The following is a 72,089-nucleotide window of genomic DNA, read 5'->3' on the forward strand; positions in this document are numbered from 1 at the left end:
CATGCCACGCTTTGTAGTTTTCTGGCCATATGTAGCTGTGTATTTTGTCACCTCTGTTCATCACTAAGCTTTCCCTTTGATTTCTATACTTCTTCACCTAAGCATCTCTTCTTAGTATAAAGTGTTATTTGCTGCCTATTTTATCTATTCCATATTGTTTAAGTAAGGCATTTTAAAAGAATTGTATTCTTTTCTTATCCTTAAGTATATAGTAAGGTCATTTTTTTATGACTATGGATAGAGAACAAATACAAAGCTAAGCATGAGATGGATGAGATTTCTAAAAGAAGAAATAATTTTATTTATATAAAATTTAAAAGCTTTTCCACAAAAAAATAATGCACTTACAAAGAACATATGCAGATTGTAAAAATATATTAAGTATCTATGAAAAATATGATAGCTAAAATGTATTGGGAATTTGTATAAATATATAAAATTGATATTCACATCACTTTACCCATATCCATAGACAAATTAGTTCTGAAAGGGAAGTCATAATGCTTATTTCACTGCCTTTGAAGTTAGCAATATCAAAATTTTCGGCCCAATACAGACAATAGTCATCTTTTTATGCTAGTCTCCAGATACTTTTTTCTCCTTTCTTAAGGAGTTTAGAACCTGACTTTCATTTTTTCCTCTCTAACTCCTGATCTTACACTTTGATTTCAACATTCAAAGACCCAAAACTCTTAATTACTCATGCCTTTTAAATCTTTTAAATCTTATATTTCTTCACTTCAACTCAGACACATATAGGTATGGTCACAAAGTGGTTTTATATATATATATACCCATAATCTTCTAGAATCATACTTCTGGAAAAAAAAATCATTGCTCTCATCAAGACTCTAGTCCTTCCATCTCTTGTTACTATTCCAAGTCATTATATCTACTTTGAATTTACTTTCCTCTTCCTCCAGCCTTGACCATATATGTATGTATATATGTATATATATCTCCCATTCACCTCTGTTCTCTATTCTTCTAATCCATTGCACTCTTGTCATACAACCCAAACTAATTTTTGTCTTCTAGATTTTACTGAGAAAATTAAGGTCCTTTATTGGAAGCTTCCCTTTTCCCCTAGCAATTCATCTTAAAATGTTTATATATTATTTCCCACTTCTTCTTCCCACTTCACCCCCAGTCTAAAAGCATCAGTGAGGTTACCTTTCTTCCCAAGGGTAAAACCATTACAAGTATTCTTGATATGATCCCCTTTCATCATCATATTGCACTCAAATATCCACATTCCTAATCTTCAGCTCCCAATCATGAAGCTTCATGACCTAGATGTTATCCTTGATTCTTCTATCCCTCATTCACATTGCCAATTAGTTGCCAAATCTTGCCATTTATACTTCCACACTATCTCTAACCTCTTATCTATATCTTACCTTATTCTCACTATTCACATCTTCACCAACATAGTTTAAGCTTTCACCATCTTTTGCCTGAACTATTGCAATGTTCTCCAAATTGTTCTCCCTTCTTAATTCTCTTCCAAATCAATCTGATTATTTCAGATTGATTCTGTCTTTTTTAGTTGATCCTATTTATAGTTAATCAATTTTGTCCTAATTTGTCTTTTTGTCTTTAATTCAGAGATTCAATTTTCCTCTAATAAGTAAAATTTAGAAACCCAGTTTTCTTGTTAATCATGTTTTTTTTTTTTTTGTCTTGTGTCAAGGAAATCTGCCATCTTTGAAGGAGACAGGTGAACAACAAGGAATCTGATCTAATATTTTTATAACATCAAGCTATCCTTCAAAGATGTTGGGGCCAGTGAACTCCAGTCCATTATTTCTAACCTGCAGGTGAACTTCAACAATAAAAAATTCTTCATAACAGGAGGAAGCAGGGAATTGTTAGTAGTCCCTCATTCTCAATTTTCAACCAATCATAGTCTACCTACCCTCATGAAGCTGTCTTCTCTGTAACCAATCATATTGTTTACCCCATCTATCCAATTCTGTTCTTTGTTCTCTCATACTATACAAACTATACTAAGAGTAAAAAGCTCTACCTCATGGTCTTTGGTCATTGAACAATTAATTAGTACTAGCCTAACTAATAAGCTGATTATACTCAGATCATTGTCTTTCAGTTTACTTTAGTTTTCAAATGTAACAAATCCATCCTCTTTCAAGCTGACAAAGTGATTTTCTTAAAAATGTTCAAGTCATTCACTTCCTTAATAAATTTCAGTAATTACCAGCTGACTCTTAAATCCAATATTATTTCATCTGTATCATATCCTTTTGAAATTGTTATTTTGTGTAAGTTTTATAACAACTATTCATATGATAGTTCAGATATATAACATGTATAATTAAATACACGATAAGTACACATTTTTTAAATGATAAAGATATGCAATAACAAAATTTTGGAGACAAATTTTAAAGACTATATAGGTTGACCTGAAAGTCATTGTTTTCTTCATTTTATAGATGAAGAAAAAGAGACTTTAAGAAGTTACATAATTTATCCTTGACTCCCATAGATAGCTATGATAAATTATAGATTTGAATCCAAGACTTTGGTTTCTGCTATATCAGACTGCTTTCTAGGACTAAGGGCAAAATTTCCAATTTTCTATTATGATTCTTCCTTATCTTTCTGTCATATGATTTATTTCAAGCCCAAGAACCAATAGGTTAGCATTTGTTTGCATAGATTAGAGGCGGTGTCAAGTGATTCAAACTCCTTAGGTGGTATTTGAAATCAAAGTATTAGCCTGTTCAATATCAGCTTAAGGCATGAGTCTCTTCCCTAGCTTTGTACAAATCACACATGAGCGTCAGGTACTATTAACAGGGGATACAACTTTTTAATGAAATATGCTCCTTAACTTCTTTTTATATTTGGTAATATCCTGAACTCTTTATCCAAATGAAGCATAAAGCACTTACAACTGTGTTTTGCCATTGCACTGACCGAGGAATATATTCATTTGCAGTAACATGGGATTCAATGAAGTGGAAAATAAGCTCTGAAAATTGCTCTTGCCATGAAATTGTATCAATAAATAGGAAAAAGCCATTTAGATTTCACCGGCCAATCTCCCTTGTGTGACAAAAATGAATGTGGCTGGGTGTTGGAGGTTGAAGGTAAAGGAAACAAGAGGTGTCTGAGCCTCAAGCTAGCATTGGAGGTCTTGAAAAGAGTGCCTAACTAATTTCATTATTAAAAAAGCCATTTGAAAAGAATTGGGAAACAAGCCCATAGAGGATGAGGGGCTAGGAGAGGTATAGGGAAACATCTTATGAGAAAGGGGTCATCTACTATTTTCTTCTATCATCTTATTGAATTTACTGAATGAGACCTTATCCAAAAGTATATAAGACAAATTAAAGAGTTAAAGAAAAAATCAAATAGTTCCTTTTCTACATGAAAATAGGGAAATGTATTTGCCTGCTGATTTGGACACTTCATATTCTCATCATTAAATTCTAACAAGCAACCCAAAAATACATATGTGGTTGGTCTTTTTTTTTATTAATTACTGAAACAAGTTTAAGTTTAAAATAGATATTTTTGGCATTGTAATGGAAAAATAACCTTCAAAATGACATATAATATAGTCTTTAAAATGTTCTAGGTTCAAGTTACTAAATAGATAATTTTAATAAATGATATTTAAAATGTTTTTTTGAGGAGATCTTCACAAATATGTCACCAGAGATAGTGTGGTATATTACAGAGAATGAATATCTGAAGACTTGAATTCTTGTTCTAAATTTTCCACTAATTAGTCATGTGACTAGGAAAGTTGTTTACCTTCTCTGGACCTTGGTTTCCTCAGTTGTGTTAATAGAAGTACAGTATCTATAATGAGATAAATATGATACTCTCTCTTGCCATGAAATCTCCTGCCTTATTTAGATCATATTTGGAATACTTGTTCAGTTTTAGATGATGCAATTTATGAAAATGATTAAAAAACTGAGCTGAGTCCAAAGAAGAACAACCAGAATATTAAGATGACTTTTAATTACTTACTCTACAAAAGGCATGTATTAAGAATAACAAGACAAACAAAACACACTATTTTTGGCCTTTAAAAGTTGATAATTTAATGTAGAAACATATAAAAATAATAGTTATAAGTGTTTAAAGTAAATTTTTCTTTAATGTAATGCTTTAACAATTATATTAAAACTAATACAATAAGAACTTATAATCATTGTACATTTCAGTCATATGTGTGATAGTAAAGATGTGTATTGCTATGGAATATCCCTTGTAAAAACTACCTGTTGCTAACTAATTCTCTCATTGAGGATGACTTTAGTGTGTACTAAGAAGATTTTCATAAAATTTATGTAGAAGAGAAAGTAGACTTCTATGGCAAAAGCTTTTGTCTTCTTCATTGCCCATATTTTAACATAAAAAATTTGTGATATGGCTACTGTGACTGGTATCTTTTCCATCTTTATATATTATGAACATTTTGTCTTCAGGGAATACTAGTATGTCTGGTGTGAGGACTGTCAAACACTTTTCATGGCTGCTTTCTACCTTTGTGTACACCTGACTTACCCAACTTTCACTTGTGACTTTAAGAAACTGTAGCAATGAGGATGAATGGGAATGTATACTTTTTATTCCCTAGCAGAACAGAGAGATAAGAACATTTTTTTTCTAATAACCATGAAGATGGCTGAAGGAGTTGCCATGGATGGCTTACTGCAGGCCAGATGCAGCAGCTGAGGACGATTATCCCTCTCACCCAGGGCTATAACGTTTCTTTATTTAAAAGCCCACAAAACAAAGTTTTTGTTTTTACTATAGTCCAGCCTTGCAACAGTCTGAGGGACAGTGAACTGGCTCCCTATTTAAAAAGTTTGAGGACCCCTGGTAGAGTTTTATTGAACATTGAAGCCACAAAAGTCATCCACTGCATTCCAAACCCTCAAAGTCATCTTGTCTTTATCTGTCCACTGGACAGTAATAGCTCTGGAAGACAGTGTGATGTTGATGACTTCATGAAACTTTGTCTCAGTTAAATGGTAGAAGCATGATGAACCCTGATGAGATCTAAGAAAAAATTTATGAAGACCTTATCATAGCAAGAGTAGGCACAAACTACCAGAAATGGGAAGGGTCCTTGGGAGAAATGGAATCAGAAACAGAAACAGCAAATGGTAGAAGCATGATGAACCCTGATGAGGTCTAAGAAAAAATTTATGAAGACCTTATCATAGCAAGAGTAGGCACAAACTACCAGAAATGGGAAGGGTCCTTGGGAGAAATGGAATCAGAAACAGAAACAGAAACTGCAGAAGACTTATGCATCTCATAACTTATTCATCACCAATGCTCTTACATTTACATGAATGCAATGAAATTTCCCAGATGCACCCTCACAGCAAGCATTGGCATTTAACAGACCTTATCATTGTAAAGATAAGAGACAGAATGTGAGAGAGATGAAAGCAATAGGACATTCAAAATGCTAGACTGATCATAGATTTATTCTCTCAAAGTTAAACACTCACATTAACAAAAAGGGTGACTCTAATACAAAACTACTACTAAAGGATTTAATATCATCACATCTCTGAGAGGGAATAATTCTTTGGTAACTTGGAGGAAAAAAATGAGCTAACACATGGCAGTGCAGCAGAAAAACCTTCGACAAGGACAAACATCAATGTCAGCTACCACACTGATAGTAAATTATTTAACTTAAAAAGGCTGCAAGCCAAGGCTAAAGTGAAGAGATAATTGGAATATGACTTTTTTGGTTCACAGATGACTGTGCACAATATGCAACCTCTGAGACTGGGATGCAACAAAGTGTGGAATGATTGTCTTTTGATTATGCTAATTGTGTCCTAACAATTAATACCAAGAAACCAAGTTTTCCAGTAGCCAGTACTATACCATATATGCATGGAATTCATTGGGCATAGTAAATGAAAAAAAAAAACCTGAATAATGTGAATAAATTCATTCACATTGATAGTATAATTTCCAAGGATGCATGCATAGATGATGAGGTTGACTAATGCATTGCCAGAGCTAGTGTAATATAAGAGAGGTTCCAAAGGGAAATGTGGGAGAAAAAAGGTATTAAACTGCCTATCAAACTGAAAGTTTTACAGGGCTGTTGTGCTTATCTCATTGATATTTGCCTGTGAAAACTGGACAGTATTCCAGTGTCATGACAGGAAATAGAGTTGCTTCTATTTGAATTGTTTTACAAAAATTCTGAAGACCACAAGGCAAGATAAGTTTCCATATATTTAGGTATTTTCTTGAGCTAAATTTCTGAAAATTTATTGTCTACTGCAAAAGTGCAACTCTGATGGGGTGATCACATCATTCAAATGCTAAATGCCAAATATAAGTTTAACTAAAAGACTATTTGCAGAAAACTCATACAAGGCAGTTGTTCACATGGTAGTCAGAAGAAGTGGTACAAGGACATTCTCAAAATTTCTATGAAGAACTTGGAAATTGATTGTGCAAAATGCAGACTCTGGCAAAACACTGCCCAGCAGGACATGTCCACATCAAAGAAGACAATGTGCTCTGTGAGCAAAGAAGAATTGTAGTAAGGTTAATTGTACACTATTTCAAAGTCCAGTTCTTTTTGTACAGCAAAATAACTGTTTGGACATGTATACATATATTGTATTTAACTTATATTTTATCATATTTAACATGTATTGGTCAACCTGCCATCTGGGGGAAGGGGTGGGGGGAAGAAAGGGAAAAGTTGGAACAAAAAGTTTTGCAATTGTCAATGCTGAAAAATTACCCATGCATATATCTTATAAATTAAAAGCTTTAATAAAAAAAAATTGTAGTAGCTCAAAAGAAACATGAAAGACAAAAATTTAGAGTTCATCTCCACTACGAATATTCATAATGAGTACTTGCTCCTGTCCTATTGCAGAGTTTCTGAACTTATATTGATCTGATCAGTCACAATTAGACACACTGTGCTTTGCCATAATAATGTCATTTTTGCTCCTCTTTAAAAACAAAGGACAAGAATCATTATTTGAGCTTTTGAAAATTAAAACAACACAAAGCTGAAAGATAATTCTCTGAAGCATATACTCATCAAAAGTTTTTGCTGCTGTCAAGGAGAAGATCCATCTCAAAGTTCATGACAAAAAGGGATGATTAATTCCTCCACATGCTTCAGATGTTTTGTAAATGTACTAGCTGCGGGTCTAGAACAAAACTTTTTAATAACTTTTTTTATTTTTTCTATATACTTGCAAATATAGTTTTCTAAACTCATCTTTGCAAAATCTTATATTTCAAATTTTCCTCCCTCACTCCTCCCCTCCTCTAGACATCAAGAAATCTAAGATTAAACTGGTACAATTCTTTAGATATTTCCTTATTAATCATACTGCACAAGAATAAAATAAGATCAAAATAGAGGAAAAGGCATGAGAAAGAAAAAAAAACAAGCAAGAAAACACCACAACAAAATGTGAAAATACATACTATTACATTCAGTCTCCAATTTCTATATTTATATGCAGATAACTCTTTCCATCATGAGTTTATTGAAACTGCCTTGAATCACCTCATTGTTGGAAACAACAAAGTCTAGCATAGTTGATCATTACATAATCTTGTTGAAGAACAAAATTTCTTAAACTGTGATTCACAACCCTATATGTAGACATGTAACTGAATGTAGAGGTCATGAGATTATGATTTATTATCAGTAAATATTTGATTTGTATACTGATTTTATATACCTGTATGTCAGATTTGCATAAAAATTTCTTGGGTGAAAAGGTATTGCAAGTGAAAAAAGCTTAAAAAGCTCTGGTCTAGGGCACCATAGATCCTATGAAACTAGTGAAAAGTTAATTCCTACTTTCAAGGAATTCACAATTTAAGTGGAGAAGTCAACATATGCAGAAAAATTCAGGTTCAAGGTAAATAGAAAAATTCCAATGCCTTGAAAATATGACTAAAATCTCTAGAAAGATCCATGTGTCCATAGGATTTATCAGGGTGTTGTTGCAGTCAGAGTGAAGAGAGAATTTTGGATCCCTCTGATAAAAAAGGAGGATAGGGGTTTGACATCAGAGAAGGGGGAGGAGAATATTTAGGTGACGTCAAAGAGGAAGAGGTGGAAAAGGAAATTTATATCACCAACCAGTTGCATGTAAAAACTGGGAGCAATAGATGAAAGCTATGGAGATTAAAATTAAGACTTGATGCAAGGAAAAAATATCTAATAATTAGCATTACCCTAAAATAGAATGGGCTACTTTAGAAAGAAATGGATTTTCACTACACACCTCTAAGATTGGCTAATAAGACAGGAAAAAAATAATGATGAATGTTGGAGGGGATGTGGGAAAAGATACTAATACCTAGTTAGTGGAGTTGTGAGCTGATCCAACCATTCTAGAGAGCAATACAGAACTAAGCCAAAAGGGCTATCATACTTCACATATGCTTTGATCTAAGAGTATCTCTACTGGACCTGTATAACAAAGAGATCAGAAAAAAGGGAAAAGGACCCACGTGTGCAAAAATGTTTGTACCAACCCTTTTTTGTAGTGGAACTGGAAATTGAGTGGATGCCCATCACTTGGAGAATGGCTGAATAAATTATGATATATGAATGTTATGAAATGTTATTGTTCCATAAGAAGTGATCAGCAGGATGATTTCAGAAAGGCCTGGAGAGAATTACATGAAGTGATGTGAAGTGAAATGAACAGATCTAGGAGATCATTGTATACAACAAAAAGATTATATGCAGATCAATTCTGATGGACATGGCTCCTTTCAACAACAAAGTAATTCTGGCCAATTGATGTTGGAATCTTTACAAACTGCTAACTAATTAGAGTTGATCTAATTTTACAAGAAGATGTTTTGGGCAGAAACTGAAACAAGGTACTAAGAACTAATTAGTACAATGCTTATGTTTGCACCTTTACTCATTGGAGTTCACAAGTATGCCAGCTTCACAAAGTAAACTTTGTAACTTTGTGAGTTCACACCTCCCTTGAAGCTCTTTGGGCCAGAGAGCACTATGGGAGAAAACCCATAATCCCTCTCTCTTGTATCCCACAATTCATCCCTCTTGTATAAAAGAAACAGACAGAGGCTCTCGGTCAGATTTCAGCGGAATTACGCCAGAAGCCCTCTCTCCGAGGCAAGGCAAAACAGAATATATTCCGCTTGGCTGGCTGGTCGCAGAAGAGAGTTCAGCTAGATTGGAGAGGAGCACTCTGGTGCAGACACAGAGCACTTTGGGAGATTTCACCGGAATGACATGAAGAGTGGTGCTGGCTCTGGAGGCTGAAGAAAGCAGAGGCAGAAGCAAAGGACAAAGCGGCAAGAGCTCTTGGAACCAAGCAGAGAGATAGGCCTCTAAGCTAACCGGGCTATATTGGAGATAATAAAAGATCTGAACTTTTATCACCTGGCTGCATTTGGGAAGAAGATCACCACATTTTGGGGCCCGAACAGGGACAACCAGATTCATCTTCATCTCACACCACTGTAGTTGGTGGCTGGGCTCCTGCACTTCCCCCACTGAGATCAAGCTGGTCTGAAAGACTCACCAGAAAGCTAGCTGAGCCCCAAGTGAAGGAGACTAGAGATTCATTCCATCTTTGTGCTGGTTGGAGGCTGAAGAAAGCAGAGGCAGAGGCTAAAGGACAGAACCTTTGGATTTGGAGACATTCGGAGGGCTCTAAGCTAAACCGGCTGTGTTTTGAGAAGAACAAGAACTCCAACATTTGAACTCCCAACAAATTCCAATGGACAGAGAGAGGTCTGTAATGACTGTTTGTGGTTTTCCAAAGATGAATCTTGAAAAGTCTCTATGCATATATTTTGAAAACAAAAAGCTTTTTTAAAAAAAATTAAAAAGAAATATGGACTGAGAAAAAAAAAAAGAAAGTAGGTTTTCTTCTCTTTGGAGATCAAGCAAAGTCCAGATCTGGTAGCTGTTTATGTCAGAGAGGATACTCTTCCTTCTAAATTCCTGTACTAAATTACATCTGAGATTCATTCCAACTATGGTTTTATACTATGCTAACATTGGTGACCACTGGGTTTACAACAGACACCCTCTTACACTTTTTATAGGGTATGGTGGCTATAGAATAACATCATTGTGTCTTGATTTTCTGGATAAAATTCATTTATGAGAATCTCTACCCCCCAAGTAAAATTTCTGGAAATGGTTAAATTTGCAAAATGTGAATAAACTAAAAATAGAGCAAGCTAATTTAACTAGACCAGATTTATTTATTCTTTTCATCCTTCCTCTCTCCCCACTCTCCATTGTCCCTCTCTCCATTCTTCCCTCCCTCCATTCATCCCTCCCTCTCTATTTCCCTCTTTCCCTTCATTCCTTCTTCCTTCCTTCCTTCCTTCCTTCCTTCCTTCCTTCCTTCCTTCCTTCCTTTCCTCCCTTCTTTTGGGCAAATAATTTTATTAATTTGGGGAATTTTCATTATAGGAAGTCTGCCACCAATGCAAATTACTAATTTATTTATAAATTATACTCCTAGAGAGTTTTCAAGGAACATGAGAATTTATGTACTTGAAGGTTTTAACAATGGTCTTTTTTCTAAAGCCACATCTCTAAACACAGGGCAAGGCTGACTATTTACAATATTAGTGAGGATTTCATGTTTAGTGCAATGGGAAAATATTTCTTGATATAATGGGAAGTTTTCTTATTTCTGATTTCGCTTAAATTCTATGTGCAAATACCATCTAAGGTAGAGTTGACAAAGGCATTTGTGAGTGATGATTTTTCCAAGTTGCATGAAAAAATATGACCTATTTGAACATCTTTGTTGTAACCTAGACAACTTGTAGGCATAGACTAATCAAATTCATCCAGAGTAGTAGTCATACAGACTGATAAGAATGGACTCATTTCAAGACTAACTATATACACATGAAAAGCAACAAAATAAAGTGCTACATGATAAGAAACCATTCAGGAAGATTCTAGCACTGTGGACAGCTCAGCATGGTTATTATCACACTATATTTAGCAAAAGATTTAAAAGGACTCTCAGATTCAAAAGGTACTAGGATATTTATTACAGATTCTGACCTTCTGGTAGGAGACCATCTTCATTTCTCTAGTACTTTATAGTCTTCATGTTCAGTGGTAATGCAGTTATCATCTGACACAACAGGAGTTTTTAACTCACTGAAGTTTCTATGGCTTGAAGCTCCATGAAAGATGAAGTAGTAGCAAGATTTGGATGAATATGGAAAAAAAATATTCCTGGGAGTTCTTATTTCTTAGAGTCCTTATGTCTCCTAAGTAAGAGCTACAGCTCCGATAAATTGCCAGTGATTTCCCATCTTCATATGTCTGTTTTGCCAATTGCAATATTAGCATTAGACCATCTGTTTCTGACCTTCATCTTACCCTAACCTCAAAACATGGGTTTTGTACAAAATAATTGAACAATCCTATGAAAATATTATGAGGAAGTACAATTAAAATATAGGACATATTAACCCAAACTCTTTCTTATTTAAATAGAAAATTGTACATATATTTGACATTTATCATATACTTTCATTTTACATTTTTAAAAAGTTACAAATATTTATAAAATAAAATATTTTCTGGTGATGTTTTGCTTCATTGCGAGTAATTACTGAACTGATGTAAATGTATTCAAATAACTACATGCAATATTAAACATGTGAAACTTAATTCATATAGCACTAATGATATCATATTTTGCAGGGCTGTAACCCTCATGGTCAAATATCCATAAACACATCTTAAAATTCAGAGAGATCTTCCTACTACCTACTTAATATTTTATTGACCCTTTTATAGTCTCCCTTGTTTTGTTACTCTATAATGTCTTTCTGACATGAAAGAGGTCAAAATTTCACATTAAGAAATTTTTCCAGATGATTTTTGTCCCTTCTCTCCGGAGCTTCCTACAAAGGTAAAATCTGTCCCTACTCTTTCTTTCTCCAATTGTTCTGTCAAGTTTTTATTTGCTTTACAGTTTGCCTTTTTTCTTAACTTCTCTAGGATTCAAGATTTTAATATTATTATCAACAAATTATTACATAGAATAATGATACCAATGATAATGGTGATTCATCAGGCTGATTGTCTGGCAGAATACAAGCCAGAAAGTCCTGAATATGAATACCATCTCGGATGCTTAGAAATTGCACGACATTGGGTAGGTCATTCATTTCTCTGGTTTTCACTTTCTTCATGTGTACCAAAAAGGATCTGGACTTGACATTCTCTTTCCAGCTAAAATTTTTGATATATGACCTGGAAGAATGCCTTTTCCAAAGCTGATCCCAGACTTTTCATACTGTAATTACAGTACTTTATACACTATTCTTTATATACTTTATAACCTTCCAAAATAAATAATAACCTATTGGATTAATTAGACTTGCTCATTACTAGTACCTTAATAGACTCAAACTATCCAAAACAAATAATAACCTATTGGATTAATTAGACTTGCCCATTACTAGTACCTTAATAGACTCAAACCAAATATTAAGTTTAATAGCTGAATAGTTATTTCAGAGAGATGGCTACATTCTTGTCTTATAATTTTGATCTTGTCATCAAAGTGATATTATGCTCACATATTAGAGCACTGTACTTTCCTATATGTGAAGACCTTAAAATGTTTTCCCCCAAATCACTAAGCTGATAGTAGATAGTAATTTAGTTCCTTAAGACAAACACCTATAAATTGGTTCAGTTTCTCTAATGACTTTGGTTTTGAATGATTCACATATCTAAAAACTAGAATTTCATCCCTCTGTCTTTGGGTGATTCTACACTTTAATCATTCCAGATCCATTTGACTCTTTCCTGCCTTTATAATCCTCTGGAGGAGAGTATTTTTAAATACTCCTCATCATAAGCAAGTACAACATTTAACAACTCTTCCTGTCAGGAGGTTCTTCCTTATATCTTCCCTAGAACCTTCATACAGTAAATTAAAGTCATTTTCTAAAGAGAAATGTAAAATAACTTGTCACTATTCTCTGTACTCCCACAGCACTTAGCAGTAGTATTGGATGAATAACTGGTATTCAATAAATAATTGCTTATTAAATCATCTCTTTTGCTTCAATTGTCCAGTTGGAAAATCCTAACAAACTTGCTTATGGAAAAGAAGAAACCATTCCCCTCCTTTCTCCAAGATGTCTGATCTTCTATTACAGTAAAGATATACAGCAGTCTTTTGTGGTCAATTAAAAAACTTCCAATTTGGGACAGACACACTACTGTGAGTAGTATGTCTCTGTTATTGTTGGACTTCCCCATCCTTAGTTTCCCCATCCTGTTCATATCCCTTACTGGAAATTTCCAACTTCTTCATCTAATTAAAATCTGCCTCAACCAGCTCCCTTCAGAAAAAAAAATATTCCTTTGCAATATTTGGGATGAGCCAGGCTCTGTGGAACTAACATAGGTTTGTTAACACAAATAAGATAATAACTAGCAAGAGCTGAGTATAAACTCAGAAGCAAGTCCAACTAGTTTCTTATCCTCCATTGTCATTGATCCCCTCCCCTCTTGATCATGGTACAAGTTTATCTCATGCAAAATCTGGACTCTTCTATGCTAGTAAAATCACTATACCTGTTGTCAATCAGGAAAACAGTTTTTTTTTTTTTATTGTGAACCTGATATATACTTATATCTTCTTTTCCTCCTTCTTCATCAACCTTTTCTCTGAATGTTTCAAGTTAATGCCATCTAAGGCAAAATGCTCTTAAAGGGAAGTCCATAATTTTTGGTATTTTTGACTAGTTCACATCTATGAGAATCTTAGGACATTAGGACAGATGTATCAGTACATATATTTTCTTGACTGGTGACATGGTCAATCCTTCTTCCTCATATAACTCTAGGTTTTTATATTGTCTCCTTACTGGGTATTCTTCCTTGTCCCATCTGATTTTTAGCCATCAAAAGTTCTAAGGTTTGACTTAATCTGCATCTCAATGTTGCTTCTTTTCTAACTGTGTTATTTGAATTTTAGATTTTCTTCTTACCTTCTCAGTGTCAAGCATTTCTGTAGTTTTTGCAGCCTGATTCCACTCCAAATGACCCATTAACTTTGAAGTCTCTGAAGTACTATCTAGCCATGGATGTAGTATCCACTCTGGTATTACTCATTGTTGACTTTAGAGCATTTGTGTTATCAATTGCCTGTTTTCTTCCCACTACCTTTGCAGTAGATTGTGTCAAAAATGATGTGTTTTTTTTTTCATGTTTTCATTATTTTGAGACCCTTTTCTTTACCTTTTCCAAGTCATCCATATCAGTTCTGGGAGGTTGTTCCAAACAATTCAATACACAAAGCATAGAGATCCAAATGCTAAATAGAACCCTAAAGATTTCCTAACAATAGGTGCTTGTGGAGAAGACAGATGGCTTCTTTTGTACCTAAGAGATGCCTACTGACTGAACATCTGTGATAGAAATGGAAAGTATTTACTCTGGGAAATCAAATTCATGCTTTTTGAACATTTTCCATATTGGTGAAACCAGGAAGGCCTAGATTATATTGTCCTATGTTTCTATTCACTATTTCTATCAAAGTACATATGCCACTGGAGCAAGTATCTATCCCTGCTTATGTAATTAAGGACATTTTTCTTTATTATTCCTGGCCTTATAATATTACCCAAAGTGCCCAAGATTCCTAAACATCTTAACATCAATTTTTCATGAAATACAATTTGATAGGGAGTCATCTTAGCATAAAGAAAGAGTATATGACTGCATCAGAGGATCTGAGAAGTGTATAATGGCACCTCAGAGTTGTCTCAATTTGTATTTCTCTGATCAATAATGATTTAGAGCATCTTTTCATATGACTAGAAATTGTATTTCCGGCCATCTGATCCTTTAAGTACAAGCTGTCAAATCCTGGGTAATACTTACTGTTGTTCCTTGTTATTTGAATTGTTTTTGCCTAGAAGTTTGCAGTATTTTTTCCTTGAGATTTTAGTTCTCATGTTTTGTGAAAATGTTCCTTGGAGATTTCCTTATGGGATCTCTTTCTGACAGTGCTTGATGGATTCTTTCAATTAGTATTTCTCACTTTGTTTCTAGAATATCTGAACAGTTTCCTTTAATGATCTTCTGAATTACTCTATCCAGGATTTTTCTTTTTGATTATGGTCTTCAAATAGGCCAATAATTTTTAAATTTTCTTTTCTGAATCTGTATTTCAGATAAGTTGTTTTTCTAATGAAGTATTTCACATTTTTTCCATTTTTCAAATTCCTTTTAGTTTCTTTTTTTTCCTTTTTTTCTTTTCTTTTCTTTTCTTTTTTTCTTTTCTTTTCTTTCTTTTCTTTCTTTTCTTTCTTTCTTTCTTTCTTTCTTTCTTTCTTTCTTTCTTTCTTTCTTTCTTTCTTTCTTTTTTTTTTTTACTGATTTTTCCTGTCTCATGCAGTCATTAACTTCCATTTGCTCCATTCTTGTTTTTAACATGTGATTGTCTTCAATTAGTTTTTGTATCTCCTTTTCCATATGGTTAATTCTACTTTTGGATGTGTTGTTTTCTTCAGTGGATATTTTTTTGCATTTTGTCAATTATATGTCTTAACGAATTGTCTTCTTTTCCCAAGCTATTGACTCTCTCTTACATATCTCTCATTTCTTTTCTCATTTTTTCTTCTACCTCTCTTATTTGCCTTTTAAAGTCTTTTATGAGTATTTCCAACATGTCACTCTTTGAAATTTCCTCTGTGATATTCTAATGGAAGTGGATTTCTTTGACAAAGAGAAGATCTAACTCAGTTCCAACTGATCAATAATGGACAGAAGCAGCTATACCCAAAGAAAAAACACTGGGAAATGAATGTAAACTGTTTGCATTTTTGTTTTTCTTCCTGGGTTATTTTTACCTTCTGAATCCAATTCTTTCTGTGCAAAAAGGTTGTTCAGTTCTGCACACATATATTGTATCTGGGATATACTGTGACATATTTAACATGTATAGGACTGCTTGCCATCTGGGGGAGGGGTTGGAGGGAGGGAGGGGAAAAGTTGGAAGTGAGTGCAAGGGATAATGTAAAAAATTACCCAGGCATGGGTTTTGTCAATAAAAAGTTATAATTATTTAAAAAGAAAAGAAATTTCCTCTGTGGACATTTTGGTCTCATCTAAGTTGATGTTTTGGTCTTTCCTGTCACCATACCAGTTTTCTATGATTAAGGTTCTTTTTTTGTTTTTTGCTCATTTTCTTTCCTTTTCTTTTGGCATTTTCTATTTTTTTTTTTACTTTTATGGTCAATCTCTGCTCTGCTCTGCAATGGGGACATGTTCTAAGCTTTCTGTGGAACTCCGAGTCATGACTTTGAGCCCAGGGGCCCCTAGTTTTTTCAGGAGGTAACTTTGCCTACTCTTTTCAGGGAACAACTTGGTTTCCAGAGTTTGCTTTATGAGCTGGGACTGGAAACTGCCCCATTGATTTGCTCCTCTACTGAGCCATGACCAAGAGTCTCAGTTGATGGTTTTCTATGATTAAGACCCTCTTACTGGCTTTCCCAGAATCTGTGTGAGCTGGGCTGAACACTCTTTTCAACCTAATGAGAATGACTTTTCTTTTCTTTTTTTAAATATTTTATTTTATTTTATTTAATAATAACTTTATATTGACAGAATCCATGCCAGGGTAATTTTTTTTACAACATTATCCCTTGCACTCATTTCTGTTCCGATTTTTCCCCTCCCTCCCTCCACCCCCTCCCCCAGATGGCAAGCAGTCCTATATATGTTAGATATGTTACAGTATATCCTAGATACAATATATGTTTGCAGAACTGAATAGTTCTCTTGTTGCACAGGGAGAATTGGATTCAGAAGGTAAAAATAACCCGGGAAGAAAAACAAAAATGCAGATAGTTCACATTCATTTCCCAGTGTTCTTTCTTTGGGTGTAGCTGCTTCTGTCCATCATTTATCAATTGAAACTGAGTTAGGTCTCTTTGTCAAAGAGATCCACTTCCATCAGAATACATCCTCATACAATATCATTGTCGAAGTGTATAATGATCTCCTGGTTCTGCTCATTTCACTTAGCATCAGTTCATGTAAGTCTCGCCAGTCCTTTCTGTATTCATCCTGCTGGTCATTTCTTACAGAACAATAATATTCCATAACATTCATATGCCACAATTTATCCAGCCAAGAATGACTTTTCTTGAAGTTTTTCCAATCTATCTTGAACTGAGAGTAGTTTCATTGCATCAGATTTGGGTCAGAGGCTTGGTTTTATGTGGTTTTCAAGGAAAACTAAGAGAGTTTGAAGTTTCCTGGTTTCACTTTACCATCTTGGCTCCTCTCTCAGAAATAGGGTTGCTATTACTTTAATGGCTAACATTTATATAAAGTCAAGTTTTGAAAAGTACTTCATACATATTCCTCATAACAACCTAGTTAAGTAGGTAGAGTTATTAATTCCATTTTACAGATAAATGATCAGAAACTGAGAGAGGCTCCATGAATTGCCAAGAATTGCACAGTTGTAAATATCTAAGGTAAATTCAAACTCATGTTTTCCTAACTCCAATTCCACCTGCTACTTCCTTGTTATCTTAGTAAGATTATTATGTGGATTATTTTACTAACTTTGACTCTGCCACTGAACTTTTATGACTCTGGAAAAGAGAATGAGACTGATGACTTTAAATGAGTCTGACTCACTTAAATCCAATTCAAATGCAAATCCAGACATCACCCATGATGTCACTGATCCTCCTCCAAAATGAAAGTCAAGCAACAACATTAACTGGCATATAGGATTTCTTAAAAGTAATAACAATAAAATCAGTTTTATTAAAAAACCCCTCAGTTTATCATTATTAGAGAAAGCATAGGATATGTATGTTTCTCAAAGGCATTTTTTTATTGATATGATAGTATTAAGTGCAAAGTCTAGGTGGAAGATCAAAGATCTTCCAGATATTGCTATTTGTGATAATACTGACTTAACTGTATCAAATCCCACGATACTTTGCTTTCACAAACACTCAGAAGAGGTCAGCTTAAAATTCAAATGGATAAAGAACAAAGGTCATCCATCAGTACAGTTCAGGCATGCTGAAAAGAAGCTTTACATGAATGTAAAACTGGACCAAGAAACAAAAAGGACATAATACTTTCAATCATATCAACATGGTCTCTGAAAATAAACTTTCTAATATTGATATTCTTGCAATGCCTTCCTATTGTTGCAGTGATAGTAAATTGCTATGAATTATTGAATACCATAAATTTAGAAGAATGAAAATTGCATATTACTGAAAGAGTAACAGAAAGACATATAGTATGTATAGAGAAATTAATCTTCATCATGATTTTCTTGCCAAAAGTTGTCTAAGTAATCAAGTAATAAATAATTGGTAAAGGATGCAGGCTATTGATGTAGTCAGAAGGAGGAATAAGACTTAGAAAACCTTAGTATTGCATTCATTTCCATGTAATATTAAAATATTTTTCATATTGGGGGAGTTATCTATGGAGGATTTATGAAAGGAGATAGACAAGAGTAAGACAGAATAGGAAGGATTTGGAGCTATACTTTTGAACAACATCAATGAGATAACAAATTAAAGTAGTAGTAGTAGTAGTAATAGTAATTATAGTGATAATAGTAGTAGTAGTAACAATAGTAGTAGTAGGAGCAGTAGTAGCAGTAATAGTAATAGTAGTAGTAATTGTAGTATAATAGTATTAGTAGTGGTAACAGTAATAGTAGCAGCAGTAGTAGTAGTAGCAGTAATAGTAGCAGTAGTAGCAGCAGCAGTAGTAATAGTAGCAGTAGTAGTAGTAGTAATAGTAGCAGTAGTAGCAGTAGTAATAGTAATAGTAGTAGTAGTAGCAGTAGTAGTAGTAATAGTAGTAGTAGTAGTAGTAGAAGTAGTTGTAGTAGTAGTAGTAGTTGTAGCAGCAACAACAAACACAACAACAATACTTCAAGCGTTTTCTGGAGAATATATTCCAAAATAACCAAACACTTAAGAATATAGAATATATATTTAAAACTATATTTTAAAAAAAAGTTATCTATTTCAAACCTTTCTTTTAGCATTGAAGAAACTGAGGCACATCAGAGTTGTATGATCCCTTGTCATGGATATTATAAAAGGGATAACTTTTATGTATTGGTTGGACTAAAGGTCCCTATCAGTTCTTAAATTCTGTGATTCCATGAAATGACTTGCCCAAGATCATAAGGGTAGTAAGTAGCCAAACTAATGTCTCTAATTACAATTCCAGTTTCTAATCTAATTCCAAATTAAGCAATATTTTTGATGTATAATGTGGCCTCCAAATTCATAAAATATTTCAAAGCATTAATTTGTGGTGGAAGAATGCTTAGTGCCTGAGATGTGTGCATCCTCTATCCAGGGAATCAGATTCCCATATCAAGATTCAAAGGAAAGTAATTCATCATCAAATGGCTGGTTGATGAGCATGAAACCAGAGTCAAGGGAGTTGGGCGGCCTTGAGACATATTTCATTTTAACCATGGTAGAGCTTGAAAATCTATCCCCATTTCATTCATCCCACATCTATTCCTTCCTAATGACTAGAGTATAGTTGTCCATCAAGTACAGCAACATAGAAAAATATGAATAAATTCTAATTCTCCAATTATTATTTTTCTGTAAGGTTCATGCAGCAAAATAGTAGTTTTAGAAGTCATGACAAGATCCCTAGTCTCAAAATATATTGCAATTTCTAAAATTTTAATTTGACATTAGTTATGTATTGCTTTGAATGTTTTGTTAATGAAATGATATTCATGTGGCAATATACAGGGCAAAATGTGTATATCTGAAGTCATAGAAACACAGAATTTGGTAACTAGAAGGACTTCAGCAGCCTTCTGGTCTCATCCATTCTCTGTTTAAAACCCTTCTAAGAAGTACCAATGAATTAATAAAATGAATGAAGGAACAATAATTTATCAGTTCCTCTGGGTCAAGCACTGTGTTGTGTCCTGAGGATACAAATACAAAAACAAATCAGTTCCTACCCTCAAGGAGAATACACAGGGAGATAAAATACATTGGGGAGCTCATTTGGTTGGAAAGGTTAGAGGGATGCTGTTTGGGACTAGCTAGACATGATGATAACAGAGTTTATTTAATTATGGTTCCACAATGGGAAAAGTTGGAGACAGAAGCAGTATAAGGCATACACAGGAATGTCATGGAGGCTTGGTAATTGGGAAGATGACTAGGGAGTAATGTGAAATGTAACTGGAGTAGGTCCTAAGACTATAGTCTCTGATACTTGGATCACAGTATTGTTTATACATTAATATTACATAATAATGTATAATATAGTCATAGTCTATTATATTATTTTACAAGTAGTATTATATGTTATGATATAAATATGATCTATAATATTCAAAGGCAATACAATGGCAAATACAATTGGACAACTGAGGTAATCATCAGTCAGCATAATGGGCACCCAACCCAGCATGGGAATTACAGAAACACATTACTTTTCTTTAAAAAGCTTGAATGGGGTGGGGTGGGGGGGGGGCATGAGTTCAAATTCTGACTAAGCTTCTTAATCTATGACATAACAGAAGCCCGTTACTCTGTGAGTTAATTCTTTAAAAAAAAAGTTTATGGTAGATGGCTTTTATAATCCCTTCCAAATCTAAATCAATGAGCTTATGATCTTATAATTCTAATAGCAATCACAATACTACCTTTTTTCTTGTCTGCCACTTTATCTTTACAAAGACTTTCACATTTGTTTTCTCATATAGAGAGATACCTTAATCTCCTAAGGAAGCTATCTTCAAATTACTAGGCAGGCCAGGTGAAAGTAATCCCATTCTTGTCAACTTCAGTCACAGAGTGACACCTCCTGACATTGATCTTTGATTTGGAGAGTCATCTCCTCTCTCTTTCTTTCTTTCTTTCTCTCTCTTTCTTTCTCTCTCTCTCCCTCTTTCTTTCTCTCTCCCTCTCTCTCTCTTTCTTTCTCTCCTTCTTTCTTTCTCTCTCTCTCTCTTTCTTTCTTTCCTTCTCTCTCTCTCTCCTTCTCTCTCTCTCTCTCTCTCTCTCTCTCTCTCTCTCTCTCTCTCTCTCTCTCTCTCACATCTGGCCATCTTTGTAATGACCATAGTTTCTGATACTTGGATTACAGAGTTGTTTGTACATTAATACATTAATAATATTACATAGTAATATATAATATAATCATACTCAATAATAATATTTTATATGTAATACATTGTTATGACACAAATATGTGTAATATACAAACAATTTAATATTATATAATAATTATGAATAATAACCCATATTTTTTAGAAACAGCATTTTATAGAGACAAAATGCTGTAGTGGATTGAATGAAAAGTATGGATTCAGGAAGAGCTGGCATCAAAGCTTGTTTCTAATATCCAGTAACCTTGTAATAAAAGACATATCTCTTAACCCCCATGTGCCTTAAACAATTCCAAATTATTTACTAAGGCAGAGCTAGGCTAAGGAAATCACAGTTCCTTTGCAATTTCTCCTTATGATTCTTTAAGTCTTTTAAATCATTTTCCTTATAGCAGTTACCTATTTCCCCCCTTCCACAACTGCAGGCCATGCTAAGTGTAAAAATCAAGGAGAAAGAGTCCACCCTCTCCACACTTGGCCCTCATCAGCTGCCAAAAAACTAGTTTGGGACTCTCAGGAAGAAAAAAAAATAGAATATTTTTGTAGCATGAAAAAAAAAATACACACTGTGCAGCAAGCATGGATCTCCTGGTGCGGATAGATTTGAATGTTCTAAGGGAGTAACCACTTGAATAGCATCTGTGCCTCTCTTCTTCCTCTACTGCTCTGCTTCCCTCCGAGGCCCTGGGAAATGAAATGACTGAAGAAATTCAACCATGGGTCTTGGAGTGCTAATCTCTCAAGAACTTTCTCTCCTCTCCTGAAGTAAATTAATGTTGAAGAGTCTTCCAAAGTGCAGGTGTCACAAGGGAATGAAACCACAGTAACTAATCAACAGACAGTGCAAGGAAGTGAAATTCAAGATTCTTAGAACTTTCCTTTGGGGCTTTGAAATGGAATCCTTGGTAAGCTATTCTTCCATCAAGCTCTCAGAAGTTACTGGGGAATAGTGTACAATCAATTAATCAATCAACAAGCATTTATAAAGCACATACCATACACTAATAATGATCTCTGTAAGTAAAACATTTTGTAAACTTGGGCTAAGGACTGGAGATTCAAGAACAGAATTGACAAAAGTCCCTGTCCTTGAAGAGATTACTTTCTATATGTGATTTTATGCTCATCTATATACACAGTTTGAATACATCTGGAGGCAAAAGTTTACCTATGCTTTGCACATGGTAATTTCCATCCAACCTCCATTTTCACTTTATCAGAAAAATGTGTCTCAGTATCATTCATCACTATTAAGTACATTAATTAATTAAGTACAATAATTAAGTACATTAGGAAAGCGGCAACTTGGGATAATCTAATTCAAACAACAAGTAATTTATATGAAGTATCTATTATGTTTTAGCTACCATGTTAAGGACTGGGGATACAAAGAAAGGAGAAAATCATCAAGCCCTGTTCTCAGGGAGCTCACAGTCTAATGGGGGAGACACTAAGCAAATGAAAATGTCGATATGACCTTTGGTGACTCAAGAAAAACCAGTAGGGCAAGAAACTGGAAACTGAGTGGATGCCCATCAGTTGGAGAAGGGTGAGTAAGTCATGGTTTATGAATGTATTGGAATATTATTGTTCAATCAGTAGGATGATTTCAGAGAGGCCTGGAGAGACTTAGATGAACTGATGCTGAGTGAAATCATCAGAACTAGGAGATCATTATACACAGCAACAACATGATTATATGATGATCAATTCTGATGGACATGGCTCTCTTCAACAATGAGATGATTCAAATCAGTTCCAATGGTCTAGTGATGATGAGAGCCATTCACACCCACAGAGAGGACTGTGGGAATTGAATGTGGACCACAACATAGCATTTTCATTCTTTTCGTTGATTTGCTTGCATTTTATTTTCTTTTTCATGTTTTTCTTTTTGATTTGATTTTTCATGTGCAGCAAGACAATTGTATAAATATGGATACATATATGGGATTTAACATATATTTTTACCATGATAGACATATATTGGATTGCTTGCTATCTAGGGAAAGGGGTGGAGGGAAGACAGGGAAAAATCAGGACACAGAGTTTTGCAGGGGTTAGTGTTGAAAAATTATTGATGCACGTTTCAAAGTTAAAAAGCTTTAGTAAACAAAAAAAAATTAAAGAAGACTGACCATTTAACCTGACATCACAAAGACAGTTTTCTAAACCCATTATTTTAAAATTTAGTTTATTTAACTTATTTATATGGTTCATCAGGATTATTTCAGAATTGGAAAAAAGAATTGGAAAAGGTCTCTTCACAAACCTCTTCCAAACTGTCTCTGACCAAGAATGTCCTCTATTTTGTTTCCATTAAAAACCATCCACTCTTTGCTGGTATCATTCTGGTGAGAGACAGTCCACTGCTAACCTTACCTTTAATTATGAAGTTTATTTTGTTCTTTATATACAGAATAAACATAATTATCTCCAATTTCCACCCTTTGTTCAACACAGAACAGGGAGACCTGAGGCCAAGTGGCCTCCATGGATAGGGGAAATCTAGTGGGAGGCTCTTAGCCAAATTAAGCATTGTTTGTTATTCTGTCCTGGTTCAGAATCCAGTAGATCAGCTGACTAGCTGTGAGACCTCCAACACAACTATAGAAGGCTAAAAGTGAACCCTTGGACCCAGTCTAATAAGCAGGACTTAGCCACAACCACTCAGAACAAGAAGGGAGCCAGCATCATGGGCCGCAGGGCATCCATGAATCCTCTGTCCTCTATAAATAAAGCTTGGGACAATCTCCCCTTTGCCCTAAGAGCAAACCTCAACCTTTAAAAGTGAGCAAAAAAGCAAAAAGAGCTCCTTTTATGGAGACAGGGAAGAACAGATCTCAAATGCTGAGGGCACTATGAAGACAAAACATCTCCAGATGAAACCTCAAAGGATGATATGAGTTGCTTTCCATTTCACAAGTTTCTTTTGGAAGAATTCAAAAAGAATCTTAGAAGAGAGTTAGAAGAAAAATGGGAAAAGGAAATGAAAGCTCTAGAAAGGAAAACACAGAAGTCATCTGAAGAAAATCACTCCTTAAAACTAATTTTGGCAAAATGGAAAAAAGAAAACAACTTCTTGAAAAACAGAATTTGTGAAATGGAAAAAAAAATCCAATGAACAAAATAAATGATTTAAAGTTCAATTGGCCAAATGTAAAAGGATATAAAAAGATTAATTGAAGAAAATAATTCACAAAAAAAATTAGAGTTGAACAAATGGAAGTGAATTAATCAATTAGACATCAAGAATCATTCAAATAAAACAAAAAAATGGAAAAAAGTAGAAGAAAATGCAAAATACCTCATTGTAAAAGAACTGACATGGAAAATATATCCAAGAGATATAATTTAATAATTAGTGGACTAATTGAAAAGCAAGTTGAAAAAGGAGCCTAGATAATATCTTTCAGGAAATCATCAAGGAAGACTTCCCTGATGTCCTAGAACTATAACATAAAATAATCATTGAAAGAATCTACCAATCATCTCCTAAAATGAAATGAAAACTCTGAAGTATACCATAGCTAAATTTCATAAGAATCAGATCATACAGAAAATACTGCAAGAACCAAAAAGAAATAATTCAAATATTGAGGAGTCACAATCAGGATTACCTAGGACCTAACAGTTTACATTTTCATGAATCAAATGGCCTGGAATATTATATTCCAGAGAGCAAAGGAGCTTGGAGTGTAGCCAAGAATCAACTATCCAGAAAAATTAAGGATTATCTTTCAGGGAAAAAAGATGGACACAATGAAATAGGGGATTTTCATTTGTTTTTGAAGAAAGGATCAGACCTGAAGAGAAGGTCTTCAAATATCAGAACACAAGAGAAGCATAAAAAGGTAAAAAGGGTTTTAAAGGTTAAAATGTTTACATCCTTTTTGGGGAAAATGATATGTTTAACACTTGAGAACTGTATCCTTATCAGGGACATACTTAAAGCATGTAGGTATAATTTGACTTTACTTTGATGATGTAAGAAATGACACTAGGAATGGAAAAGAGCTTATATTGGAAGAAAAAGAAAAAGGAGGTAAATGGAGTCTTACATGAAGAGGCAAAAACAACAACAACAACAACAACAAAAAAAAAAAAACTACTTACAATTGAGTGAAAAAAGGGAGGGGGATGAACATTGTATGAACCTTAATCTCATTGGATTTGGCTCCAAGCAAGAATATCAGACATATTTTAATATAGAAATTTGTCTCATCCTACTGGGAAGTAAGAGGAGAAAGGGGAAAGAAAAGGGGGGAAGTAATAGAAGGGAGAACATAAGTAGAAGGAGAAAGGGATAAGAAGTAGGGGAGGGGCTGTGAAAGGGGAGGGAATATTGAGGGAGATGGTTTCAGAAGCAAAACACTGGTGAAGAGGGAAAGGGAAAAAGGAAAGAGAAAATTATAACTTGGGGAAAATAAGATTGTGGGAAATACAGAGTTAGTAATTTTTATTGTGAATATGAATGGAATGAACTCTCCCATAAAACTGAAGTGGATAGCAAACAGGATTAAAAGCCAGAATTCTACAATTTGCTGTTTACAAGAAACACAATTAAAGCAGAGTGATACATATAAAGATAGAAGACTAAAGCAACATCTATTATGCTTCAGCTAAAATTTAAAAAAAAATCCTGATCTTATATCAAGTAAAAGTAAAAATAGATCTAATCAAAAGAGATCTATACTGCTAAAGGACAGTGTAGATAATGAAGTAATGTCAATACTAAACATATATGCACCAAGTAATATAGCATCCAAGTTCTTAGAGGAGAAGTTATGAGAGCTACAAGAAGATACTAGTGGGGATATCTACATCCCTATACCTAGATAAATCTAACAAACAAACAAGAAAGAAGTTAAGGAGGTAAATAGAATTCTAGAAAAATTAGGTATAATAGGCCTTTGGAGAAAACAGAATTGGAACTAAAAGGAATATATATTTTTTTCTTTGAAGTACATGAAACCTACACAATATTTGACTATGTATAAGGGCACAAAAACCCCTCTAACTCAATAGCAGAAAGGTTAAAAATAGGAAAAGCTTCTTTTTCAGATCATGATGCAATAATATTACTTGTACCAGGTAAAAATGAAAGTGCCAGGGGAAAATAGATCAAAATTAATTAGAAACTAAATCCTAAAGAATGAGTGGGTGAAACAAATCAGATAAATAATTGATAATTTCATCCGAAAGAATGACAATAAGGAAACTACATACCAGAATTTATGGGATGCAGTCAAAGCATCCCATAATGGGATGAAATTCTATATCTCTAGATGCTTACTTGAATAAAATAGAGAAAAAAAATCAATGAATTGAGTATGTAACTAAAAAAGCTAGAAAAAGAACAAATTAAAAATTTCCAATTAAATTCCAAACTTGAAATTCTGAAAATAAAAGGTGGGGTTGGTAAAATTGAAAGCAAGAAAACTATTGAATTAATAAACATAATGAAGCATTGGTTTTGTGGGAAAAAAAAGATAAACCTTTCATTAATTTGATTAGGAAAATGTAAGAAGAAAATCAAATTGCTAATATCAAAAATAAAAGGATGAATTTTCCACCAATGAAGTTGAAATTAAAGTAATAATAATGAGAGAATCATCTAAATGAAATGGATGAATAATTATAAAAAAATACATTACCCAGATTGACAGAGGAAGAAATAAATTACTGACATAGTTCCATTTTAGAAAAAAGAAATTGAACAAGCTAATCAATCGACTCCCTAAGAAAAAATCTCCAAGGCTATATGGATTTCCAAGTTAATTCTGCCTAATATTTAAAGAACAACTAATTCCACTATGATGCAAATTATTTGGAAAAATAGGGAAAGGAGTCCTACCAAATTCTTTTTATGACACAAATAAGGTAATGATACCTAAATCAGTTAGTATCAAAACAGAAAAAGAAAATTATAAATCAATTTCTCTAATGAATATTGATATAAAATCATAAGTAAAATATTAGCAAAGAAATTGCAGCAATTAGAAAAACAAAGAATAGTTTGCTTCTCATACCTATAGGGAAAAAAGGAATTTGCGTCCAAAATAAAAATGGAGTACCTTATCATAGGAAAAATGAATGTTAAAAAGTTTTTTGTACAAATAAAACCAATGCAAACAAGATTAGAAAGAAAGCAATAGACTGCGAATTTTTTTTTTTTTTTACATTTAAGGTTTCTGATAAAGTCCTCATTACTAAAATATATAGAGAATTGGCTTAAATTTATAAGAATTCAAGACATTCTCCAAATGATAAAAGGTCAAAGGATATGAACATACAATTTTCGATGAAGAAATTAAAACTATTTCTAGTCATATAAAAAAAAATACTCTAAATCACTGTGGTCAGAGATATGCAAATTAAGACAACTCTGAGATACCACTACACATGTCAGATTGGCTAAGATGAAAGGAAAATAAAATGATAAATGTGAGAAGGGATATGGGAAAATTGGTGCAGTTGTGAACTGATCCAACCATTCTCTATAGCAACATAAAACTATGCCCATAGGCCTTTCAAATTGTAATCCAGCAATGTCTCTACTGGGCCTACATCCCAAAGAAATCGTAAAAAAGGGAAAGGGACCTGCATGTGCAAAGTTGTTTATAGTAGTCCCTTTTTGTGGTGGCAGTATGCACTTAATAAATGCTTGTTGACTTGAATTGAATTTTGTAGAAGCATCTATTAGCCAAATTAACAACCTTGGGGTTTTAATTTCGGTCTTTATCTAAACAGCCAAATCATTAGTTCATCCATTCAAATTCATGGTATCCCAAACAATTAATAATGGTACCTTAGGATGCCATTAGTTGGAAAATCCAATTATTATTTTTCACATTTGATATGAAACTTTCCCACTATCTTCTCATATGACGTCTAAGTGTCTGTAACACCTGGCCTTCTGCATCATCCTTTATTCAACACATAGACTTTCTACATCTTGGTGTTTCCATCACAAGCTGAATAACCTTGAATTTCTGCTCTTTTGTTTTCTTATGGATCAGTTATCTGATGTCTAAGTTATTGTGGTTTGTTTAAATATTTCTGCACTTGTCTGAAAAGATACTAACACAGTGAACAAAATGGTGCTAATGTGGCTGAAACTAATCCATGAATCTTTGAATCCTCTATCTATGTTTTCTATCCATGATATAATGTGACTAAAGTTAATGACTGTGTTATATGGACTTCACTTCCTTCAACTCTAAACCATCTATATAGAGTGGGGCTTTTCATCTGTATCCATTTTGTTTTCATAAAAATTATCATAGATGATATGTTTAGAAACCTTCTATTTCATGTTATTTTGTCTTAAACAAGAATCTCTGAGCCAAGAATCATTAGTGATCACCCAACCATCCTTTAAGAATAGAGAAAGATCAGTAGAGTCCCACAATATCTCTTTACTCTCCAAGGAAAATAAGATCATCTTGTTCTGAAGTAGCCATTCATTTCACTATCTCTTAGGAAAGCATATGAATCTCATACACTAATTAAAGAAATAATGAGACATCCACCATAGCAGGAGCAGTGTTCTATGTGCCTTTTGATCCTATGTGCCTATCAGCTAATCATCCCAATAGTAAAGTGTAGGATCAATGTCAACATACTCAGTGAGCAGAATTGGTTGTTGACATAAAAGTAATAGCCAATAAGAGGCTTGATCAATTTTTTGATTTGATCAAGTTTGATCAAATCAAATCAATCAACTGGCTTGATAATTTTTTTGATTCTAGGTGAATTTAAGAATATCACTCCTTGTTTTTTATGGGAGGCAAAACTTCTTAAGGTCAGGATATCTTACTTTTTGTTTCTATTGTATTTCCAGCAATTGCCCTTCATTTCAATATTTATCTTCGCCCCCATTTTAGCCTTTACCATTGTACTAATAATTTGAAACAGCATGCCTGTTATAATGTAAGTACTCAATAAACATTTTTTTAATATAATATACTCCCCTAAGTGAAGAGATAAGAGAGGGCAAATGAGTGTTTAAATAGTGCTTACTACATCATAGGCACTATGCTAAGAACTTTGCATAAGTATTATGTCATTTGATAAATGTGGAAATATGTATAGAAGAATTGCAAATGTTTAACATATATTGGAATACTTGCTGTCTAAGGGAGGGGTGGGGAGGGAGAAAAAAATTGAAATACGAAATTTTGCAAGAGTGAATGTTGAAAATTATCTTTGCATGTATTTTGAAAATAAAAAGCTATTATTGAAAAAATATATCATTTATTACTGAAAATAGATAGGTGCTATTTTTATCCCCATTTTACTTTTAAGGAAATTTAGTCAAACAGAAGTTAAATCATATGACCAGGATACCATAAGCTAGAATCTGAGACTAATTTTAAATTCAGGTCTTCCTAATGAGAAATGTAATTTTCTGCTAGAACTGCATTTGACCTGGATCTCTTCCTTTTCTTCTTTCCAAAATATACAGGTTAACCTTCAGACTATTATGGAATAACAAAAGAGTGATCCAGACCTTCAATAACCTCATATTGGGAGAAAGACTGTTGGCCTTGCTAAGGAATTGGTAACAGTGATTGCCTTTTTCTTCCATAGATTGCCTGACTTTTCTGATTGTGCAACTGTGGAGAGGTGTGCTGTTATTTCTAGTTCTCCCCAGGACTGTGAATTTTCTCCCAGGACTCAGCCTGTGTATAAATGCTGAATTTTCAATGAAAGGATTGGGTAGCCTCAAAAAGAGATGGTAAAGAAGAAAGAGGGGTCAGCAGCAGGGATGATTATTGTTGTCTTCACATATTTGAAACACTGACATGTGGGAATAGCATTTTATTTGTTTTTCCTGGCCTCCAATGGAGCAACAGGTGAAGGTTGAAGAGTGCTCAGAAAGGAATAAGGTCTAGATAGAATAAGGATTTGCAAGGGACAGAATTTGTGATTTCTTCAATTAATAATAATATTTTGTATGAGGAAATTAACAATATTTTTCCAATTACATGTAAAAACAATTTTTAACATTCATCTTTTGAAAGATTTTGAGTTCTGAATTTTCTCTCTTTTTTCCTCCTTCTTTCCAAAGATGGCAAGAGTATACATATGCAATCATATTGTGAAAGAAAAACTAGAAAAAACACACAAAGAAGTGAAAATAGTATGCTTTGATCTGTATTCCATCTACACAGTTCTTTCTCTGGATGTGGATGGCATTTTCCATCATGGATCTTTTGGAATTATCTTGGATCATTGTATTTGTGAGAAGAGATAAGTCAGTCATAGTCTATCATTGCACAATGTTATTGTTACTGTGTTATTGTTATTGTGTAAAATGTTCTCCTGGTTCTGCTCACTTCACTCAGCATCAGTTCATGTAAGTCTTTCCAGGTTTCCTAGTTAGGACAGAGGAAAGACACTAAAAACAGGAGGACATGAGTTTAAATCTGGCATCAAAAACTAGCTGTGGGATACTGGGCAAAGCATTTAACCCTGTTTGCCTCAGTTTCCTCACATGGAAAATAAATTGGAGAAGGAAATGGCAAACAACTTCAGTATTTTTGTCAAGAAAACATAAACTGGGATTACAAAATATCAGATATGACTGAAAAACAACTGAATAATAACAACAGAAGAAAGTAAGGAAATATAAGGTCGTGTGTGTGTGTGTGTGTGTGTGTGTGTGTGTATGTATGTGTGTGAAATTCCAGTAAAAGAGGAGAAAAATTAAAAAAAAATTAAACAGAAATAGAAAAGTGTGGTTCTGATGATAAGCTTCTCTTAATTTGTATTTCTGAGTAGGGCTAAGCCAGTCCCAGTCTACTTTGATCTTCATTTCTTCATTCAGTATCCTGGGATTTTCTAATTCTTTTAACTAAAATTTGGGAGTGGAAGAAAGTAATGATATTTAGAGTATAATAATGGTAATTGACATTTATATAGAGATTCATGATTTGAAAAGTGATTTACCTGTTTATATTTATTTTACATTATCTACATAATTCTTTACATATTTTACACTATTTACATCATTTGATGTTTACAAAAATCTTGTAAAGGAAATAGCTCAGGTATTTTTATTCCGATTTTTCAGATGAGAAAAGTGAGTGGGATCAATTAAATGCCTCAAAGGGGGTCACTGAATGAGGGGCATTCAAATGACATTTGAATCCAGGAAGACCCAAATGATCTGGTTAAGAATCAGTCATAAGCCTACTAGCCACATGATATTTTCTTTGCTCTAAAGGAGCACCATTGGGAATTTGTTAGCATTTAAAATAGAGTGTCTTTTTAGAATCCATTTTGCCTGGGGAGATGAATGGATGGTTTAGCAGAATAGGAAAAAAAATGGTCTGTCTCCTTCTCCTTCTGCTCTTCTCACTATGTCCTGCCCTTCGTCACTATATCACATCATCATATCTCCCACTCTTTCACATGCCTCGTCTCTCACTCCCCCAAGCTATTTCCTGCTTGTTGTTTTCTCTGTTTGCTATGATTTCATGTAATAAACATGATTTTTGAGAGCCTTCATTCATTTCTATGGGTCCCCATGTGTATTGACCTGAATGCATCATGTTGGAGGCTGATTTTACATGAACTATGATCTCCAGTGGGTAAAACAAATAAACTGAAAAGAAACAGGTCCTGTCATTTTAATATCTCCTTGTCTTCTTTTCTATCTTACCTTGCTTGGTATGGAATGGGGCCAGCACTAACAAAAAGGTCTTTCTATTCAAGAATAAAGAATTCCATCTTTTTTTTCCTTCTCCATCAACAAGTACTTATGCTCTTAAAGAGCTGCCTAGAGGACTTAAAGGTTAACTGACTAACCAGTGTCACCCAATCATCATGCGTCAGTGGATGAAACTGGGTCTTCCTGGCTTGGAAGTCACTATTTTATCCACTGTCCAATAACACAAGGTAATGTGGCAGCAGGATAGATTAATTTTATTGTTGTGAAAAACTTCTATCAATTAGAACTTTCTAAAAATGGAATGAGTTGCCCCATAGCTAACTCCCTAAAACTCTTTATATAAAATCTTGAGGACTATTTGCAGAGTACATTGTAGAAGAGATTGCTTTTCAGATGTGGGATGCAGTTACCTCCCATCTCTAAGAATTTTGCATTCTAATTTGTGACTTTCTTCTAGTATTAGTAGCCAGTTTCTGACAGGCACCTTGTTAGGAGCTGAGCTGAGAATACTCTCTTTCCTTTCAAAACAACTTCAATATCATCTAATTTTTGTTCTTACTCAAAAATACCTATCACTAGAATAGAATCACTAGAATTCCTGCCATTCTCAATCCTGGGGTTGCTATCTATTAACCTTTCTTTCCCTACTATATACAGGAAAAACATCATCTTCAGCCTCTCACTTATCTCTATTGCTCAGAATCCAGTTTTATTTCAGCTCCTCCTATTTCAACCTGATTATTGGACTTGTAAACCCCTTCATTTTCAGTTTAATTCAATTCAATATTAATTAAGTGTCTAGTCTCTGTTGTACTCTAGGGATATAAAGATCAAAACAAACAGTCCCTGTGCTCCAGAACCTTACATTCTGCAATAGGAAACAACATGTACATAGATAAATAGACATAAAATATACACAAAATAAATGTGTTGGGTGGGGAGCATGAGCAACTGAGCAAATTGGGGAAAGTTTTTATTTATTATGGGAATTAGTGCTTATCCTGAACCTTGATTGAAATCAGTGATCATTAGATGCAGAGGTAAGGAAAGAGAGCATTGTAAATATGATAAACAGCTTGTGCTAAAACATAGAGGTGAAGATGAACAGGTTAAGTGTAGGATGGGGTGACTGGTTGTAATGTATAGGGACAATAATTTAAAAAAATAAGTTTAATTAAATAGATTGAAGCCAGCCTTTAAATATCAGGCAGAGGAATGTGCATTTTATTCTATCAGCAAAAAGGAGCCCATGAAATTTCTTGAGCAAGAGAGTGTCATGGCTTCATCTATTCTTAAGAAACATCACTTGTATCATGGACAAAGGAGTGAGGGATGTTAAGTAGGAAAATTAAGCAGTAAGTTATTGCAATAACCCAGAAAATGCATGAGAAAAACATAAATTTAAGTGGTGACTGCATTAATAGAGAGAAAGACACAGAGTAAGATGTGGAAATATAATTGTCAAGAAATGTGACTGGATTTCTAGGATACAGGAGGATAAAGAAGAATCTAAATGGCTCCACGGTCATTAACCTTAAACATTGGAAGAATGGTGATGCCCTCAAAAGGAGTTAACCTGGCTTGAGAGTAATCAGCTGGATTAAACTCATTGGTTAGTTAGAGGAATATGTACTCCAAACATTGAAAACTTAACCTGGATTTGTGCAACCTTGCCTCACTTAAATCGAAATCATGCACAAGTCCAGAAATTGCCCCATGATGTCATTGGTTCTTCAAAATGAAGGGCATATAACAAATTTGCAATGGCTAAGAGTGGGCACAAAATGAAGAAAAAGTATGGGTTTTTCCAACTGGTAGAGAATGACAAATTATATCATATTCTTAAAATGAATATTCCCCACTCACTTTTTTCCCTTGATGTGTCTAAAGCCCAAGGGATTGTATTAAGAACCAAAAGTTTGTTTCTTACCTGAAAATTATTTTCTAAAGATGCTTTGCTTACCAACATCACACTAAGATGATACGCTGTTATTCAGTCATTTCTATAAGACTCTTCATGATCCCATTTCTTGTCAAAGATATTAGATTAGTTTACCATTTCCTTCTCCACCTTATTTTTTACAGATGTGAAACTGAGGCAACTAAAGTTAAGTGACTTGCTTAACAACACAGAGATATTAGGTGTATGAGGTCTGATTTGATTGACCTTCCGCATACACTGCAAAACCAAGCTATGCATTGTGACATGGAAATCTAGAAAATTATTGGTAAGATCAAATTGGGTAATCAGTCTTGCTTCCTGTGGAGAAACTATTTCCTTTGCCTGTCTTTGTATTTCCATTTCTTATTTATTTAGTGATTCATAATCAGACAAGCTTTTTCTCTGGGATTGGCAAAAGTCCACATACTTTTACAAAAACACTCTGGTGGAATGGTGTGGTGAAGGCAATGGATGGAGCTTAAAAAGTTCCATTGAATTCCCTGGTCGCTGATATTGAAACATGCAAACAAACTTACCCTCACGCCAAATTGTGAGCTAAGTTAATGCAGCAGGGATAAGAAAGGCAATTCTCCTCTAACTGAAGGGCAAAGGTCTTAAAGCTTGGGAGTGTGGGAGCTTTTGGAAGTGAGAGATGGTCCCATCTGGCTTCATTAGTTCCAGTGCTGGCCTGGAACTACAATACTTGTCCTTTACATGGAGGTTTAAGGAATTAATAAACCGTGACTCATGACAGCAAGAAGCCTAGATAGTGAGCTGTGCCTTCTTTGGTTCCCCTCCCTTGGAGTCTGGTGGGAGATTTCTCCTCATTTACTTTCATCTAGTAACTGGCAAATAACTCCTCCCTTTCTAAGAGCCCACCAATATTTACAGGCTGTTACCCTTGCTGAGAAGGTTCTTCCTCCTCACCTTTACCTCTTGGTTCCTCTGGTTTCTTTTAATTCTCAAATTCCACCTTCTGTAAGAGGTCTTTTGTACTTTTTCCCTCCTACCCCAAATAGAATGAGAAGACTTCCCATTTACACTGTTTATATCACCTATGTACATATTAGTTTACATCTTGTCTCCTCCATTGGAATATGAACCCCATAAAGACAGGGATGCATTTATGTCCTTTTCTGTATTTCCAAAGCTTAGCACAGGACCTGACATGTAAAGTACTTTATTCACAAACTAACTGTTTGGAGGAACATAAAGATTAGAGAATAGAATTCATTAGACATTTTCATAAAGAGCAGTAATGAAAATAAAAAGTCTCAAAGAAGTGATATTGTGTACTCAAAGGCCGATGCTTACATGGGAGGAAAGTTGAACCTGCCTTCTTCTTGAGTATCTTTTTCTGATTAGGAATCGCAATTTCAGAAAAAAGCTTAATTTTTCTCTTGCTCAGTAAATGACCTTGGTTGTAAATTCAACTTTGCTTTATGGTATTATAATAGAAATAGCAACAACTGACACATATGGAACTCTTTAAACTTTCAAAACATTCATTTTAACCTTGACATCCCTGCAATATAAGTGTAAATTATACTCATTTTATAAAAGTGGGAAAGTATTGTACAAATAATTCAAATGAGTTGGCCATGGACACACAGCTAGAAATGTCAGTTCTTTTTTTTTCCCCAATTATAGGGTTTCTTGATTTAATTCTATCCAATAGTTTCAGAAAACTAATGTCTTATTTTGATAACAGAGATGTCTACTCCACCAAGGCAAGGTTGTAAAAACAATCTGAGTTCACCCCTATTTTGGAGCAGAAATATCCCTAGACACTACTTGGTATAGGCAGAGGAACCTATCAATATGTCAGTATGTGAATGAATGTGGGGATGTTTAAAACAGAATAAAAGTCAGACTTGATCTGGCCCATTTTGCTACACTACTAAACCTTTGGCTTTTAGCAAGTTGGAAGCAGGACAATGTTGTGAAAAGAGTGAGAAACTTGAAACCACATGATCAGCTATTGAAAGTCTGGCTCTTCTATTTACACTTATTCCTTCCACATCATTACTTTCCCTAACATGTAACTTTGATATAGCATGAGTTGGCACAAAAAATTGAATGGGAATTTGGGGGATGTTTTGTGGAAGCTGCAGGTGACAAGTAAAGGCCAGCATATAACATAGAAAAAGTTTAGAAACTCAGAAATACAATACATACACATATAATTGCACAATATCGATATATTTTATTTTTTTAATTCATGATAATTCAGAAACTTCTGGTAAAAAAAAAAAGAGGACAAAAATTTTTATGGAAATTTTCCAGATCATGGGGATGCTTCACTCCTAATTCCTGTGATATGAAAGGGATAACTATACTATTTATTTATCTTATGTCACTTAACCAACCTAGAGCTCAGTTTCTTGATCTGCAAAATGACAGGATTAGATTAGATATATTTTAAATCCCTTCACATCTCTGGATCCTATGCTTTATAATAAGGAAACAGAAAAAAAATAGGTCTTGGGTAGGTGGTCTATAAAGAAAGCATTAACAATATTGGTGAGAACTTTGCCAGTTGGAATTGTGCCTGAGTGACAACACAGTATCTGCAAGCAAGAGACCTTATTACCAAAATGAATTCCCAACATGCCAAAATTAAAGTATTGGAGAGAAACACAAAAATAGATTTCCAGGACACAGATCATCATATGCTGCAGAAAAAAAGAAATTCAAGTTCATTAAATGTGTTAGCATACAAAACTAATTCCTTATAATTGAATGAACAAATGAAAAAAAACATTTATTAAAAGTGCTTGCTGTGTGCCAAGCTCTAAACTAAGCTCTGAGGATAGAAAAAGAAAAGTAAGATAGCATTTGCTTTCAATGAGCACTTGAGCTAATGGGTTGGAGGGTTCAGATACAGGGCAGATGGAAAGCACTAATGGTTCTTAGGACCCCACAGTGAGGTGCTTGGGAAAGCCCAGAAGTCTGGAGGGCATAATAGAAGGGCATATGACAATAATCAGGAGCCTAAAGATAAGAAGACAGGGGAAACTACAGTGCCTCTTGGAAATCTAGAAAGTATATTAGCCAAATACATTGCAAATCTATAAACTCATTCCTTTGCCCTTTAAGAAATATATGCCATGAAACTGTTCATTATTTTAAAAAGTGTTCATTCAAAGTGGGGGTCATTGCTTTGTTTTTTCTGGTTAATCATTTTAGTCGTGTCCAACTCTTCCTCCCTTCCATTTGGTGTTTTCCTTGGCAAAAAAACAGGAATCATTTGTCATTTACTTCTCTAGCTCATTTTTATAGATGAAGAAACTGAGGCAAATGAGGTTAAATGATTTGCCCAGGGTCACAGAGGTAGCAAGTGTCTAAGGCCAGATTTGAGTTTTCCTGATTCCTAGCATGTTATTCTATTCATTGGTGCAAAGGCAAGTCCCAAACTGAGTTCTCTGAAGCTCTTACAATATAGGATTGGCAGGTGGGATAGTAGATTGAACACTGGATCCAGAGTCAGGAAGACCTTCATTTTAATCTGATACAAATTAAGTAAGTGATCTTAAGAAAGTAACTTGACTTTTATATGTCTCAGTTTCCTTATTGATAATGGGGATAATAATGGCACCTACCTCCCAGGGTTGTTATGAGGATCAATTGAGATAATTTTTTTTCTTTAAATAATAGCTTTTTATTTTCAAAAATATATGCAAATATAGTTTTCAGCATTCATCCTTGAAAAACCTTGTATTCCTTCCCTTCCTCTACCTCCTCCCCTAGACAGCAAAAAATCCAATATATGCTAAACATGTACAATTCTTCTATACATATTTCCACATTTATCATGCACAAGAAAAATCAGATCAAAAAAAAAAAAGAAAAAAAAAAGAGAAGAAAACAAAAAGCAAGCTAACAACAAGAAGGGTGAAAATATTATCTTGTAATCCACATTCAGTCCCCACAGTGCTCTCTCTGGATACAGATGGCTCTTTCCATCATAAGTCAATTAGAATTGATCTGATTCACTTCACATCCATTAGAATTGATCATCGCATAATCTTGTTGCTGTGTACAATGTTCTCTTGGTTCTGCTCCCTTCACTTAGCAGCAGTTCATGTCTCTCCAGAACACTCTAAAATCATGTTGTTCTTATAGAAAAATAATATTCAGTAACATTCATATACCATAACTTAGCCATTCTCCAACTGATGGACATCCACTCAGTTTTCAATTTCTTGCCACTACAAAAAGGGCTGCCACAAACATTTTTGCACATGTGGGTCTCTTCCTCCTTTATGACCCCTTTGGGATACAAATCCAGTAAAGACACTGTTAGATCAAATAGTATGAACAGTTTAATAGCCCTTTTAAAATGGTTCCAAATTGCTCAAATAAGACAATAATTCTAGAATATTTAGCACAGTTCCTAGCACATAGTAGATATTTAGTAAATATTTATTTTTAGATCTCAAAGGGGCTAAGGACAGAGTTGCCACTGTTTTAGCTATTGCCATGTTTGAACTTCCCATACTGCTGTCTGCTACCTTGGTAACCACACCAGTAGCACCTGAGCAGGAGGTCATGACAAGTGAGAAAATGGATATGCAGTAGTGTATATGATTCAGACTCTTCCCTGACATAGCACAACTATTTTGTCTAGCGCCGTTGCCTGACTCCCCTGGACAGTGTAATAAGCTAGCATGGCATTTTCCAACCTCCATCAGAAATGTCTATTAATGGGTGATAATTGTTTGGTCATCCTAGAGTGAGCTCTATCAGCATGGTCACCATGGAGTAGCTGTAATTCCATCCCAGTAGGTAGTCATTCCTACAGGTACTCTCTTGCTATGAAAGACAGGACAGCAAACCAACATTTGAAATCCCTCCTAATGAGAGACAAATTCCCAATTGTGCACAGTAACATTGATCCAATGCCAATGAATCCCATGATGTTTTCTGAAGACTAACACCTTAGCCATCATATATGGCTGCTTACGATTTTCTCCAGCCTTTAGGTGGTAATTTATCACCTTCTTTGTGTATTAAAACAGACCGCCATCACTTCTAATGTTCACTTTCCAAGTTATTCTTTGATGAAGCACAACTGACTGATTTTTAAAATATGTTATTTGTATTATGGAATAGTTCTTAGGGTGGGGGGAAAAGTGAAGGATATTGGTAGAAGATTGTGTGACATAAAAAGTGTCTATCTGTGGAACTATATATATTACATATGTATGTATATACATATATATATTTACACATATAAATAGAGAAAGATATATGTAGAAATACATATATAAACATAGGCATTATATATGAAATTACATATAGAAATATATACATATGCAAAATATATTCATCTAGAAATACATATGTAGATATATATCTATCTATACTGAATTTGACATATATACATATAAATATAGAGAAAAATATATGTGTAGAAATATATATATATACAGAGAGAAATAGATATAGATAGATATAGGTATTTTTCTATCTATTTGACTTATATATATATATTTAGAGAGAGAGAGAGATACAAAGGAAAACATGTATATATATAGGCATATCGATCTCTCTCTGTCTATCTATCTATCTATCTACTTATCTATGGAATAATTCCTTCCAAAGCAAACAAATGTATTCTTTTGACAGAGTTGCCTGTATTACAGTTAGACATCTGACATTCGTATATGATGTTCTTCTGGCCAAATTAGAGGGATATGGCTTGTATGTAAATGTAGTACATTTGTATAGATTCAGAACTGGTCAGATGCATGGACCCAATAGGTGTTGATTACTGAATAGTAAACTGCCATAATCTTCAGCTTTATCATACCTCAGCTACCTGCAGAAATAGTGCAATTTTAGAACACATTATCACCCTAAAGTGCCTCATTTCCAAGGTCCTAAACTCTGAAATTCTTTTCTCTGGTCCAAACTTTCTATCGCTGACTTCTCCCACTACCTCATTATTCACAAATCTGATCTTTGCCTCTAATGTGACATTCAGGATCTTGACTCACATGTTCTCCTAAATCATCACACCTTTTGTGGCATCTGCATCATCAGTTCAAAAGTTTTATTTCCCCTTTTTGGGCATCATTTTAAACTACTATCCAGCACTCTTGAATACTTTTTTTGTGATTTCCTTTTGCTATTCTGATTCTGAAAATACCCAGTTCTAAATTTCTCCCCATGATCCCCTTATTTGTCTCCTATACACACACTTCTGAAGGTTGCTGAATGGCATCAAAAATAGCAATCACAAAAATTGTTGGATACATTAAAATATATTCTATCTGCCCAGAACTGTGATCCCCAAGTAGTATACAGTAATACTCTCTATCTTCTCATCATGTCTCTTACAGAGTTTTCTCACATCTCTTGACTCCTCAGCCCTCCTACTATTTTAGTATCTTACTCAGTCTTAGCAGGTGATCCTATCTCCTCCTTTACTAAGGAGATTAAAGACAGTTCATGAAATCCATCATGCCTCCTGCATGCCTAAAAAACTGTTCATATCAGCATCCATTCTTTCATCCTTCCTTCTAATTACAAAGAAAAAAAAATTCTTCATCCATACCCTGATCCCATCTGTTCCTAGATTTTGCTCTATTAATCATTTTTTTCTTATTTTCTCACCTTCCATTTAATGATTTTTTTTCTTTTTTCTGGAAACATGCTCATTTTCCTTTCCTAAAATGTCCTACTCTAGACCCTGCCACACCCTCAAATTATTACTTGATTTCTTTCATCTGTTTCTTTGCCAAACTCCTATAAGGAATAATCTATACTCGTTGGATGGCCAATGCCTGTACTTTTTTTTTAACTGTTTGGTTTCTATTAATCTAGTCATTGCTCACTAAAAGGTTTTCACTGAGTTATTGACTGCCAAACTCAATGACTTTTTTGATCCATATCCTCTGTGACCTTTGATAGGCAGAAGGATGTAATGGAAACAATATTGGTCTCAATCAGAAGAGAATTGGGTTTAAATAATGTTTTCATACTTATAAGCTTTAGAGTACTCTGTAAAGTATTTATAATAAACAGATAAAATCATTCTTTTTGGCTGAGAAAAGAAGTAAATTAAGCATTGTTTAATTCTGTCTTTTTTCTGTTACTCATTATTGGGGCAGTAAGGTAGGGCAGTGGATAGCATGCCAGTCAAGAATATTCATCTTCTCTAGTTCAAATATGACTTAGACATTTTCTAGCTATATGACCCTGGGCACTTAATCCTGTTTGCCTCAGTTTCCTCATCTGTAAAATGAGTTGGAGAAGGAAATAAATCACTGCAGTATCATTGCCAAGAAAAACTCAAATGGGATCACAAAGAACAGTACATAACTGAAATGACTGAACAAAAATGTTTTTGTTGTACTTAACATTCATCAACAGCCTCAATTCATCCTGGGTTTTAGCACTCCCAAATCTAATCTAACAGAAACATGTCACTCTTTTTTCTATTTTTCTTCTTTTCCTGCCTTTCCTCTGCAATTGAATATTAATGTCATTTTAAAATTTGAGTTCATTGATAAGAAGCAGGATATGAAACTCTGGGGCAATTGAGAAAAGAAATGAGAGTGATACAAGAAAACAATGAATAAAGACAGAAATGCTTGGAAAACTGTTTAAAAAGTAAAATTGGACAAATGGAAAAGGAGATACAAAAATCCACTGAAGAAAACAATTCCTTAAAAATACAATTGGCCAAATACAAAAGAAAATACAAAATCTATTGAGAAAAACAACACAAATTGAAGTCAGATTTGGACTAGTGGAAGCTAATGACTCTGTGAGACATTAAGCATCAAACAAACAAATTCAAAAGAATGAAGAAAATGGAAAGTACCTCATGGGAAAAACAACTGACCTTAAAAATAGATTGAGGAGAGATAATATCAGATCACTGGACTACCTGAAAGTCATAATCAAAAGGAGGACTTTGACAACATTGTTCAAGAAATTATCAAAGAAAGTGGCTGACTGTGGTGACCGGGAACCAGCAAGTGAAATAGGTTTTGAAAGAATCCACTTATCATGTCAGAAGAGATACTAAAAATACAATCTCCAAGGAGCATTATATTGAAATTGCAAAGCTATCAGAACATGGAAGAAAATACTACAAATGGCCAGTGTATGGTCGAAACATAAAGGTTAGTACCATAAGCAAATTAAGAGAGCAAGAAATAATTACCTCTAAGATTTATGGAAAGGAGGGAAAAAATGAAGACAAAACAAGAGAGATTTTATGAGGTGAAAGGTATATTCAGGGAGAACTAGTTATTATGTATGAGAAGTGTCATTTTTTAGGACATAGGGTCATCTTTTTACTTAAAGTAGCAGTGGAATTTAGCAGCCCCCAAGTATCTGAGCAGCTTTTTAAGAATCATACTGCTCATCTCTTGGTGTGAGGAAAAGACTAGAATATGCCACCTAAAAATTGTCTTTTTAACCAACCCTTGCCTGATTATCATGGCAAGTATGGATCCCACCATATGGTAGAAACATACCAGAAAAGCACAAAAAAAATTCTGCAAAGATGATTCCCCTAGCTATTGGTATATGCAATGTGCACGTAGTTAGAAGTGACAAGCAATCCAGTAAACTTGAAAAACAAACAGCTCTTGTTACAAGAGAATTCAGGAAGTATAGCATCCAAACAGTAGCCCTGAGCTGGCAAATGAAGGCCAGTTTACTGAAGCTGGAACTAGATACACACTTTTTTTTCTGGAGTGGGTGCAGTAAAGAGGAACATTATAAAGCTAGTATTTAGTTAACAAGCTTATTAAAAAAGGGAATGGCAGGTTCATGACAATGTGATTGCCACTTAGAGGAAAATTCAGTCAAGAGATATATTAAAAAGACCAGTTCACCTATGGAAGCCAGACTCATCTCCAGTCATCCTGATCTATATCTTATTACTAGACCCAGAAGACTATAGGGGAGAAAGTGAGGGTAGTGACTTCTCACAGCCCACCATCACTTAATTCTTTAAAATCCTTCCAGAAAGAAGGACAAACAACAACAATAACAACAAAAATGATCAAAGATTTTTTTTCTCCAAGATAAATATTTGCATTCCACAAAAGTGGTAGCCTCAAGGCAAAAATACTACCCGAAGAATTAATGTCAGTGGATTAGAGTTCTTTGAAAAAAGGGTTTACTGCAAGTTAAAAGAGCATCTATTTGGCAACAGCAAAGCAGAAGAATAGTGGGCAGCCTCCAGAGATTTGGTATATAGCACTGCATTTGCTCATTTGGGTCAGAACTTTCACATGTATCAGTATTAGTTTGATGAAAATGATGTGGAAATTCAGAAGCTGAAAAACACAAAGCCTCCACAGGGTGTACCAGCAGGATAGTCCATCCATCTTTAAGAAGGCAGCATCTAATTCCACCAACAGTAAAGTATAAGTGAAGCTTAGAGAGGATTCTTGGCTCAATAAGAAAATAGATGAAATTCAGTTGTATGCTAATGGTAACAATCCAAAGTGCTTTTATGATGATCTCAATGCTATTTATGGACTCAAGACCCATGGTGCATCTCAACTATTCAGTGCTGATAGAGCTAGATTGATTCGTCATAAAGGTATGACATTAAAGATAAAGGTTGAGCACTTCCATAGCAATCGACAGACTGTCATCAATAATGCTGAAACTAGGGCCCATTTATCTCAGTTTCAATAGAATCCATCTCTAGCTGAAGCATTGTCTGAACATTGATCTCAATAGTTTGGGTTCTAAGAGGGAATAATTTAATCATTCAGTGGGGTATAGAAATTTATCTAACCCTATAAAGAAGCAAGAAGAGAAAGAGGAAAGAAAAGGGAGGAAAGAGAGAAGAGAGGGCAGAAACACTAGGTAAAGTGGTCAAAGAAGAGGGGGGAAGGTGATTTAAGGTAGTAGGTGAAGTGGGTTAAAACTACTAAGAGAAGGGGAGGGGTGATAGGAGATAAGATGGTGGGATGTAAAAAAAAAAAGACAAAGGACAGGGTGGGAAAAGAGCACAAAAGTATAAATAGGTGAGAAAATAAAATGGAGGAAAATACAGAGTGGGTAATCATAACTATGAAAGTGAATGGGATAAACTCTCGCATAAAATGGAATGAAATAGCAGAGTGGATCAAAAACCAGAATTCTACAATATGTTGATTACAAGAAACACATTATGCAGAAAGACAGAATCAAGGCAAAAGGCTGGAAGAGAGGTTATTATGCTTCAGCTGAAGCAAAAATAAAAAGGGGGGATAGCAATTATGATCTCAGATAAAGAAAAAATAAAAACAGATCTGATCAATAGAGATAAGGAGTGAAAGTACATATTGATAAAGCCTACCATAAACAATGAAGTAGTAATGATATTAAATGTATATGCACCAAGTAGTAGAGCAGCCAAATTTCTAGAGAAGATTTTAAGCTAGTTAAAGGAATAGACAGCCAGATTATATTAGTCGGGGACCTCACTCTTCCCCTCTCAGAATCAGACAACTCTAACATCAAAATGAATAAGAAAAAAAAAAAAAAACTAAGGAAGTTAATAGAATCCTAGGAAACACAGAAATGATACATCTCTGGAGAATTTGAATAGGAACAGAAAGGAATACACTTTTTTTTTTTTTTTTCTGGACAGTACAGGCACTTTAATCAAAACTGACTATGTATTAGGGCATAAAAACCTCATGAACAAATGAAGAAAGGCAAAAATAATAAATGCTTCCTTTTCAGACCACAATGAAATAAAAATTAAATTCAATAAAGGAGCAGGGAAAGATAGATTAAAAACCAATTGGAAATTAATAACCTAATTCTAAAGAATGAGTGGGTCAAATAATAAATCACAGAAACAATCCATAATCTCATCCAAGAGAATGATAAAATGTGACAACATATAAAAATCTATGGGATGTAGCCAAAGCAGGCTTAAGAGAAATTTTATGTCTCTAAATAGCTACATGAATAAAATAGAAAAAAAGGAGATCTATGAATTGGGGATGCAACTAAAAAACCTAGAAAAAAGAACAAATCAAACCCCCAAATAAATGCCAAATTAGAAATTGTGAAACTCAAAGGAGAGATTAATAAAATTGAAAATAAGAAAAGTATTGCATGAATAAATAAAACTAATAGTTGGTTTTATAAAAAAACAAAAAACAAAATAGATAAACTTTTATTTAATTAGATCAGGAAAATGAAAGAAAAAAAATCACCTACATCAAAAATGAAAAGGAAAAGAGTGAACTTACCAATAATGATGATGAAAATAAAAAAATAATTAGAAGCTATTTTGACAATTTAACCAAAATGGTTAAATATTTACAAAAATATAAATTTTGAATATGAATAGAAAAGGAAATAAATTACTTAAATATTCCCATTTTAGAAAAAGAAATTGAAGCTATTAATGAATTCCCTAAAAAAATCTCCAGAGCCAGATGGATTCACAAGTGAATTCTACCAAACATTTAAAGGACAATTAATTCCAATACTATGTAAATTATTTGAAAAAAATAGATAAAGCAGGAATACTGCCAAATTCTTTCTATGACACAAATATGGTACAGATATCTAAACCAGGAGAAGCCAAAACAAAGAAAGAAAATTACAGGTCAATCTCCCTAATGGATATTGATACAAAAAAATTTAAATTAAATGTTATCAAAGAGATTATAGCAATTTATCAGTAGGCTAATGCACTATGACCAAATGGGATTTATATCAGGAAGATAGGGCTGGTTCAACATCAGGAAAACTATTCCATAATGAACTGTAGCAATTAAAAAAAAACAACAACAGAAATCATATGATAATTTCAATATATGCAGAAAAAACACATCATGCATTCCTATTGAAAATACTGGAGAACATAGGGATAAAGGGAACTTTGCTTAAAACAATAAGCAGTATCTATCTAAAACCTACAGTAAGCATTATTTATAATGGATGCATTTCCAATAAGATTAGGGGTGAAATGAGGGTGCCCATTATCACCACTAGTTTTCACAATAAGAAAAGAAAAAAAAAGTAATTCAATTAGAATAGGCAATGAGGATATAAAACTATCACTCTTTGCAGATGATCTGATGATATACTTAGAGAATTCTAAAAAATCATACTCCTGGAACCAACTCACAGCTTTAGAAAAGTTATAGGTTATAAAATAAACCCACATAAATCATCAGCATTTCTATATATTCCTGACAAAGCCCATCAGCAAGAGATAGAAAGAGAAATTTCATTTAAAAGCACTGAAGACAAAATAAAATTCTTGAGGGTCTAACTGCTAAGACATACCCAAGAATTAAAGGAACATAATTACAAAATACTTCCACACAAATAAAGTCAGATCTAAAATAATTGGAAAAATATCAATTCTTCATGGTTAGGCCGAACTAATATAATAAAAAATGAGTTTTGCCTAAATTAATCTACTTTTTCAGTGTTGTACCAATCAAACTGACAAAAATTATTTTATAGAATTAAAAAATTAATAACAAAATTCATCTAGAAGAACAAATATCAAGGGAATTAATGAAAAAATACAAAGAAGATTAGCAGTACTAAATCTAAAACTATATCGCAAAGCAGTCATCATCAAAACCATTTGATACTAAGGAATAGAATGATGAATTAGTGGAATAGATTAGATAGACATTATTAATAATTAATAATCAATGACCATAGTAATCTAGAATTTGATAAACTTCAAAACTCCAGCTTCTGGAATAAGAACTAGCTATTTCACAAAATTACTGGGGAAACTGGAAAAAATGGTATGTCAGAAATTTGCAATAGACCTACATCTCAATCCCATACCAAAATAAGTTCAAAACATGATTTGTGCATAAAGGGTGATGTTATAGATAAATCAGGAGAGTAAGAGATAGCTTACCAATCACATCTTTGGAGAAAGGGAGAATTCATGACCAAGGAAGAACTAGAGACTATGAAATGCAAAATGGACAACTTTGATTACATTACCTTAAAAACTTTTTGCTCAAACAAAACCAACATAAACACAATTAAAAGGCAAACACAAAACTGGGGAAATTTTTTCAGCCAGTGTTTCTAATAAAGGTCTCATTTCTAAAATATAGAAAAACTCTGTCAAATTTGTAAGACTACAAGTAATTCCTCAATTGATAAATGGTCAAAAGACATGAACAGACAATTTTAAGATGACAAAATTAAAGCCATCTATAGTTATATGAAAAAATTCTCTAAATCACTATTGATTGGAGAAATGCAAATTAAAACAACTCTGAGATACCCCTACTTACCTTTCAGATTGGCTAATATGATAGAAAAACAATGATACATGTTGGAGGGATGTGAAAAAACTGGAACACTAATACATTGTTGGTGGCGTTGTGAACTGATTCAGCCCATTCTGGAAAGCAATTTGGAACTATGCCCAAAGAGTTATCGAACTGCATACCCTTTGACCCAGCAGCACTGTGTCTATATCCCTAGGAAATCATACAGAAGGGAAAAGGACCCACATGTGCACAAATGTTTGTAGCAGCTGTTTTTGTGGTAGCAAAGAACTGGAAAATGAGATGTCCATCACTTGGGGAATGGCTGAACAAATTGTGGTAAATGAAGGTAATGGAATATTATTGTTCTATAAAAAAATGATGAACAAGCTGGTTTTAGGAAGGTGTTTTGTGATTTTAGGGATAGGTTCAGATTCGCTCCTACAAAATGATGCTCTTGGACTCAAAGTGAAAGTAAAATTTAATTATACAATACACAGAATAGATTGCTTGCAATAACAACTAATACAACAAGTAACACATAACAGACAAAAGAATGATGAGGATTATGATTAGGATAGAGGAAAGAGATAGATAATACTTCACCGATTCGAGGCATTAGAGTGACTGGGGGCCCCATTCTGCAGCCTTCAACTTGATCTGGAAAAGTGGTCCGAGGCAGATGAATATCTCCATGGGTGAGGCTCCAAAATGGAGAATGCTTAGCCTGCTTTTTATAGGAATCAGGACAAAGAAGGCTTTGGGCCAAATGAAGATCTCATCTAAGACAGGGACGTACCAACGAGGGCTCCAGGTAATTACAGTCAAATGTTGTATTGACAAGGGGGCCTGTCCTTATCAATAGCAACAGTTCCAAGGAGTGGCGAGTTCCTGGAATCACATATTTGGAGCTAAAACACAGGTGCTATGTGCCTAGCTTATAGGTTAAAAAATGGTCAAGTTCTCATGGGAGTAAGAGCTAAAATACCTGTTGTTATGGGTTATGGAATGGTCAAGTTCCCACAGGGGGAGTCATGTCCTACCTCGGTTAGGTTCACATGGTCTACATGGGAATTAGGTTCACATGGAGATTGGGTTCACGTGGTTCGGATGGAGATTAGGTTCACATGGGGAAAGTCATGTTCTTACAATGATTTGAAATGAACTTACTAATAAAATGGAGATTCCCTATTCAGAAGGCCTGGAAAGATTTACATGAACTGATGCTGAGTGAAATAAACAGAACCAGGAATACATTATACACAATAACAGCAAAAATGGGTGATGATCAAATGTGAAACATTTGGTTCTTCCCAGTAGTTCAGTGTTCTAAAGCAATCCCAATAGACTTTGGACAGAAAATGCCAAAAAGATATTGAATGTAAATCAATACATTCTATGTTCTCTTCTATTCTCTGTTTTTTTTTTTTAATTTCTCCCATCATTTTTCCCTTTTGTTCTGATTTTTCTCTCCCAACATGATTCATAACGTGTATTAAAAATAAATACATTTACTTGAAAAAAAGATACGGTGTTTGTTGTCTAACAACTCCAGAATACATGCCAGGAGCAAAATAGAGATCTGTGCACAGCCTTTGTAGACAGGATCATTCTTTGATACTGTCACTCATAAGGATTTATGGAAAATTAGGTCAAAATTTGGTTGTCCAGAAAAGTTCATCAATATTGTATGTTGATTTCATGGAGGTATGTTTGCCCAGGTTCTGAACAATAAACCATGTTCTCACACTTTCTCAGTCACCAATGCAATGAAACAAGGCTAGGTTCTTGTTTCCATGATTTTCAGCATTATTTTTTCAGTCATCCTTTCACAGTGATTAACTCTTCAATTTGAAAAGGCTACAAGCCAAGACTAAAGTGGAAGGAGGGTTGATGTATAATTTCTTGTTTGAAGATGATTTCACACTCAAACCTTTTCAAGCCTTTGAAACTGAGATGCAACAAAGTATGGATCCGTTGTCTGAGGCTAATGCTAATTCTGGCCAGACAATTAATACCTAGAAAACATATGTGCTCCATAAACATGCACCACAGGAACCATCAGTAATAGCAAATGGATTCGTTTTGAATCCTTTGGATAAGTTCACCTGTTTTGGCAATATACTTTCCAGAAACATTCACATTGATAAGTAGGTACACACACACACACACTCATTGCCAAAGCTAGCTCAGTGTTTGGGAAGATGTAAAGGAAAATGTAGGTGAGAAAAGGTTAGATCAACTACCAAACTAAAGTTCCACAGAGCCATTCTGATGACCTCATTGTTGTATTCCTGTGAAACACAGAATGCTAGCTCCACACCAAGAAACTGAACCACTTTTATTTGAATTGTCTCAGGAAGATTCTGAAAATCACCTGGCAGGATCAGATATCAGACACTGAGATCATTTTAAACTCTACTGAAGAGAACATAATTCTACCAGGCTAACTACATAACTTGCCTAAAAGAATATTTTACAGAGAACTCACACAGGGCAAGGCCTGACATGATAATCAGAAAAAGAGTTAGAAAGACACTCTGAAAATCTCTCTTAAGAACTTTGGAATTGATTGTGCAACATGGGAAAAACTGGCATAGGACTGAAACAGCATGACATGTCCCAATCAGAAAAGATGTTGTGTTCTATAAAGAAAACAGAAGTGAAGTAGCTCAAAAATTGTAACATACAGATTTAGAGAATCAGCCCTAATGATCACAGGGACTATTTGTGCCTGATCTATGATAAAGCATTCTAAATTCATATTGGTCTGATCAGCCACAGTCAGGCACATTGTAAGTTGACTCTAACATAGGTTATAACATATGGTTCTCTTTGAGAATGAAAGATAACAATTAGCAATCTAAGGCAGTTATAAAAATTCTGTGTAGACAGAGGGCTTGTATGTGAGTTAATTATGATTAAATATTCACCAAAAATCATTGGACAATATGCCTTTTTATTTCCATTCATTTTTTTCCAGAGGTCTATCATATCTAACTTTTCTAAAATTCTACTCATCTCCTTAACTTTGGATAACTTAATTTCTTTGTTATTTATTTATTTTATGGTTATATTTAATCTAGTTCTGAGAATCAAATATAAAATCTTCTGTTTAACTTTTAAAATCCTTCATAACCTTGTCTCTTCCTATCTTTCTAGTTTTTTTTTTTACACTTACTCCCTTATACATACTTTATGATCCAGTGACACTGGCCTCTTTGCTATTTTTTGCATAAAACAATATGCTATCTCCTCATTACAAACATTTTCACTAGCTATGCTCCATTTCTAGAACTCTGTCCCATCTCAGTTCTAATGCAATCTTCGCTTTTTTAAAGTCTCAGCTAAAATTTCACTTTCTAAAATAAGCCTTTTTCAAACCTCCTCCATGACTTTCTCTTTCTCTTGATGTTTGTGTTACTCAAATTGTGTATATTTGTGAAGGGAGCCTTACACATTTGGACTGTGACATGAGCTATTTGAGGTTTCAGTCCCATAAGAAACCAAACGTTGAGGCATTAATCCTTTAGTACATTAAGGGATTACCTCATCACCCTTAACCAAAGTGGGTGGGCAGATACTCAGGGAAATCTAGTATCTGTGCTGTGAGAGCTGATGTCTTTTTCAGCACTGCTTTTGATAATTGGTGTCCATCTTCCAAACCACTCTCACCTGGGGATCCAAGAAGCTGGAGCATGTTCCTTGGCCACACCTCAGCAGGCTATTTTGGCAGACAGGCTAAACCAAATTGAAGTTAATCAATAGACCTGTGGAAGAGCTTTTGGGCAGGGTTGGGGAGGGAGGATTGAAGTATTACCCCAAGCATGTGAAAATTTTCCAGGGTAGAATGGGCAGGTGTGAGCAATTTATTCCAAAACAGGCAGAGCTTAGTCAGACATCAAAGACATCTTGGGATCATCCATTGCATCATAGGACATTGTCTGTGTTATTCACATTTGTCTCAGCATTGGAACCTAATAACTGTGGAAGAGAGAGTAAAGTTGACAACTTTGGGGCAGCTAGGTGGTGCAGTAGATAGAGCACCAGCTCTGAAGTCAGGAGGACCTGAGTTCAACTTTGATCTTTTAGGCTGTGTGACTCTGGACAAATCATTTGATCCCAGTTGCCTCAAAAAAAAAAAAAAAGAAAGAAAGAAAGAAAGAAAGAAAGAAAAGAAAAGAAAAGAAAAGAAAGAAAGAAAGCTGACAACGTTGTGCAAGTCTGCCTCACTTCAATTCATGTACAAATCAAGATATCACTTGTAATATCATTAGTTATCTTAAAAAATGAAGGACCAACAACAACAACAAAGAAGGAAAAGGCCTGTGAAGTTGTGACTTGACTAAGATTACTCAGGTTGTTAAATGGAAAAGGCAGGATTCCAAATCAGTGATTCTGGATCAAAATACACAAAATCTTTTGAAATCAGTGATGTCTCTGTCTTTATGACATTTCCTGATCCCTTTCATATTTCTTTAGGTGTAGTAATATTGTGTGATCCTAGTGGATAGTGAACTGAATTCTATGAAGAATAACCTCTACCTCCTTCACCTTAAAAGAACTGATGCAGGTAAATGAGGTACATAATTCATGGCTGGATAAGTAGCTGCTGTAACAAGACTATTGGAACCTCCTGTGAATATTGCTATTGTCCTTGTCCCCCCAGTCTACAATCTAGGGGCAAAGAAAAAAAAAACATTGTTTTATCTAATCCAATACCCTTAATATCCAGGTAAAAGACTTCCCAACTAACCTGTCAAGAGAAACATTTATGGGAAGAACTCCTTCTTGAGTGGTCTACCTGGTTTTAAGGCAGGGAGGACACAAGCTGGAATAGACAAATTATCCATTTGTCTTGGCCAAGGATCATCTCCTGCTAGGGTGATGTTGGTGTTTCCCCATTGTCAGCATTATTCAACAGTTATAATTCAGCTGTTATGGACGTGCTGGGTCTCTGGCAGGAGGATACTGATAGTTTATATGAACAAATTCCCCCAGCTGATAGTGACTTGGACTTGGAAATGACAGTGCTTTTGGAAGTACTAGGAAAGGCCTGCTTAGCAGGGCTTTCTCTGCCTGAGGATCCCCTGGCCTTTATTCATATAAAATCTTCCCTTACAAATAGAAAGAGCCTACTTAGGGCATGAAAGATTTATTATCAAGTCATTTAAAGTTATATAACACTAAGTTTTTTTTTTTTCCTCCCACTCCACAAGAAATTTGCTTTCCTAGTAGAAACTCCATTCTTCAGTTTTGTGATAAAGGGTCTTAAAATGGAACTTAAATAAATTTTAAAATTTTTAAATCTACATTTGCCTTGCTTTGTACAAAATTCTCTCCTGGACTGTAAGCATTGATCATTGTTCTTTTCTCATCATACTACACAGAATGTTCAACATGTTAAGTCAGCAATTCTGCTAAAGATACTGATTAGCAATGTAACCCATAGCAAATCATTTAATCTGTCTACTTCAAATCCCATGTAAAATAGAAATAGTACTTGCAGTTACCTCCTAGGGTAATGAAGATAATATGATATAATACATGTAAAGTACTTTGAAAATCTTAAAACATTCTACAAAGGCTAGCCATTACTGTTGTTATTGCTTGGGAGTTAATATTCCCAACATCCATATGTTCTGATGCAGCACATGTCATTAAAGTACATATCTGGAAACTATAAAAAAAATTAAAGCTGAATATGTATTGAATACTGAATAATAAAGGAAATTTTTATTCACTGGAATAAACTAAAATTTAACTAATTTAGTAAAACTAACAACTTTAAATATACAAATTTGAAAAAAAAAGAGATGAAAAAGATAAACTTTTTTTGAGACATTAGGACATTCCTAGGAACAGGTAACTTCCCCTGCACCCAAGTCTTTGATTATGAGCCTTTTGCCATTCAGAAATGTGAGAGTGATTCATCGCAGTGAGTTCTTTGAGGATTGAAGACTCTTCCTTTCAAGTGCTAAGCTCTGATGAAAACAAGAAAACCATGTTATTTATTCATGAAAACTATTTGGGAGAGATTTCTGAAGCAACTGCAGTTGTTTCATTTTACTGCTGACTCAACCTAGACACAAAAAGATTGCAGAATTAAGGCAGATTTGATTCTTTGCTTGACTTTCTATGGCCTCCTTTCACTCCTGGAGACCATCCCTAATGTCTTATGATTTAGGGTGGGATGAAATCTAGAGTTTCTCCTGATCCAAACCATTTATTGTGCAGACAAGGAAAATGGGTCCATGAGAGATAGGGTGGCTTCTAAATGTCACACAATTAACATGGGGCAGGAAGAATAGTATCCAAACTCAGATTCTCTGACTACAAAGTCAGTAAATGACTAGACTAAACTTACAACAGGAACTTTGGGCAAGTCACAAACTCTGCTTGCCTCCATTTCTTCAAATGTGAAATAGTTATAGCACTTCCCTCTCAGGGTCAAATTGATATTTTGTGAGGGACAAATAAGATATTTATAAAAAGTTTCTTACCACAGTGTCTAACACATAGAACAGTCATATAAATATTTTTTTATTCACTTTTCATTTTATGGTAGCCTTAAGGGAAGGCTATCCTAAGGCAACTTATAGGCAGTGTAGAAAAGTAAGAGTTCAATCCTTTCATTTTGTTGTAGGAGGTGCCATTATATTGAGGTAGTTGAACTATGTGTTTTAGAAGGAGTGAAAGCAAGGAGAATTAAATAAAGTTGATTTATGACAGAACAATATAATTCTGATAAGTCTGGTTACCTGGATACCTTTCTATTTATGGCAATATTTGTATCCCCTCCAGATAGATTATGTAACCCAGCGAATACAGCCCTGGACCTATAGTTATGATGATTTGAGTTCAAATTTGTATTTATACACTCACTAACTATATGATTATGGACAAGTCACTTAACCACGATCTGTCCCTTTCCTTATCCATAAAAATAAGGATAATAATAACATTTACCTCTCGTGATTGTTATGAGGATAAAAATGAGATAATGTTTGTAAAGTTCTTTGCAAACTTTAAAGTCTTCTGTGAATGATAGCTTTTATGTGTAGCCATGGAGAAATTTTTGTGGGCTGGATGTATTGTAGGATGCTGCAGGTCTTAGGCAAATAATATATCAATGATTTGGGCAGTGTCCAAACCAAATCACAAAGTAAGATAGCTACAACCTTGAGAGTACTTTCTGGGTATATCTGTATTGTGTTCTGGCAGCCAGTGGTATAAGATTCTTAAAAGCTCCACTGTCAAATACAATTAGGATTTTGTTCCTCTTGGCAAGAATAATGGAAAACATATTTAGAGATAGAGATCATATAGTGTAACTCCCTCATTCTACAACTGAAAAAAAAAAACTGAGATTCAAATAGTTAATAATTTCCCCAAGATCATAGGAGAATAAATAAAAGTATCAGAATTCAATTCATTTCAATTCAATAAGCATTAGATATAAGGAAAACAAAGACACAATTAAACAATCCTTGCATTAAAGGATCTTAGATCTTACTGAGGGGGATAAATCACCCAAATAAGCAAATATTATTATTAATTTTAAAATATGCAAAATAACTATGATATTGTTAGGGGAGATCACTGATCACTAAGGAGAATATGAAAAGGCTGAATCTTGAAGGGTATTAAAGATTCTAAAACTCAGAAGTAAGGACAGCATACAATTCAGGCTTCTAAAAGGGTTAGCCTGTAAAAAGAAATGGAGGTAATAGGTACCTGTGTAGTAATAAAGGTAATATTAAATTATAATAGGTAGCATTTCTATATCACTTTTAAGGTTTGTATTCAAGGAAAAGCAAGGAGACCAGTGCCACTGGATTGGAAAGACTGAAAAGGATTAGAAGGACATTAGAAACCAGTAAGAGGTCTTTATACCTGGTTCAGGAAGTAAAAGGTACTATTAGAGATGATTGAATGCAGCAGATCAGATCTACCTATTAGGAAGACTGGGACTTCCTAATAGGGAAGAGAATGAATTGGAGTAGGAAAAGATGCAAGGTAAAAAGATCTACCAACAGACTATTGGAATAATCTAGATATGAAATGATGAGGGCCTATAACAGGCCCTGAATGAATGGAGAAAAAGAAAAATAAATATGAGATATTGTCAAGTCAATGACCATCAGAGATTGACAACGAATTGACAAGGTTGCAAGCCTGAATGAGTGGTGAATTGTGGTACCATCATATATCATATGAAAATTGGGAATAGGGCAAAATTGGGACGAAAAATGAATGAGTTCTCTTTGGGAGTTTGAGATGTCCATGAGACCTCTGATTCAATATCTAAGAGGCTTTGAGAAATTCATGATTAAATGTCAGGAGACAAGTTGAAGCTGAAAAAAATAAATTGGAAACATTACCCGCATAAAATTAGTCATTGAATTCATTGGAACTGAGGAGATCACCAAAAAAGATAGTATGGGTGAGAAAAGGGGCCAAAGAGGATTGTAAAAGGATACTCATGGTCAATACATGTAGACTGGAGGAGGATCCAGCAAAGAACGTTGTGAAGGAGTGCTCAGAGAAGTAGCAGTAGAACAAGAAAAGTACTGAAAGAAGGAATGCTATCCATGAAAAGAGGGTTTTAATAATATCAAAGACTGAAGAGGAATCAAAAAATATGAGGACCAAGAAAATACCATTAGATGAAGGGCTCATTTCTTAGATGTATAGGGAACTGACTGAAACTTATTTTTTTTAAAGAGCCATTCCCTAATTAATAAATGATCAAAACATACGAACAGTTTTCAGATTAACTAATCAAGTTACTGATAGCCAAAAATTATACTCTAACTCACTATTGATTAGAAAAATACAAATTAAAAAAAATTCTGAAGTATTACCTCAATCCTAATAGATTGGCTAATGAATCAAAATAGGAAAATGACTTTCGTTGGAGGGCCTGTGGAGAAAATGAGACATTGATGTGTTGTTGGTGGAATTATGAACTGATGCAACTATTCTGTAGAGCTATTTGGAACTATGCCAAAAGGGCTACTACTACTGCATGTGTATGTCAAAAGAGATTTAAAACAAAAAGGGAAAGATTTAAAACAAAACAACACAAAACAAAAGGGCTACATATACAAAAAACATTTATAGCAGCTCTTTTGTCAGGGCAAAGAACTAGAAACTGAGGAGATGCTCATCAGTTAAGGAATGGGTGAATATATTTTATGTGATTACAATGGAATACTATTGTGCTATGAGAATTGATGAGCAGAATGCTTTCAGAAAAACCTAGAGAGACTAACATGAGCACATGCAAAGTGAAATATATTGTGTCCAAATAACAGCAACATTGTAAGATAAATCCATGTTCAGATAAGAACTGATTGTATCTAGATACAGATTGAAACATACTTTTTTAAAAACTATTTTTCTTGAGGTTGTTTTGATTTGAGGGTGAAAGGTCATCTATATTTTCTCTCATCATGAGTTTTATAAAAATGTTTTTCATAACTTCACATGTGTCTTTCTATTGAGAGAAGGGTAGTAAGGGAAGAAAAGAGAATTTTAATTCCTAGTTTTTAAATTACTTATTTATTTTTAAGTTATACATGTACATTCATTTTTAACATATTTTCATATGAATCATGTTGGAGAAGAAAAATAAGATAAAAATGAGAAAGAAAAAACAAAAGGAAAGAAAGGCTAAAATAGTATGCTTTGATCATTTCCTATGGAACAGTAGTATTCAATTACATTAATATACCCTAACTTATTCATCCATTCCCCAATTGATGGACAGCCGCTTATTTTATAATTCTTTGCCACCACAGAAAATAATTGTTATAAACATTTTTGGATCCGTGGGTCCTTTTTCCTCTTTTATGATCTATTTGGGAAATAGCTAGTAATGGCACTGCTCGATCAAAGGGCATTCACAGTTTTATAGCCTTTTGGGCAGTGGAACTCAGTTTTAAAAACAAATATTAAAAATTGTTTTACACGTAACTGGAGAAAATAAAATATTAAATAATGAAAAAAAGGAAAAAGAAAAACTATTACACTTGACTATTGAGATCACTTATTAATTATAGATGACTTGCAGTCATTATCAACCATTGAAATATAATGATTGCTCTACCTCCCAGAGTTATGAAGATCAATTGGGATTATGGATGCAAATATCATTCAAACACAATATGATGTTGTCAGGTGGGATTACAGGTTCAAAGTTAGAAGAAAGTTCACAGTTACCCAGTCAAACATCCTCATTTTATGGATGTGGAAGCTGACATATAGAAGAGTATAAAACTGCATGTGCAAAAGTCCTTCTCTTTAATACCAGGATTCTTAAGGTGATGCTGAAAGGATATAAGTCATGGTACAACATAGTCAGAGAAGAATAATTATTAAATACAAATAAACTAAATGGTTTGCTTTAGCAAACTGAGCAACCTCGACTCAGCCTTATTTGGCCCAAAAAGGCTTTCTTTGACTAGAAAAGGAAGTAAGGCCATTCATAGATTGAGGACTAGAGAATGCCCTAGGGTATCTTGGCCTGCTGAAGATAATAACAGCCAAAAAAACAGGAAAATAAGGAGCATCAGCTAGATGCCTGTTGAGTGACTAATACTAAGGGTTAAGATGCATGGAGTAATGTATGGAAGAGTAATGATCAAAAATGAAATAATTGCCTACATAGATGAAATCAGGGATCATTTCAAACTTCCCAAGATTAAACTGAATTTAGGATGGAAAGAAATAAAATTTCCCCCCAAAAGAGTTACCAAATATTGAACAGAAAGTATTGAGAAGTAGTGTCATCCCTCTCACTAGAGGCCTTCAAGCAAAGGTGAATGGCCTCTTGTTAAATATGTTCGAATGAGAAATATTTTTCAAATAAAAGTTAACCTTATTGGGCACTATAGTTATTTTCAACTCTGGAATTCTGAAAATTTTAATTGTCAAAGTTCACATAGGTAATAAGTGTCAAAGCAGAGAGATTTAAATCCAAGTTTTCTTCTTTCAAATACTGCAAGACATTTTTTTCACTTTCAGTCAAGATTTAAATTCTGAAAACTAGTTAGGAACTACTGCAAAAACAGTTGCTTTGCTCAACCATTTTGTGGTCATGTAAAATGTGAAGTGTCCATTTCTTCTCCACTGTGAGCTCTTTTGTCAAACATTTCTTGGTGTGGGCAAAAATCAATGCAACTCAGCTAGAAATGCTGCCAAGCATGACCTTTGTGGAGAGCCTACAGAAAAGGAGTCTTGCAATAGTAATGACAGTATTTTACTAATGTACAAAGTTGACCTCCTGCATTCTTCTTAGGCTAGAATTAATTTGAAATTAAAATGATAAAAGGCCTTTCCCCTACCATGGCAGGAAATACATTCCTATTACCTTTTCCTTCTCTTCTTCATTTGTCAGTCTGCAGAACTTTGGGCCAGAAAGCCACTCTATTCTTCAAGGCTATGGTATCTTCAAGGCAAATCTCCAAGTGAAAGAATACTTGTCACCTTATCTGTTGTTTAACTAGTTTAACACAAGAGAGTTCTTTGCATGCCATGAATTGGAATTTAAGAACTAGTCAATCAATGGCCTTGTTTTGGCAGTTCCAAATAATCTGTGGGCAATGGACATTAAGCATAACAATGTAGGAAGCATCATATGATAATACTTAATCTCTAAAATCTCACCTAATGCTGAAAGAAAGTTCACTACCTAACATTAGATATCACCATCTCTATTAAGAGAGAAATCTAGGAAGAGTATAAATTTCTTCACATAGGCTTAGGATTTTTCTACAACTCTAAAGCAGATCTAACATCTTTGAATAATATTAAAATAAAGATTCACATAGTAGAAAAACTCTACCTTCACTTACGAGAGTGAATTGAAGATGTCTACCCTAGTGGCAGGGGCAGATTTACATAATAAAAAAAGTATTTGCTTTTCCTAGAGTCCCTTAGTTGGAAGAACCCTAATGCTTTGATGGCCTAGGGTAGACTTTCAGGCCTTAGCAACTCTTTTGGTTATCAACATAAATGGGAGAGTAATGGGTTGTATAATATGATCCTTATGGGCAGATGGGAAAGCAATGAAGTAAAGAAATTTCAAGAAAGAGAAAAAACAGTCTTTTTTTTTTTTTTTTTTTTTTTTTTTTGGGTACATGCTTGTGTTTGTGGTGTGTACTTCTAACACAAGTAAGTCTCCTGGGTTTGAAATGGTATGAGGGAAAATATAGCCTTTAAAAAAAAATAACCTCTTCAAAAATGATGAAAGTTGCTTTTAAAGGTAATGGAAAGCTTCACCTTAAAAAATCTTCTCTTTAAGAAGAATACAGATTAATGCTTTTCAGGTGTATTATAGTGGGTACTCATTTCATATGTGAATTATTTTAGATTGGGATTGAATCCTCTTCCAAATCTCAGACTCTACATTTGTAGGCTCCCTAGGAAATGTCTTTAATGGGGCATGTTTCTTTTCTAGGACACTAACCAGTGTGAAAATGAACAGCGGAGCTCTGTATTGTGTCTTTGTTTTCTATTTCTCTGGGCATCTCTGTGTTTTTTAATTTATTAAAATTAGAAATTAAAAATTAGAAAAAAATTAAAAATCTATTAAAAATAAAAAATAATAAAATATATTATTCTATTTATTTCCATTTTATGAGAGATTTATTCCATTCGCATTCACAGATATATATGATAACCAGCTCTGTATTTCTCTCCATCCTATTTTCTCCATGGTATACACTTATGTTCTCTCTTTCTACCCTGTCTTTAATCCTGTTTTTGTAGCCACTCCACTACTACTTATTTTTTTTATCACCTCTCTCCTTTCTTTTACAAGTTTTTTACCCATCCATAATGCCATAATGGCAAGAAAGTTCCATTGAATTACAAGTAGCATCCTCCCATGTAAAAATGAAAACAAAGAGGATGGCTAACTGAGTTATAGTATTTGATTGTGATGGAAAACTATTGTACTATAAGTGACTTAAATGAACAAATGCAAAGTGAAATGCATAGAACCAGGAGAACCAGTAATAATACTATAAAATAGTCAACTATAAATGATTTAGGTATACTTAGCAATACAATGATCCAAGACAACTATGAAGGACTTTTTATGGGAAAAAAAAAAATCTATCCATCACCAGGAGGGGAGGGGGTGGAGAGAAACTGATATAATTTGAATACAGATTTAAGTATACTTTTCCCTTTTGTTTCTTTTTTGGGGAGAGGGTCTTTTACAGCATGACTAATATTGAACTATGTTTTGCATGACTACACATGACTATCTCAAATTTGTTGCCTTCTATATGGGATGTAGGAAAGGATGGAGAGAATTTGGAACTCTATATTTTTTTAAATGAATGTTAAAAATTATTTTTACATACAATAGGGTAAAAATAAAATGCTACATCTTTTTTAAGGGAAGTGAGTTATACTCCTATATCAATTAGTGAGATCTAATTATCACTATCCAGAATAGATACTGATTTCCATTTACCTTAAAAATGATGAGTAGAATTTAAGGCACATGGATTTATGCCAAGATGGATTTCTAAGGGACATACAACTTTTTTGGTATTAGGATGGGTGGTGAATGTAAAAACAAACAAAAACAACCTAAACCTTTATACAACAGTTCATATATTATGAATATTTAATTATACTCTTCAAGTTGACTGATATACTTCTGGTCTTCCAAGATTTGATTAATAAAGTTTTGTGGCTCTTCTCAATCAATACATCATGCCCTGTTTAGAAGGCATCGCATTTTTTTTTTTTTTTTTCCTGATGTAAAGAGAATATGAGGCAAATTCAAGAATCACTCACTTGGTTGCTTCATCATCATTTTGTAATAGTTTATGAAATACATTTCCCACCAAGACTATACGACATTCTGGGGATCTGGATTAGATTACAATAATTACATACAGGCCCAATACCATCCTTCTGTGTATATGCTATATAAAAGTAAATTTCATCAGCAGGAATTAAGCCCTGATCCTTTTATAAGGAACAGTGAATTTTTTTAAATAGATAGTTTATTTGAATCTGTTGGAGTCTTAATCTATTGGAGACTTTCATGCAATTGTTAAGAAAGAGGATATAGATAACTCATTAGTTGTCAAGTAGGATGGGGACTTCATGGCACAAAAAAAGAGCTTTCATGGCTTACTATTGCTTCCAAATCTGAATCACCACTTCTTGTGGAGACATGAACCTCATGGGTGGTCATAATATCTTTCTAACTCAAATCATGTCAACAAAAAATAGACAAGTCAGTTCAATTCCATAAATACCTAAGTCATGTATTACCACCAATCTTTGATATTGGTTTAAATAACTTATACCAAGATTGGTAGACTCCATTCACTCTCTAGGTAATATTAAAACTGTGGTGACAGTATTTAGATATAGTTAAGCACCAATTTATGATTATAAAGGATTATAGTATCTAAGTTTAATTTGAGGAACTTGGATTTATAAGGACATCATACTTGTGCAAAGTTATAGTTTTCAACTCTGTTCTTCAGGTGAATGGAATGAGGAAAAAAAAAACTATTCTAAAATGCTGTGAGGAAGTTTAGAATCATAAAATGAAGAGGCATAGAAGGAATCTTTATTTTTCTCTAATACATAGAATACATGACAAAGATAAGGTAATGAGTGACTTGCTCACAGTGCTTCCAGGGTTAGATTAGCATGCATTTGTACTGCAGAAAAGTTCACAGGGTATTTTGTTAAATCCCAAACATATTTAGGGATTTATCTTTTGCTGGTGGAACCTAGGCTCATATAATTTGTAAAGAATCATGTCATTGGGTCCCTCTATCACGAATCCCAGGAAGGCTACCTAGATTTAATGGAAAACACATTTCTCAAGCTTATAGCACAAACCATGTCAAATAACTATGTTAGTCTTCTTGAATCAGTTTAATGCTCTTCTGTTCATCAGAAGTAGCTGATCATCTAGGAGGGATTAAAAATTAAAGAACTGTATCCATAACCCTATTTTCTTGATTGGACATGGATTTATGGCATCATATATATACTTGCTTCCATTTCTAGGGCATTGACACTTCTTGGTGACATATGACATATGATCTTGTGCAAGTCAATAATTTTTTCTGGCATCAGTTTTCTCTTCTGTTGAATGAGGGTGTTGGTCTAACTTGTCTTTGACATGTCTCCTAGCTCTACATTTATGATCCTATGACTTCATCTCATTCTTGAAACCTCTGATGACTTCAGTGACACCTTTTGGTAATTGATATCAGGTAGGTCTTAACTTCAGAGCCATCTATATATCAGCACCACCATTCTCATAGCACTATTTCATTACTCAAAAACATGTGATTTTTTTCTATAGTTTAAGCTACCTTTCACTACACATATATAACATTCTAGACATCAAGAAAAGTCATTCATTTGCATGAGCTTGCATGTATAAATTATCACAGAGAACAAAAAAAAATATAGTTTATGGGAAAATCTTTGGAAAAGACCATGGGATAAGATATTACTTCCCATATCCTATTCTGTCCTATCAAGTCATTTCACAAATAAAGCACATAAATAAGAATATTGAACAGTATCTATGCTGTTACACAATGGCTTATAGCAAGTCTAAATACACTTCTGAAATGTCAGTATTTGCAAAGAAATGTTATAGAGTTGACTCTGTGAAAATTCACCTCACGTACATGTCTGGATGATATTCCAGAGATTTACCAATGCCAGCACTCATACACTATAAATGACATCTTAAAGACTAATCTGGGCCATATAGCAAGAATTAAGACAAACATAAAAGCAAGGAAAGCAACAAAGAGACCAACAAAAAACAAAGCCTCTATTTAAAAAAAAAACATAGAAAGCATGTCTAGAGTTATAGTAAATAGATGATTTTGGAAAAAAAAATGCTTTAAAGTTTCTATTGTGATTTATGTACATTATTTTAATTAATCATAATTAAAAATGCATGCGAACCTAAAATCCTATACCAAGGTAAGATCAAAATGGGTTCATGATTTAGGCATAGAGTAATATTATACACAAATTAGAAGAACAAAGGATAGTTTCTTTATTTTTCTCTCAAATCTGTGGAGAAGGGAGGAATTTGTGGCCAGAGGAGAACTGGAATACATTATTGAATACAAAATAGATAATTTTGTTTATATTAAATTTATAAGTTTTTTGCATAAAAATTAGATTAGAAACAAGATTAGAAAGGAAGCAATAAACTAGGGAAAAAAAATTTTCACATTGAAGGGTCATGATAAAGGCCTCATCTCCAAAATATATAGAGAATTGACTCAAATTTATATTTAAGAATACAAGCCATTCTCCAATTGATAAAATGGTCCAAGGATATTACCAGACAATTTTCCTCTGTTCCCATGACTTCTGGGCAGTTCTCTTTGATAATTTCCTGGAAAATAGTGTCCAGGCTCTTTTTTTCATCATTCTTTTCTGGGAGTCCAATGATTCTCAGATTGTCTCTCCTGGATCTGTTTTCCAGGTCTGTTGTCTTCCCCAGAAGGTATTTCACATTCTTTTCCATTGTTTTATTTTTTTGGATTTGCTTGACTGATTCTTCTTGTCTCCTCGAGTCATTCAATTCCAATTGTTCAATTCTGATTTTCAGTGAAGTATTTTCTTCACTCACTTTTTAAAAATCTTTTTCTAATTGTCCCATTGAGTTCTTTTGTTCTGTGGAATTTTTTTCCATTCCGCCAATTTTGTTTTTTAGAGTTATTTTCTGTTTCCAGTTCACCAATCCTATTTTTCAAGGATTTTACTTCTTTATCCACTCTCTCTTTAATTGACTTCTCCAGGCTCTTTTGCCAAGCCTCCCATTTTTCTTCTAGTTCCCTTGTGAGAGCCTTTTTAATTTCCTTCATGAGATTCATCTGTGCTGAGGAACAGATGATCTCCTCCTTTAGGGATTCACCTGGAGACAGTCTGTTTTTAGTCTCCTCAGGATTTAGAGTCTGCTCTCTGTGTAGAAGCTGTCAAGGGTTAAAGTCCTCTTCAGTTTCTTGCTCATTCTGTCTAATAATCAAAGACAAACTAGCAAATTAAAAAAAGAAAAAACTGGAGTCTTTCTTTGGGGGAGGGGCTGGGTGGTATTACCGAGCTTCCTCTACAGAATGCGGGGGGCAGCAGTGAGGCACTAGCTCTACTGTGCTGCACCTGCGCTCTGAGATCCCAGAGCATGCTGAGTCACTGTGGTGGGGAAAAAGGGGGCGGCCAGGTCCCGAGAGACTCCAGCTGTTTGGGGTTGTATTCTTCACTCCCGGTGTTTTTAGCTTCTCTGCTGGGCTGCTGACTTGCTGCCAGGGCAAAGTATCCAGTCCTGTAGCAAAGCTCTCCCCGCAGAGACAGCTGCGATCACTCCCCACCCACTCTCCAGTCTGCTCCCGTGCTCTCACTGCCGCTGCCCGCCACCTGCGCCCGATCTAAAACCGTCCCAGCCCTCCAGTAAAGACAGACCTTTCTTGGCGAATCTCAAGGATGGCTTCTCTTGGTAACTATTTGTGGGTTTTTTTTTCAGTCAAGCATTAATTCAGAGGCTTGTAATGAAATGGATAGTGAGAGAAAGCGTGGAACTACACAGCTATGTGCCTCTTCTCCGCCATCTTCGACAATTTTCCAATGAAGAAATTGAAACAATTTCTAATCATATGAAAAGGTGCTCTAAATCATTATTGATCAGATAAATGCAAATTAAGACAACTCTGAGGTACCACCATATACCTTTCAGATTAACTAAGATGATAGGAAAAGATAATGACAAATGTTGGAGGGGATATGGGAAAGCTGGAACACTAATACATTGTTGGTGGAGTTGTGAATTGATTCAACCATTGTAGAGAGCAGTTTGGCTATCAAACCTTTGATCTAGCAGTGTTTCCCCTGGGCTTGTATCCCAAAGAGATCATAAAGGAGGGAAAGGAACCCACATGTGCAAAAATGTGTTTGTAGCAGCCCTTTTTGTAATGGCAAGAAACTGGAAACTGAGTGAATACTCATCAATAAGAAAATGGCTGACTAAATTGTGGTTTATGAATGTTATGGAATATTACTGTTCTGTAAGAAATGATCAATGGGATGATTTTAGAAAAGCCTGGCGAGAGACTTACATGAACTGATACTGAGTGAAATGATCAGAACCAGGAGATCATTTGACAGCAAGATTATATGAAGATCAATTCTGATGGATGTGGCCTTTTTAACAATTCAGGCCAGTTCCAACAGTCTTGTAATGGAGAGAACCATCTATACCCAGAGAGAGGACTGTGGGAACTAAGTGTAACAGTTCACAACATAGCATTTTCACTCTTTTCATTGTTTTTTGCATGCATTTTGTTTTATTTCTCAATTTTTTTTTCCTTTTTGATCTGATTTTTCTTGTGCAACATGATTATTGTGGAAATATATAGAGAAGAACTGCACATGTTTAACATATTTTGGTTTACCTGCCATCTAGGTAAGAGAATGAGAGGAAGGGGAAAAAATTTAGAACACGAGGTTTTACAAGCGTCAATGTGGAAAAATTATCCATGCATATGTTTTGAAAATAAAAAAGCTTTAATAAAATTATGTGTGTTAGATGTTAATATAATATTATTTCCATTTTGTGGATGAGAAAACTGAGGCTTAAAAAGATTACATCACTTGCTCATGATCAGAAGTAATTAACAAGCATTTATTGAATAGCAATAATGTGCCACAAGAAGCAAATATTTTAAAGTGAAACAATACTTCATCATAAAAACTTATATTCTATGCCTGATAACTTTCAAAGGGATCCAAATCCAGGTCTTTCCTGAATACCAAGTCCAGAACCTTCCACTGATTTCTTTGATTAAAAGCATCTTCTGGTATATAGACTTGCTTAGTATTCAGACATATTCATTGTCATTCAGTGACTGTACCCAGAGAAATATGATGTACATAAATGGTACTTGGGAATATTTGCCTGACTTTCCACATTTCTCAAGACAGTGTCTACTAAATTTCAAAAGAAATTTCAGAAATTATCTATCCATTAAAATCAAAACAACAATTCAGTACAGAATTCCTGAAGAATTTAGAATTAGGGTCAAAGTTAGTGTGAGTAGTTCAGTTTGATTAACTAACAGGATGTAAGCTTAGATGTGGTATAATTGTCTCCAAGATTTCTGATAAGCCAAATGTCCAGTGTCTTTAAAATCCCTTCTAGCTATAAATCAAATGATCATATAAAAGAAAATATTCCTCATAAAAAAATCTACATAAGAGAGTTAGCCAAAGACACCTGTGAAACCTTTCTGGTTATGAACGTTCGTTAAAGATATTCAGAAAGGACCTGATCATAATTCATTGGGTTGAAATGTATGATAAGAAAAGATATCACAAGAAAGATATACTCTACTTACTACTACTTGGGAGGGAATGGTGAAGCTGGCTGTAGCAAGCTGTGTTCTGTGGCCACCCTATGCATGCTGGATCAACATATGTTAGGGAGGTTTGAGGAAGAGAATGAGTGGAATCTTCTGAAAGTAGTTTTTATGATGGAGACTATCATGAAACTATGGACAGAGATTAAAAATCAGGAAAAAAAATTATGGGGCAAAATACGGATATTGTTCATTGCCTGAAATCCCTGGAAGATTTAAATGATATAAATATGACATTGTGTCATTCTTGGTGAATGATCATTCAAAAGGCGATTGTGACAATTGCCTATTGTATCTTCTTCTGGGCATCTGCATGTACTAGGTACCTCCCTAATAATGGGAGAGGGGTCAGAGATTTTGTGTGTAGGCAAGTTTATGACTATAAGGCTTTTCTAAGACAAAGTAGTCTGCTCCTCTGTGACAGCAAGTGTCTGAGACTGTCCCATCAACCTTGAGCTTTCTTGAGAGTTCCAGACATAACACATTTTGCATTTTTAAAATTGCCTTTAATGGAACAAAAGAAATGTCTCATTATTATTTTAAAATTAATTTAAGTGTAATTTTATTATGCATCATGAGAGATAATAAGCACAAAGAGAGAAGACTTGTTATTTAATATATTAATATTGGAATATATTGAAGGCTATCCCTTGCTATTTTGTTGCCCCAAGGCTCAACCTATTATAATGTGCCTCTGCTTAGAGAAAGTGGGAGTCAAGGCTATTAGCACATTGTGGGGACTGCCGCATTAGGGGATTCAGATCCCAGTTAGAAACCCTGATCCAATTACTTTGAAATAACACATTTTTATATTATCCATAAATATTTATTACATAAAATTTCTGCATCTATATACTTTGAAGGGAATCTTTAGCCTCCTTTACATTTAACCTGAGTATGGAAATGCCACTCTCATCATCAATTTAACTATTAGTGAAGAAATATATTTTTTAATATACTAAGAATATATTTTTGATTATCTTCTTACTAATTTTTGGGCCAAAAAGGTCTGTTTACTAATCTTTAGGCCTAAATTATGAAAAAATGCACCTGAATTTTGAATTTCTAAAGCAATGACTGACCTCTGAAATTCCTTTTCATGGAAATGATGTTTGATGGTGATAATTGTAGCTCTCTTCTTTTTTGATGAAGATCAATATACTAAAAGTTCTAGAATAATTTACTACCCTACTATTATTCTTATATATTTAATTGTTCTTTGGACTATTGGATGGGTAGATAAGAATACCGATTTGTGACATTAAATAACAGGAAATACATGTTTATCTTCTCTAGAGTCTGAACATAGCTTTGGGACACTTCTCATAGTGGATAGAATTTACTTGACTTTATATTTACAAGTATTTTTCCTGATTGTTTATTGAATTGTTATTTATCATTGGATTTATTAAGTTTCCATATCTGAGAGTTTAAGGCATTGGTTTTTATTTTTCCTCAAGGCTATCTATATATATTTTGAATATTACTTTCTATTCTGAATTTAAAAGTCTGAGGCAGTTTTCTTGTATGATTTCTTGCACTATAGTGTCTATTTGTTTCTCTTTGATTTACCATATTATTTTTAGAAAGTAAGAGAGGAATGATACATATTCTAATCAGTCATTTAAGTGCTTTTGATTTCTTCCACCAGACAGGTCTCTATATGATATTTTGATTCCAGTAGTTTGGTAGATATGAGTATTTGACAGAGTGACATCTGGGGGGAAAAGTTTTTTTATTTTTTCTTATCACTTGTTTTTTCTTAATTTTTTTTCTCTATGTAGTGCAAATAAAAATAGTTCTTGGACAAGTCATCTTATTATTATTCCTTTAAGTTAAATATTCTGGGTACTGCTACACAGATGGATAAATGAAATTTTGTAATTGAATAAAACATACATGTAACCTATTGTTTAGTAGCAGTAGCAGTAGCAGACACAGCAGTACTACTATTGCTAGTACGACTACTAGATGTCATCATCCTTGATAAGATATTAAGTCTAGAGGCAAGCCAGGAGACCAAAGCCTGGGAGGAAGTCAGTTTGCTGCAAAAGAGATTCCTAAACTTATTTCCATAGAACAGAAATAAAAGTGCCCATCATTGCCAAACCCAAAGGTAAGCATATAGTCAAGGCAGAATTCTTAGAGTTTGACTTCTCTCTCTCCATATAGAATTATTTCTAAGTTTGGGTGATCCCAGGTCAGAAACTGGAAAAATCCTTGACAGCGAGCTTTAAATGACATTATCTCAAATCTCCTAATTTCCTTTACCATTCTTTCTCTACTCTTTCTCTAATCTTCTCTTTTGTGCCCTGCTTAACTCACTTTTTCCCTTTCTCTCTCTTCCTGCACAGGCTACAGATGGCATAAATGCTGCAGTCCTTGTGAAGATAGAAAAAAACCATCAGACAGATGTGTTGTTCATAGCTCCCTAGCCAGGCATAACTAAACATTTACATTTATTACCAATTAGAGGAGAAACAGACTGTAGTTTTATGCACTGTATGTGGCTGGATATATTTCTTTCTGGGAAACTCATTGAAAACTTCAGAATATACCACCGGATCTTACTCTCTTACTGATGAAAATCATATTAAAATGTTTGCAAAGCCCAAGCCTACCAATGACATTCTGACTTTTTAAAATAACCCAATAGGGACAGGATAGATGCTGACAAATAATGCTACAAAAGGACAAATGATAGATCATGATTTGAATCATACTGAGCTGCACATGATCATCCCAATGGTTCATGCCTTGATGGATCATAGAACCATTTCTGCAAAATACAGTTCCTATCGTTGAATTGCTGGTGATGATTTTAGAGCTCCTGCAACCATGTGAAATGTAGCAATACATTTGTACACATACAAATGGTTTTCTAGTTCCACTCCTTTATTCCTTTTTAAAAGTGACATTTTTCAATAGTTTGAAACATTAGTTTGTGATTTCAAAATAGTTTGTGATTTCAGTTTTGTGGGCACTCCCTCTATTCCCAGCATGAACCATAGTCTCCTCAACAGTTTTGTAGATGATCAGTGTAAGCTTCCAAGGACAGAGAAAAGTATTTACTTTTTGTCCAAATTTTCTTGTAATGATCCTTTCCAAACTTAATTTGAATGATTCTTAAACAATAGACAATTTATTACCTGATCCACACTCAAGTCCTTTCTATAAAGAAGGGACTTACCAGAGCTTTGCTATCTCAATGGCATAATCTTTAATAATCCAGAATTGCTTTTGCACCAGGATTCTTAGTGTCCTATAGCTTCAGGCAGAATCACAACCAAAGGTCAGAGAAGGATGCCCAAGGTTTGGTCAAGGCTGTAGTTCCCACAGATGTGAGTCATCATCACCCAAATCCTTCAGTATTTTGTATGCTTAAGTCCTGAGAAACCTCAAAAGGCAACCAGAAGCATAAGACTTTCGCAGGTGGGCAAATACATGAATTGCTTACCTAATAGGAGGTATCATTTGGCTCTCTGTTAATCTTTCTGTTAAGGCGATCAGCTCTGGAGTCAGAATTGAACTGCTATTTTAAAACTATAAGCCACTAATTTCTGAATTTTCCTTCTTTTATCTACCTTATCAATCTTTATTTCTTTCTCAATCTATCTATCCTTTTATCTATCTTCTCAAGACAGACAAAGTATTTTTTTTTTGCCATCATCAGGGTTATTGACAGTGCCTACCACCTTGAAAGTTTTAGATCTTTATTATGCTGAATTTATTTAGGCATGTAAATGAGAATTTAGAAAATAAAAAGGAATGGAATCATAGGAAAACGGGAAATGAAGAAGATTATTGAATTATCTATTACACAGATGTAAATAATTGAATTGTGTCAACAAAATCCAATCTGACCTATTTAGTCTAGTCTTAAGATATTACTACCAAAACAGGGAGGAAAATCCCATTTTTCAACATGATGAGATCATCAAAATAGAAAAATACAATTTAAAATGAATAAAAAAGATATATTGTCACTAAGTGATCAGAAATAGAAAAGAATAATTTATTAGAAGCTTTACTAATAGATTGAATAGCACAGAAGACATAACACCATTAAAAGTCAGTTCATATCGACAAGCATTAACTATGTACACAGCACCATGTTAAGTGGTGTGCTAAATGCTAGAAGCAATAGTCAAATCTCTTGATCTCAAAATCTGAAGGAAGGAGATGAAACAGGCCACAGATCACACAGGTTATAGAAGCAGAGTCCAAACTCTAACCCAGGCTCTTTAATTACATTTTTAATATTGCCCCCTCCTCCCCCCAATGTTGAAGACATAGACCATGACAGTTGGATGAAAAAGGATAAGGATCATGAATAAGAAGAGCTTGAAAGCCCCAACTGGTAACACTTGAAAAGGACAGATCATGAAAGTGGAAATGAGTCTAGATCCTAGGAAGTCATAATTTTGGAGCTGGGAGAAACCTTAAAGATTATCTTGTCCAATATCCAAATTTGACAGAAGATGCAACAGAGACAGAAGAGACTGTTTCACTCAAGCCAAACCCATAATTAGAACTGAGCCTTTTCAATTCATATCTTTACACTTTCTCCACAATGTTTTCATTCTGAAAACTGTGTTTTTGTTTGCTTTTTACACCTGTTTTAGAGAATTGTGACTCAGAAGGCATAAAGAAGTTTTAGAATAGGCAGAAACAAGAAGGGTTCAGAACATAGTTGTTAAGGGCTAAAAGCACAGATATTTTGGATTTGACCTTGGGACCAGAAATGCAGAAAGTTCTGTGCTTTGAGTATTGTATGTAGAAATTTTTGTTGGTAGAATTCAGGAAAATATCAAAAAATGGGGTGATGAGATTATAGCAGTGGGTCAGTTTTTTATTTTTATATTTTTGCTTTTGTTTTTGTTTTTGCAATTTGATTTCCATGGAATAACAGTGCTCTGAATGAAAATGTGGTGAAGTAGAGGGCTAGATCTCAAGTCCTTATAGTTTAAAAGAAAGATGATCTTAAAGGTCCCATTCAGCTCTAAAGATGTGATTCTTTGAGTGATGGGAATAGGGGATCTATGGGGAAATGTAATATGGTGTTATATTATATACATCCACTCATGTATGTATCATATATATATTGTTCCTGGTCTCCCTGCTCTACAATGCTGTACAGTCTTTAATATTTAAAAACTACTTCTATAATGGTTACTTTATTTGAGTGTCAATTAATTAAGCAAATCACAATGTTCATATCCTTATGTTAGTGACAAAGGAACCAAGAGATTTCTTTGAACAGAGTCACAAAGATAGTAAACATCAATCTAATCAATGTGGCTTTCCTGCTATCCCTCACACGGAACATTATATTTCTTATCTCTCTTCCTTTGCTCATGTTGAAAAGAATTTTCTCCTCACTGATGCCTCTTAGAATCTGTAATTTGCTTCAAAGTTGAATTCAAATTTCCTCTTTCTACACTGTGGTTTTCCTAGTCCCCTACCCTCCTCCCAAATTGCCCTAATTTACATATATTTTGTAGGGAGAAAGACAGCAAGACATAGAAAATAAAGAAATTGAAAGGAGAGCTTCCTTATCTAGAACTTCTCTAAACCAATGAA

Source organism: Antechinus flavipes, chromosome 4 (assembly GCF_016432865.1).
Source record: "Antechinus flavipes isolate AdamAnt ecotype Samford, QLD, Australia chromosome 4, AdamAnt_v2, whole genome shotgun sequence".
Lineage (NCBI taxonomy): Eukaryota > Metazoa > Chordata > Mammalia > Dasyuromorphia > Dasyuridae > Antechinus > Antechinus flavipes.